Source organism: Cricetulus griseus (genome assembly GCF_003668045.3).
Source record: "Cricetulus griseus strain 17A/GY chromosome 1 unlocalized genomic scaffold, alternate assembly CriGri-PICRH-1.0 chr1_0, whole genome shotgun sequence".
Taxonomy (NCBI): Eukaryota; Metazoa; Chordata; class Mammalia; order Rodentia; family Cricetidae; genus Cricetulus; species Cricetulus griseus.
In genome coordinates, this window is record NW_023276806.1 from 254,999,526 (window position 1) to 255,070,655 (window position 71,130).

General features: G+C 47.1%; 2 protein-coding genes, 1 long non-coding RNA gene and 1 pseudogene across 14 annotated transcripts; 1 reads left to right on the plus strand and 3 right to left on the minus strand.

The window, feature by feature from the left end:
- Window positions 1–4,084: 4,084 nt before the first annotated feature.
- Treml4 (triggering receptor expressed on myeloid cells like 4) lies at window positions 4,085–21,272 on the minus strand. 11 transcript variants are annotated; one of them, XM_035451496.1, is made up of 9 exons: window positions 15,620–15,773; window positions 14,454–14,544; window positions 12,201–12,273; window positions 11,654–11,998; window positions 10,868–10,918; window positions 9,247–9,297; window positions 8,943–9,000; window positions 6,331–6,463; window positions 4,085–5,271 (listed from the first exon to the last, which is right to left on the minus strand). In XM_035451496.1, the coding sequence occupies exons 3-9, from the start codon at window positions 12,259–12,261 to the stop codon at window positions 5,131–5,133; spliced, it is 840 nt and encodes a 279-aa protein (XP_035307387.1). In that variant the 5' UTR covers window positions 12,262–12,273; window positions 14,454–14,544; window positions 15,620–15,773; the 3' UTR covers window positions 4,085–5,130. The 11 variants fall into 11 exon arrangements, with proteins under 11 accessions (XP_035307387.1, XP_027250317.1, XP_027250316.1 ...); XM_027394516.2 differs by having other exon boundaries at window positions 12,201–12,361; XM_027394515.2 differs by having other exon boundaries at window positions 12,201–12,361; window positions 14,454–14,738.
- Window positions 21,273–21,732: 460 nt separating this feature from the next.
- Window positions 21,733–28,243, plus strand: LOC113830851. Its single transcript, XR_004772157.1, has 5 exons — window positions 21,733–21,813; window positions 22,658–22,733; window positions 24,136–24,274; window positions 27,858–27,953; window positions 28,070–28,243. It is a non-coding gene; the product is annotated as an uncharacterized LOC113830851 (long non-coding RNA).
- LOC107980037 lies at window positions 26,684–27,775 on the minus strand (annotated as a pseudogene).
- A 3,309-nt stretch (window positions 28,244–31,552) lies between the features above and the next one.
- On the minus strand, window positions 31,553–49,441 carry Trem1 (triggering receptor expressed on myeloid cells 1). Of its 2 annotated transcripts, none has more exons than XM_027394513.2 (4): window positions 49,316–49,441; window positions 43,562–43,918; window positions 36,490–36,673; window positions 31,553–31,940 (listed from the first exon to the last, which is right to left on the minus strand). In XM_027394513.2, the coding sequence occupies exons 1-4, from the start codon at window positions 49,362–49,364 to the stop codon at window positions 31,808–31,810; spliced, it is 723 nt and encodes a 240-aa protein (XP_027250314.1). In that variant the 5' UTR covers window positions 49,365–49,441; the 3' UTR covers window positions 31,553–31,807. The 2 variants fall into 2 exon arrangements, with proteins under 2 accessions (XP_027250314.1, XP_035307680.1); XM_035451789.1 differs by lacking the exon at window positions 49,316–49,441 and adding an exon at window positions 46,271–46,492.
- Between the last annotated feature and the right edge of the window lie 21,689 nt (window positions 49,442–71,130).

Here is a 71,130-nt window from a genome sequence, read left to right on the forward strand (position 1 = left end):
AGTAAAGTTCAGAGAACTTTGTATTTCCTACTGTAACTGAATTCACCACTCCCCGCAAACTTCACCATAGCCCCTGATAGCCCCTCAGCCCCTGGCAAACCCTGATGTGGTAGGCTTTTCTCTTATAGTGTTTCCTGTGAGAAGGGAAAGTTATGTAGGGTGGTTTCTGTGTTGGTTTCTTTTGGTGAAATCATATATATGTATACATATATATGATTTTAATGGCTCGTATTCTCCTGTTATCAATGAAACTTTTACTTAACTAAGCTTACAGACTTTCACAGCTGTGTGAGATACAATTCACATAATATAAAATCAACCCTGGGGCTGGAGATGCTTCTCAGTTGTGGAGTGCTTGCCTGGCATGCAGGAAGCCTTGGGTTCAATCCCCAGCACCGCATGAATAGGGTGTGGTGATGCACAGATGCCATCTTGGCACTCAGGAGGAGAGGCATAAATTCAAGACCATCCACAGCTACATAGGATGTTGGAGGCCAGCTTAGGGGACATGAGACTCTGTCTAAGAAAGTAAAATGTACAATCCTGGTATCTTCAGGGACTTCTGACTAGAGGGCTTCCTAGAAGTTCTAGAAGTCTTCTCTAACACAAAGAAGGACCAAAGGGAAAGTAGATACTGTCTAAAGCACTGGGAGTGGCGAGCCAGGCATAATGGCTTAGAAAGTATTATGCCTACCATCCAAGCACTAGGACCTGACTGTGTATCGCCAGTCCCCGTATAAAAGCTGACTGTGGTGTCATGCACTTGTCACTGTAGCAGGGGGTGAGAGTGGAGGCAGGTGGATTCCTGGAGCCAATTGGTTAGCCAATCTAACCATATCAGCGAATTCTAGGTTCAGCAACAGACCCTGTCTTAAAACCAACATGGAGAGCCATTAAGAAGCTTACCCAATGACTTCTGCTGGCCTCACACACACAAGCCCACACACATTGAGCCCATGCCTATGCGAAGACACACACATGTGCATATGCACACGATCACACATCCTGGGGGAAGAACTCCAGAGGATGAAACAGAGAAAACCACAAAGACCTAAGATGACCTTGCCAATGAGGAAATAAAGGGTTTCTGGAGAGATGGCTCAGTGTGTAAGAGCACTGGCTGTTCTTGCTGAGAACCTGGGTTCAAGTACCAGCATCTGCATGGTGGCTCACAATTGTCTGTATCACTTGGTGCCCTCTCCTAGCTTCTACAGACACCCAGCATACAGGTGGTGCACAGGCAGACATGCAGGCAAAACACTCTACACATACAATAAAAGAATATTTAAAAAAGAGGAAATGAAGTGCTTACAATCTGCCAGGAAACGGCACTATCTTCCCCTGACAGAGAAAGGTAAGCCAGATGACATTAGCATCCTCAGAAGACACTAACTACACATGTCTAGGATGACATCCACAGACACTAAAAGATTTTGCAACTGGGAAATCTGGCAGCCTTCAAGGACCCTGAACCCAGTATTAGAGTCATTTTCTTCTTGCATTGCTATAGGGGAGGAATTCAACCCTCTAAGTAGGCCAACAGTATGTAGCACCATTGTGAGACCAAATCCTCCTTTAAAAACAAAAAACAGGGTCTCATTATGTTGCTCTGACTGGCCTGGGACTTGCTATTTAGACCAGGTTGGTGTGGAACTCACAGAGATTCTCCTGCCTCCATCTCCCGAGTGTTGGAATTAAAGGCATGTGTCACCACTCTGGCATCAAACCCATTCTTGGTCTCACCCTTGCTGTCACATACACCACACCATCCCCACCCTGCACCGATAGAGCACCCCTATCCATGACCATCCCTACCCTGCACCTCTAGAGGCCCTGTATCCATGACCATCCCCACCCTGTACCACTGGAGAGCCTGTATCCATGACCATCCCCACCCCGTACCACTGGAGAGCCTGTATCCATGACCATCCCCACCCTGTACCACTGGAGTGCCTGTATCCATAACCATCCCCACCCTGTACCACTGGAGAGCCTGCATCCATGAGGAATCCCCAGAATTTGAGAAGTACCTGTCTCCTCTTCTGTATCAACTGTACCTTGCCTGTGTGGGCCCCAGAGCAGCTCTGCCCTGACACAGAACCACAATCAGACATGAGTGCTCTGTGTCCACCTCAGAGCTTCCAAGCCTGCCCTACTGATGTCACTGGTGTGTATCCAGCTGACGAGGCTGTACACCACCAAGCCCACCAAACCAAAACCCTAAGGTGCTTCTCCAAGGGGCTGTCTCTTGGAACCTATGACAGTTTGGACAAGTGTCTTCTAAAGGCTCATGTGTTAAAGGCTTGGCCACCTGTCTGTGTATACTGAGAAGTGACAGAACTTTCAGGAGGTAGGGCCTACTGTCACCTTGACACAAGTCAGAATCATTTGGGAAGAGGGAATCTCAATTGTGACTATGCCCTCACCAGGTCGGCCGGTGGGCAAACCTGTAGTGCATTTTCTTGATAGATGATTGCTATAGGAGGACCCATCTCTCTTTGAGCAGTGCCACCCCTGGGCAGGTGGTCCTGGATGCTATAAGAAAGCAGCCTGAGCAGGCCTTGGGGAGCAAGCCAGTAAGCAGTGCCTCTCCATGGCCTCTGCTTCAGTTCCCTTCCCTGACTTCCCTCAGTGATGGACTGTACCTGAAGTGAGACAAACCCTTCCCTCCCCCAGTTGCTTCTGGTCATGGTGTTTCATCACAACAATAGAAACCCTTACTAAGACTGCTACTGAGAGGGAGTTAGGTTATTGCTGCCTAGTGTCCTCCGTGTGTGTGTGTGTGTGTGTGTGTGTGTGTGTGTGTGTGTGTGTGTGTTTGTATGTGTGTGGTGTCTGTCTGTCTGCTTTCCATACCTTCTCCTCAACCCCTTTTTTCTTTTTCTTTTTCTTTTTCCTTTTTCGTTTCCTCGTGGTGTCTTGAAACACAGAAAATCTAAATTTGTTTTGGATTTTTTTAGTCATGTCTCTCATGCAGCCTAAGTTGACCTCAAACCCACTGTGTAACTTGATCTTGGTAATCTTGGATTATTCATCCTCCTGCCTCTGCTTCCCTTGGGCTGGGCATTCCAGGTTTGTGCCATCATGCCTATCTTTGGGATTTTAATTCTCTGGTCTTTTTTCCACTCTATGGCTCCTGTCTTCAGTTTCTTACATCTCTACCTCAACACACATATATTTGTTTTGCTTTTAAATATCTTCTTACTTAATCTTTAATTCCTCTTGTGGTTTTGTTTAGCCTAATTGTAAAAAGGAGATGAAAATTTTTTCCCAATAATTCAAGATATTTTCTTGGCTTTTGCTAGTCTCTGATTTGGGTAACTTTAAGATATGCTAAATATGTGTATGCATTTGGGCTTCTCTGGCAAGATTCTCACCTCTATTTGCCCTTGGGTGATCTTAAGGGGTGAGTCCTAAAGAGGAGGAGGAGGAAAAACAAGATGAACAAGACTGTCAAATGCTATAAAGAGAATAACTTGAAAAAATAACTTAGAGAGAAATACATAGAACAACTATTCTACTATAGGAGATGAAAAGTCTTAAAGTCAGAAGTTAAAATGAAAACAATAAGTTTATCCAGCCAGGCATAATGGTGGATAATTCAATCCCAGCTCTGGGGAAGTAGAGGCAGGCATATGGATCTCTGTGGGTTTGAGGCTAGCCTAGCTTGGTCTACATAGACAGTTCTAAGACAGTCAGGGTGATGTATAGACCCTGTCTCAAAAACACACACACACACACACACAAAAAAAAAAAACAGTTTATCTTAAGAGACAAGAAATAACAGAGAATGTTTGTCATTTGATGGGTGTTTGTTTCAGGTTTATTTTATTTTAGAGTATGGGTGCTTTACCTGAACGTATGTCTGTGTATAACATATTGCAGTGCCAGAGGAGGCAAACAGGGCATTGAGTCTACTGGAACTGCTGTCCTCTTCCGGTTACTTCTCCTCTCTAATTTTTAACATACATATTCTAATTTAATTTTAATTGTTACTTATTTATGTATTTCATTGAAAATAGATTCTTCTCTCATACAATATATCCTGACCACAGTTTCCCTCCCTCCCTCCCCTCCTCCCAGCCCCTCCCACACATCTCCCATCAAAAAATAGCAAGCCTCCAAGAGATAACAACCAGACATGACAAAACAAGATGCAATAATGCAAAACAAGAGCCCTCAGACCAAAGCTGAACAAGGCACCCAAACAGGAGGGAAACGTGCTGTCTTCATGGTCTCCTTTTCATGGTTGCAAGGCTAGCATTCAGCTTGCTGTCCATAGTGGATGTCCATGATGAATGTCTGGTGTCCAGGCATACTGGATGTCACCTGCTCTGAACATCACTCTGGCATGTGACATTTTTTGTTCCCTAAAGGACATCCCCACACACACACACACCCACATATGCACACAGTCAATAATCGTGTTTGTACAACCAGACTTTCTCTGTGAAGATGAAATGAATGACCTCGCTTGATAAATCAACACAACACTGACCCCTGGTGGTCAGCTCCTGTGTATAGCTGGGTGAATGGACTGTTTAGGGTGGTTTTTGTCCTGTTAAAGCCAGTTTTTTTCTTTAACTTTTTGACTTCCTCTGTTTGTAGTCTGCAGATCACAGCCTTTCTTGGTTCCCCATTTTATCATTTAAGTCATTTTTTTCTTTCATTTTTAAGGAATCTGGAGCAAGAGGAGAGGAAGCTCAGAGGAAATGGTGTTACTGTGTTCCACTCTGATGCAGTCCAAGAGACTGAACTTAAGCACAAGTGGACATACACAGTGCTTGTGAGTAGCTCACTCCAGAAACAGAGCCTGTGAGACATATGTTCTAATGGAGGCAGGAGAGAGAACGAGAAAGTCCTGAAAGAAAAGGCAGAGGTGTAGGGTTCTGGGAGATACTTGAGCTGGTGCTGGGGTGCTGTGAGAGGGTCTGACCCCAATGCAGATTAACTTCCCATGGGTGGTCAGCTTGGGGGAGCTATGGGCTGTGGGGGTGTGGGTCTTAGGGTGCTGGGTGCCAGAGTGACAGTCACCACTGGTGATTTGAGGGGGAGGCCTGGCACTTGTCTGCCATGGGCTGCTTGGGGGCTTCAGTAGGGTTGTAGTACTCAGTGGTTGGGCAGCTCTGGTCACTGCATAGGGCTGGGAGAATAAGCATTCTTCTCACATCCTGAGAGATAGCCAAATGTGCCCAAGGACTCGGAGATGTCAGGAAGGCTGGCATATTCCGTAACCTCCAGCTTCACTGTCTCAGCTGTGTACTCCTGTCTCTGAGGAAGAAAGGTGAAGGGGAAATTCACAACCGAAGCCTTTCTACATTGCCTTCTCCTGCCTCAGGACTGCTATCTGGAACCTTCTTCCTTCCTCTTCCTCCCCAGCCCTTCCTTCAGGCATCTTCTGCTTGTCTCTGACCCAGAAGAGAGATTTCCAACAAGGGCCCTGGGGCACTCTCCTCCTGGGAGGCCGCTTTCTAAGGAATGGTCAGGGAGTCCAAGCAATGGCACTTCCATCCATCTCCCCAGGATGGGACAGTTGTGACCCCAGCTCTACTGCCCCTGTAATGTACATTACACTGGTATGTATGTGGGGGTGTGTGCATGCGTGTATGAGTGTGGCATGTGTGTACCTGTGCATGTGTGTACCTGTGCATGTCTGTGTGTACGTGTGCATGTGTGTGGTGTTTGAGCTCACTGAGCTCTGAATGTGAGGCTTTCCTGTGCCCCATTCAGAATGAACTAGGTTTGTTTCAGAGTGTCTTCCAAGGCCTCTAGTCTGGGGACAGGTGGGGCCTAGCCCTTCTAACCTTGTGGCAGGGAGGGAAGGGAACAGCAAAAACAGGCCAGGAGTGAAAACATTGTGCTCCTGGGAGCAGCTGAAGGGTGACATCTCCGGAAGCCACTATTGTGATATGAAGGGCAGGGGCAGAGAGGCCATGGGAAGCTGATGGGTGGAGGGAAAGCTCTACTGGGAACCAGTGGCTGCTTCAACTTCCCTGACTGTTTTTTTGTGGGGTGTTGTGAGTTTGATGGTATCTGTCTTCTGTTTGTTTGTTTTCGGAAGCCCAACCTGAGGGTTCAGACACTGCTCTGCTTGGGACTCTATTGGAAACTCCAACTGATGCCTGCATGGGGCTTCCTTAGTTTCAATGGATGTTTTAAGTGATCAGTTTCATGATGGTTTGCTCTCTCTACTACTATTTGGTGTTTAATCCTTTACTTTGGCTTGCTATGTAATTAATAAACACATTCATTCAAAACTGAAAACATGATTATTCTAGATCACTCACTGGATCTTATAGAGCACCCTCACCCCAAGCCAGGTCAACTTACTTGGCAGCACCTCCCGCAAAGGACCACACAGAAAACTGACAGCATCAGGCCCTTGAACAGGAGGAGTCCATACTGCACGAAGACCAGAATTCTCGGGGAGATGCAGCCAGGAGAGGAAGGAGAACTTTGGTTTCTGGAGGCAGGGAGCAGAAAGAGGAGCCTGGGTCGGGACATCGCTTGCTTCTAAGTGGCCCCCAGCTGGGAGTTTATGTGCACAAATGCCCACCCTGAACTCTGGAGGGACAATGGACACGAGTGGGGATGAGAGCCGTGGGGTCTCTGAGCCTGAGAGGAAACCCACTTGTAATAAACCCAGCTGGAAGGGTAAAAACTCTGGCTTGGTATCTGAACAGCTGAGGGAAGGACCCTCCTCCCTGGAGGGTCAACCAGAGAGCCATCAAGCCAGCCCAGAAGCAGGGGCTGCTGCAGTCACAAAGACAGGTCTGCTGGGAGGAGGTGTCCAGAGCTCTACAGGCCAGTGAGGAGGTCACAGAGAGCCACTTATGAAGGGGACCTGAGTTGTTATTCCTTAATGGCTCTCTCTGGTCCAGAACTGTGCAGTCTCTGGAGCTCATCTTTTGGGTTGTGAAATTTTGGCTGATCCTTAAGAGGCTCTGAAACAGGGTGGGGGGGGGTGTTGCTCTGCCCTCTCATAGATGGGAGGAGTCTGTGCCACCACGGACTATACTCAGGGTTCAGGAGCCCACAACAGTCCCAACTGGAAACACTTCCCTGTACCTGGCCACATTGCTCATTATCAAGATGTGAGGTGGTGATCCTTGGTGATTTTAACTTATTGGCAGGAGTGAACACATACATTTGCCTTTCAGATTTTCTCTTCCACTAATTGCCTTTCTTGTCTGACATTTTCCACTGGGATTGCCATCTTTTTCTTTGAGAACCATAAACCACACTGCTGTGTTTGTCTTCAGCTTTTTAAAATTAATTTTCTCAGTCTGCTATCTGCGTGTGAACATTTCCCACAATGCTGTTTGTTGAGTAGAATTCCCCCTCCTTGAACACACCCTCCCCATGATGTGTGTTTTTAAAGTTTTCTGAAAAAAAATCAAACAAACATATAAAACCATCTCCTCCTCACTCAGTCATCTGCTTTTCATTTATTTATTTATTTATTTATTTATTTATTTATTTATTTATTTGTCAGGGTCTTCCTATTGAGTAGCCCTAACTGTCCTGAAACTCACTATGTAGACGGCTGACTTCAAACTCATAGAGATCCACTTGCCTCTGACTCCTGGGTGCTGGGATTAAAGGAGTGTGCCACCATGTCCAGCCTCATTGCTTTTTAAAAAATTAACTTGAGTTTCTTTTTACTAGTTATGCAGTTTGAATCTATCTGGAAATCAGATTGTGTATAGTAATGGAAGTTGGAGTTCATTCTTAAATTATGTAACTAGTCTTCCAAATAATGGGACCTTGCCCCAAGTGTTTTGGAGGTGTCACTTTATGTTACAGTCTGTCCCTGAATTTACACAGATCTGCTGCATGCCTCCAGCCTTGTCCCCTGTTCCACTCATCCCTCCTTTTTTTTTTTTTTTTAAGATAGTGTTTAAGATAGTAGCTCAGACTGGCTTCAAACTCTTTCTATAGACCAGGATGACCTTTAACTCCGGATCCCCTGGCCTCCACCTGCCAATATGGGGATTACAGACATGTGTGGCCACAGCAGACTCCTCATACTTCCTGAGCCTTTAATGCACTATTCTCAGAGGTAACACTTTTTAAATTTATCTTTATTTTACATTTGGTACGAATGTTTTGCCTGCACATATGTATGTACCATGTGCATGCCCACAGAGGCCAGAAGAGGGTGTCAGATCCCAAGAATTGGAGATACAGGCATTGTAAGCCTGTTGTGGAGATTGGGAATTGAACCCAGGCATGATCTTTGTTGATCTTGTATCTGACAACCTTGCCTAGCTCAACAGTTGATTGATTCTGGGAGTTTTCTTATTTTGAGTTTTGTTGTTGATTGTTGGATTTGGGGAAGTAGTTGGGTTTTTTCTAATTCTGTTTGTTGCTGTTTTTTAGAGCTAGCTGTTTGTGTAGCCCTGGCCTTGCAAGGGTCTCTTTCTTAGCCTAGAGCTCACTGGTTGGTGAGACTAGCTGGCCATCGAGCCCCTGAGATCTGCCTGTCTCTGCTTCCCAACACTGATTACAGACACATGCTGCCATACCCAGCTTTTATGTGGGTGCCAGGGACCCAAACTCTGGTAGTTATCCTTGCATAGCAGAACACTTTCTTTAATCATTGAGCCATCTTTCTAGCTCTGAATGAGTCTGTGATCTGAGACCCTTCCTTTTCCTACAATCCGGTGAAATTTATATGTCTATTCTTTCTTCAAACATTTCTTTCCACTCTTCCTCACAGGGTTTCTGGTTCATTCTGACCCTCCCTGTCTCTTCTACAGCTCTTCCAGTGCTCGGGACCTGCCACCCAGCCCCCATCCTTCTTTCCCCACCTCCCTGTCTGCACTAGGGATATCCTCTGCAGAACTCGGTGTCCAGACATCCTAGAATGGCCCCGGGGCTCCCTGGTTCCTTGACTATATGATCTCCCAGGACCCTCCCTCTAAAGACACCTGACTCACCTGTGCTCAGAGCCATTGATGAAAGAGCCAGTGGTTTCCTCTGGAGAAGTGGTCAGAACTAAGAAAGACACAAAGATGGTGGTTGCTCAGATGACCAGTACAGAGGCCAATACTGGGTCCCAAGAACCATGAGAGGAAGTAGAGAAGGGTTTCAGATGGAACCCCACCTCACAGCTCCTAAAATCTTTAGCTTATACTTAAATTTTTTACACATATAATGGCATCATCCCTAAAGGCCAGCCTCCCCTAACCTCACCACCCCCCAGTTGCCTGGCTACCCCCTCTTTCCTCTTGGCAAGCCTACCTGTGCTTGTTGGGAGCCAGGTGGCCATCTTTGGAGGAAGAGTGGATGAGGCTAGAGGGAAAACGAGAAGACAGCTATGCATGAAAGGGAGAATGGGGTCTAGGCCCTAACCTGGGAAAGATGTGGGAGGCTCAGGGTAACTGGGCCTAACATCTTTAACTTCAAACAGTTACATATTTATTGGCTGTTGAGATAGCCTGAAGACCTGAGTTTGAACCTTTGAACCCACAGTGGAAGGAGAGAGGCCACCCCAAAAGTTATCCCCTGACCTCCACACGTGCACCACGGCCCATGCATTCATACACATGACAACAAGAATAATAATAACTTTTAAAGGGGCTTTTACACATCATTCTATGTCACTTGCTGTTTCAATGCTTGTATATATTGTGTGACACTCAAACCAAAGTCAACCTGTGTACTCAATATTTATGATTTATTCATGGTAAAGACATTAAAATCCTTTTCACAAACTCTTAAGAATGTTTGGGGCTGGAGAGATGGCTCATAGGTTAAGAGCACTGGCTGCTCTTCCAGAGGACTGGGGTTTGATTCCGAGCACCTACAGGGTGACTCACAACCATCTGTAACTCCAGTTCCAGGAGATACAACACCTTCTTCTGACTACATAAGAACCAGGCATGTACAAGTTGCACATATATACATGCAGGCAAAACATGCATACACATAAACTAAGTAAACATTCTAAAGTTTTAATAAAAAATAGTATGTTACTGTCGTCTATGATCTCTCCACTGTGCAACACAAGATTGGAATTTTCCCCTTCATATTTCTCTTTAGCCCAGCACGTATCACTCGTTTCTCGCTTCTCTCAGCTTGTGGTACCCACCCATCAATTTCCAATGTCTATTAAATCAGCATTTGATTGTTGTTGTTTGGTGGTTTTTGAGATAGGGTTCCACAAAGTAGCTCTGACTTGCCTAGAACTCCCTGTATAGACCAGGCTGGCCTCAAATTCACAGAGATCCACCTGCCTCTGCCTCCTGAGTGCTGGGATTAAAGAAGTGGGCCACCACTTTTTTTTTTTTTAAGTCAGAGTTTCATGTAGCCCAGGCTGACCTTCAGCTTACTGCATAGCTCAAGATGGTGACCTTGTGATCCTCCTGCCTCCACCTCTCAAGAGCTGGGATCACAGGTTTGGTAGGACACAGTACTTGCAGCTGTTTTCACAACAGCTGTACTAGTCTACACTCCCACGGGCCAGAGGGTTACCTTTCTCCACGTCTTCCCCGTACCTGTTACCTTTGCTCTTTTCAGGAGGAGTGATTCTTACTGGAGTGAGATGGTCTATCTCACTGTGGTTTTCATTCACATGTCCCTAGTAGTCAGTGATGCTGAGAACTTCCCTGGCCGTTTGTATGTTGTGCTTCGGTTTGGTGTTTAAACCTGCTTAGGTTGAACCAGGGATCTTTATGCCTGAATCAAATGTGGTGTGGGTGGCACTGGACCAGATAGCACACATCATCTCTCTCTATCCGAAGCCCTGGAGGGCAGCTTCCTCATTGTCAAGTCCCCAGGGGATCTACCCGAGGGGAAGGCCCCACTGAATCTCAGGCTCCCGTGTTCCCTGACCAATCATCTTTGCTCCTCGAAAACCTACCCATCTTTGTTTGGAGCCAGATGCTGGTCGATGGAGGAAGAGTGGACAGGACTGTAACAGAAAGAGAGAGGATGACTGAGTGCGGTCCTGAAGGGCGAATCCAGTCTAACCCCAAAACAGTGACGGGATATAGGGGAGCCCAGAGCAGGTCCTGGGGGGAGGGGTCCCTCGGGTCAGCAGTGATCTGTACTGGTGCCTGTGTGAGACGGCTCGGCCACTGACAACACAGCTACTCCTGCAGAGGAGCTTAGTTTGGGTCCCAGCACTCACACTGGGTGGTTCACAGCCACTTGTGACTCTAGCCCCAAGGGATTCTGGCCTCCATGGCCACAAGCATACATGTGCCAGTAAAGACATTCCAATTTTTTTTTTTTTTTTTTTTTTTTGAGACAGAATCTCACTATGTAGCTCTGGCTGGCCAGGAACTTGCTCTGTAGACCAGGCTGATGGTAACTCACAAAGATCCACCTGCCTCTGCCTCTCTCTCTGCCCCTCTGCCTCTCTGCCTCTCTGCCTCTCTGCCTCTGCCTCTGCCTCCCAAATGAGGTTAAAGTTGCACCATACCAGGCTAAAATAAGTAAGAGTCGGGAGAGACTCCAGGTTCCTGCTCCATGAGACTTAGACACTTTTTCTCGGTTCCTGAGTCAGTAATGACAGAGATAGGAAGCTGTCCGAGGGGACAGAGCACCACGCTCTCCCCAGTCAGAGCAGATGTCAGGATTGGGGGTGACAGAGACAAGGGATAAACAATAGATATTTTCACTTGGTCCCTAGGAGCGGCCTCACCTGGAGACACCACCAGGCTGATGTTTCTGAGAATGTTGATCACGTTGCGGGAAGGGTTAAATGACCCGCACCAGTAGACTGCCGAGTCCTTCTCCGTGAGCGGAGTGATGGTGACGCTGAAGAAGCCAGCTTCGGGATCGTCCCAGATGGCGTGTTGTGATTCCTTGATGGCTTTCCGAGGCTCAGAGGTTGTGACCACTCGGTTACATCTATTAGGAGATGTCTGCCGACACCAGGATTTCGGCACATAAGGCCCTGCCTCGGGTTTGTACTGGCACCTCACGGAGAAGTTCTGTCCCACCACTTGGTGAAGTTCCTCAGATACAACTGTCGACCCCCAGGTACCTGGACAACAAACCCTCAGGTCAGAGCCCCAGCTGTATACAGTTGTTTACAGGGCTGGGAAAGCTGAAGGGTGATGACATCTAGCACCCAGGCTCAGAGCACGGCCCTGAAGCCACCCCTGATCACAGGGTCAGCCTGATCCCTGCCTGACCCTTGTCCTTTCTTTCCACTTCTCAACCCCTTGTGTCCCCAACCATCTCACCTGAGGCCAGGAGGGGCAGCAGCACAGGGGCCAGTAGCAGCTGTGAACACCTCCAGGCCATAACCCCTAAATTCTGTCAGTGGAGGAGAGGAGAAGAAGGGAGGCTTTGGATGGGGTAGGCAGGAGTCTCCCTGTTTCTCAGCATCTGTGAGCTGCAAGACCTGAGGAAGAACAGGGGCTTTGATTGGGGAAGTGGTTGGCCTGGGTAGGCGGGCTCTGGAGACCTGTGAGAGGAACAGCAGCCAGGCCTGGATGGGGGAGCCCCACTGTAGGGTCCATCTCTAGTCTTCACACCTCAGCTCTGCCTCTGCTCCTTGCCTTCCTTTTGCTCACCCTGTCCCCATCTCAGACTCTCAATACCATCTACCATTCATACTCCATTACTGCTATAAAAAAACTAAAGACAAAACCATATGAAGTAAGAGGGCTGTTCCTCTTTTCTTTTTCCCTGAGAAAGGTCAAAGGCCCCTAGAGGCGTGTCAAGAGTCTTGGTGTACTCATTCACCCCAAGATAAGTCAGGGGCCTCACTCCCAGGCAACAAAGTATTTTTATCCTGGAAGATTTGTGGGGCCCCCAGAGTCCAATGCCACGCTATAAGGATAGTCCCTGGAAAAGTGGGGGTGGGGGCTACTAGGCAGTAAAAGAGTGTTCTGAGGAAGGGTTATCAGAAGGGAAGTCAGGGGCGATCGAACACTTAGGGGTGAGAAAGGAAGCAGGGAAATTCATGACCATGTCAACTGGTGTTTGCTGAAGGGACACATGAGCGAGTAAAAACATGGAAAATCATCACGTTCAAAAGTCTCACATGCAAAAATGTGTGGAGGAAATGGTGACCTATGCTGGAACACTTAGCAATAAAATAAATTGATATTAGACTTTATATTGAAAACATAAAATAGCCACAAGTCCACACTGGTGAAGGAAGATGGCAGAGTAATTAAACACGTGGGAGAGAGCAGTGCCTCCTGTGTGCAAGGATCCCACGATGGGGGACTGAAGGCCGGTGTCCCCATAGTCATGTGATGAAACTTAACTCCAGAAGAGGCAGGGCCTTTGAGGAGTTGACAGGGTCACATGGGCTCCATGCTCATGAATGACATTGGTGCACTTGTAAAATAGAGCAAGGGAGACTCTGCCCTCAGCCCTGCTATGGTTTGCACATGGCATACTTTCTCGTAAAGGTGGGAGGGTCAGAAGCTCAGTCTCCAGGTAGTTAGGAGCCTTTAAGGGGCCCGGCATGGGGGTCCTTAGGACAAGTGAAGCATGCCCTGGACAGTACTCATGGGGTCCCAGTCCTCCCCCCTCTTTCTCTCCCTCCCTCCCTGCCCTCTCCCTCCCTCCCTCTCTCTGGCTCTTGTTGGGTGACATGATTATAACAGACTCCTAACCTTTGATGCCATCTAATTTGAGGTCTTCATAGAGCTCATGCCTTTGAGTCTTCAGATGTGTTTGTTAAATAAGCCTCTTTTCTTTAAAAAGTAACCACCTCAGGTAATTTATTATAGTCACAGAAAATCAACACATGTGCCATCTTCTAAGCCTCCAGAAATTTATTACAAAATAGCCAGTCTGAGATATTTACATGCATGCTCTTCACTAAAGGAGAAGGGACATAATACCTGCTGCCTATGTATTAGCTGCCCATCAACGTGGTAAGCCACCCATTAAGCCACAACAGTCTCAAGCAATTTCCTCACACACATGTGCATGTCGGTATTTCAAATACCCTGGATGTTTCTCAGTCTCATGTGGCCATGACAGGCAGAGGTAGGAGAATCTGTGTGAGTTCCAGGACATTCTGGTACCGTCAAACACATGTGCAAAACTTGGACCTGGAGTAAAATGAGTGGGAACAAAAGCACCCCTTGTGTCTGGAGTCTGGAACCAGAGCTGTGCTGACAGTTTGCTAATTGGGAAATGCGCTGGTTTCATTTCTGTTTCCATGCTAGAGTACCCTGACAAAGGGCAAATTGGGGGAGGAAGGGTTTATTTTGCTGACATTTCTAAGTTACAGTCTATCACTGGGGAAGTCAAGGCAGGTCCTCAAGCCTTGAGTTACATCACATCCATAGGCAAGAGCATCATTGCTTGCCTGTGTTTTGCTCTTTCTCTGTTTTTTTTTTTTTTTTTGCTGTTGTTGTTGTTTTGTTTCGTTTTGTTTTATCCCATTAGGAAACCTCTTCCTAGGGAATGGTGCCACCCACAGCGGACTAAGTTTTCCTACATCAAGAAAGAGCTAAGGCAATACTCACAGGCCAACTTGATCCAAGTACTTCCCCAAGTGAGGCTGTCCTCTCTGAGTTCAGGCCATTTTGAGTTGATAGTTAAGGACAACTGTCAAGACTGAGAGACGGATGGAGGAGTCGGGAGTCAGCAGCAACCAATCAGGAAAGGCGTATGCATGCCACATCTAGGAAACTTAGCTCTCATTGGTAAGCCCTCAGTACCAGCTGGGACCTCACGGGCCATCAGAACACCCATTTTCTTGCTAGTCTTTTTTACTGTGTTCCACTCCCTAGGAATCTCCTATGCAGCAGCTGAGGGATGGAGATGGCATAGCAAAGAATTAAAAAAGCCAGCCGCCCTCTTGTCTTCCTGAGAGACCAAGATTGAGAAGTTTGGGGGAGGAACTTCAATTTGTTTATTGATTTGCAATGCTGGAAATCAAACCCAGAGCTTTGCACATGCTGGGCAATGAAGGACTATCACTAAGCTACATCCCCAGCCTAAAGCTTTAGTCATAAAATCAGTCTTCCTTCCCTACCCTAATTACTGAGCCGAAGTCAATATTGGAATCACTTTTTTATTTCTTTCAAAGTTGACACACAGGAGACTGAAGCAGTTAACAGAGTACTTGCTCCTCTTACAGAGGACTGGAGTTTGATTTCCAACACCCATGTGAGGTGGCTAACAATTCCAGTTTCAGGGGGATCTGACACCCTCTTTTGGCCTCCTCAGACATCTACATACACACACACACACACACACACACACACACACACACACACACACACAGTCTTTTTTTTCCAGTCACCGCACAAAATATTTAGGAAAATGAAATTTTTTCTTCATGATATAACATTGAAATTCATCATTATACATTGGTCAGTATCCATAGAATGTGTGACACCAAAAGTAGACCCTAGAGAAGTCACCCTCTCCTGTGAGTGATGTCTGTGTGAGCTCCTCCAGTGTAGCAAATACACTGTTCTGAGGGACAGGGTGCTGTGATGGGAAGAACTTGGGGAGAGGCTGGGAGCTTCTTTTCACTTCTGTGATAAAATGTGCAGACGAAAGCAATTTAAGTAGGAAGCATAGATTCAGGCTCAGAGTTTGAGAATACAACCCAGGGAAGTGGGGTGTCAAGGCAGCTTGAAGCCACAGACAGGAAGCTGAGGGCAACTAGTGTTCAGCTCACTTTCTCCATTGTCCACAGGTCATCAGCCTGGTACCGACTCCTTCGATCTTCATTCCTCCCTCTCTGCAACTAGGTTCCAGAGTTCAGTTCAGTGTATATCTGTGGGTGTCTGCCTCTGCTTCCATCAGCCACTGGATGAGGGCTCTAGGATGGCGTAAAAGAGATGGCTCAGAGGTTAAGAGCACCGACTGCTCTTCCAGAGGTCCTGAGTTCAATTCCCAACCATCCTTTATGAGATCTGGTGCCCTCTTCTGATGTGCAGATATTTTATTTTTTAAAGACTTTATTTATTATGTATACAGTCTTCTGCCTGCATGCCAGCAGAGGGCACCAGATCTCATTCAAGGTGGTTGTGAGCCAACATGTGGTTTCTGGGAATTGAACTCAGGACCTCTGGAAGAACAGTCAGTGTTCTTAACCTCTGAGCCATCTCTCCAGCCCTTTAATCTAATTTTAAAATGTGTATTCCTACGTGTATTAGTCACTGTTCTATTGCTATGAGAGACACCACGATTAAGGCAACTCTTAGAAAGGAAAATATCTAATTAGGGGTGTTAAGATTTTCTCGTCTAGTCTCAGTCCCGATGGACCGGTTGGTTTCTCTCCAACTAATCAGATCCCCAAAGCTGCTATGAATAATCACTCTGAAACTTAATATCTATTTATAATTGTTTGGCCATTGGCTTGAGCTTCTTACTGGATAGTTCTCTCTTACTTATTAACCCATAACCATTAATCTGTGTATCTTCACATGGCCTTATCTTACCAGAGAATGCCTGGCGGTCGTCCTACCTTCCTGACAGCTACATGGTATCTGTCCTTTTTCTTATCCCTGCCCCTTTGTTCGGAATTCCCCCCTAGCTAAATCCTGCCTATTCTTGGGATGAAACAGGTTTATTCATCAACCAATAAAAGCAACACCTAGTCGCAGCATCCAGAAGGACCTCCCATATCATGGGGGCTTGCTTAGAGTTTCAGGGGCTTAGTCTGTTATCATTGCAGTGGAGAATGGCAGCAGGGAGCATGGAGGCAGGAAGTGTTATGAATACGACATGAGGTAGGACCTTTGGTAGATCCCATGCAGGTGAGGAACAAATGGTGGGTGAGAGACAGAGACCTGCAGACAAAACTTATGTAGAAAGTTTATTGGGGGAAGGGAGAGAGAGAAAAAATAGAGAGGAGAGAGAGAGAGAGAGAGAGAGAGAGAGAGAGAGAGAGAGAGAGAGAGAGAGAAAGCTGCTTCCTCAGAGAAACAGCAGAAAGAGAGAGTGGAAGTGGGCAGAGGTTTCTCTTTGTAGCTTTGGAGCCTATGCTGGCACTCGCTCTGGAGACCAGGCTGACCTCGAACTCACAGAGATCTGACTGCCTCTGCCTCCCAAGTGCTGGGATTAAAGGCTTGCACTACCAATGCCCAGTCCAGAGCTTGTCTTTTAAAGGGACCTTTGCACCTATATACAGAGCCATGCACAGAGGTGACACACTCTGCCAGGTCCCAAAGGGGCAGGGCTAGGTTTGCCTGAATTATTACAGGCAGGCATGGTGCTGGAGAAATAGTTAATCCTGAGAGAGAGAGAGAGAGAGAGAGAGAGAGATAGGAGAGAGAGAGATAGGAGAGAGAGAGAGAGAGAGAGGAGAGAGAGAGAGAGAGAGTACTCTGGGCCTGATGTGGGCTTTTAGAACCTCAAAGCCCACTCCCAGTGACATATATCCTCCAACAAGGCCACTCCCTCCTCAAATGGTGTCATTTCCTGATGACTAAGCATTCAAATATACAAGCCAATGGGTATTCAGAGTACCATATTCCACTATAGGTTTGTAGCCATATCATAAGTGGAAATGCTTTCAGTCCAATAGTCTATCACAGTCTCAGTACTGCTTAAAAGTCTAAAATTCAATGTCTTTTCTGAGCCTCATGGCAATCTCTTAACTGTAAAATCAAAATAAAAAAAAGCTGATCACACAGTTCCAACATACAACAGCACAGGGTGTTCATTACCATTCAGAAAGGGAGGAAAGGGAGCATAGAAAGGAACTATTGAACCAAATTATCAGCTAGGAAAACTCCAAACTCCGCATCTCTACGTATGATGTCAAAACAGTTTTTAGATCTCCAACTCTTTCCAGCTTTGTTGACTGCAACACACTTCTCTTTCTGTTCCACTCCCTGTTAGCAGTTCTTCTTGGCAGGTATCCCACAACTCTGGCATCTCTAACATCTTGGGGTCTCCAATACAACCCAGTCTTCCATCTTCACAGCTTTCCTTCCCCAGCCCTCCATGCAGGGACAGCCCTGACACACACTGGGCTCAGCAGTTTTCCTTAGCCATGGAGGGAGACTCCATAACCCCTTTCTTGTATCCTCGACTCTAAAGCCAGAGCCATGCGGCTGAAATTGCTAAACTCTTCTGCTTGATGTGGCTGGAACATGGTCCCCATCATTTAATTGCATCCGCATCACCTTCATTGCTTAAGCTTTTCTTTAATTACTCTCACGAGTTGGAAGCTTACCTGGGTAGGTTCTATCCTGAGGTCATTACTCTTTAAACCTTTGTTTTGTTGTTTTTGATATAGGGGTTTCTCTGTGTATCGCTGGCTGTCCTGGAACTGGCTCTGTAGGCCAGGATGGGATCAAACTCAGAGGTCCACCTAACTCTGGCTCCTGAGTGCTAAGATCAAAGCATGTACAACCACACCTGGATTTCTTTAAACTTTCATCTCCTTGAGCACTAAACTTAGCTCAATTACATTTCCTGGTGCTCCTTTTTTCTTTGTATTTCTCTTTGTCCAGCTTGTTCCTTTTCATTATAGATCTGCACAAACATGACCACTAATAAACACAACAGAGTCAATACTAGGTGTCTTGAAATCTCTTCTGTCATTAGTCCAAAGCTCTTCAATTTAGCCTCAGGCAGATTTTTAGAACAAGGGCCAAAAGCAGCCACATTCTTTGCCAAAACCTCACAAGAGAGGTCTCCAGGCCACATACTAACATTCTTCCCATCTGAAACTTTTCAAGCTGGACCCCCATGGTTCCAGTTGCCCTAGCACTGTTTTCCACACTCCTACTAGAATGCCCCATTAATTCCCGTTTAAAGCATCCAACTGCTTGTCTAGTCTAAAGTCTTCCACATTCTTCCAGCAAACAAACATCATGGTCAGGCCTGTTCAATAGTACCCACTCCCTGGTGACACATCAATTAACACGGACAAGTTAATCCTTCACAGACATTCTTAGGACCTAACCTTAATCTAGACAATCCCTCCTAGATATGCCTGGAGACTTGTCTTCTAGGGGATTTTATATTCTGTCAATTTGACAATTGACACTCACTATCATAGGAAGGATATGGGAACTCTATATGTTTTCTCCTTGATTTTGCTGTAAACTTGAAACTGAATAAAAATGGATTTTTAAAAAATTATCAGAAGAGGGACAGGTTATGTTGTATAGGTTTTACCAGTCCATAGCAGGGTAGGCCTGGCTACCAGGAGGGGAATGGAGACAAGGTTTTGAGGAGGATTCTCTGTGAGCCATACTTGGCTACTCTACAAGGCCCAAATGTCTTACACTTTCATGGTCTCCACTGATGACTCATAAGGCTCTTTCTACCCAGCCCTCCTTAGAGCTGTCCTCAGGGGTGACAGGAACCAAGGAAGACTCAGATTGTCCCCAATACAGAGCATATGGTATGCTGCTAATGCATGAAGAAAGGTATGCTCACAGCTCTTAGCAGGAAGGCTACTGTTTCTCAGACTCCCTGTACTTTGGACTCCTTGGACAACTGTGACACTTGTTCAGGGAAAGAATAGATGGACTTTAGAAATTACCAGTTCAATGCAGGGAATGGTGGTGCACATCTTTAATGCCAGCCTCACTAGACAGAAGCAGATGAGTTCCAATTTGGCCAGGACTACATAATAGACCCTATCTCAAAACAAACAAAATCAAAAAAAGGAACTGACTGGCCCAGAGATCCCAGGCTTGAGTCAAGCCTCCCCACTCTGAAGGAGAGCCTGATGGCCCACCCTTGGGTCTTCCTAACCAAGGGAAGCCCACTAAGAACATAGATTAGTGCATGGATTTTAAAAGACTTTGTATTTTAAAAGAAACTGGCTATTTTAAAGAGACTGAATTTTTAAGTGTTTGAATTTTTTAAAATTGTGGGACTTTGAAAATTTGAAATGTTTATATTGTGTTGTTGATATTAATGTGTGATCTTTCAAAGAACAAGAAAGGAAAAGTTATGTCTTAACAGTGATGTTTGTGTGTCAAGTTGACAAGGGGCCAATTGTGTTAGCTAGTTTTATGTCAGCTTGACACGAGCTAGAGTTACTTGGGGAACCTCAGTATAGAAAATGCTTCCATCAGATCCAGCTGTAGGGAATTTTCTTAACCAGTGATTCATGGGGGAGGGCCCAGCCCACTGTGGGTGGTGCCATCTTGGGACTGGTGGTCCTGGGTTCTATAAGAAGGTGGGCTGAGTAGTCCATGAGGAGCAAGTCAGTAAGCAGCATCCTTCCATGGCCTCTCCATCAGCTCCTGCCTCCCGGTTCCTGCTCTGTTTGAGTTTCTGTCCTGGCTTCCTTCAATGATGAACTACAATGTGGAAGTAAAAGCCAAATAAAACTTTTCCTCGACAACTTGCTTTTTGATAATGGTGTTTCAATGTAGCAATAGTGACCTTATCTAGATAATGACCAACAGCAACTTGGGGAGGAAAGGATTTATTTTGTCTTATACTTACAGGTAACTGTCCATCACTGAAAGAAGTCATGCAGGAAGTCAAGGTAGGAACCTGGAGGCAGGAGCTGATGCAGAGGCCTTGGAGGGGTGGTGATTACTGGCTTGCTCACCAAGGCATGCTAAGCCTGCTTTCTTATAGAACCCAGGACTAGGGATGGCGCCTTCTACAATGGACTGGACTCTTTCACATCAATCATTAATCAGGAAAATGCCTCCACAGGCTTGCATATCAGCCAATCAGATGGAGGCATTTTCTCAGTTGAGGGTCTCTCTTCCAGATGAGCTTGTATCAAATTGTGAGACAGTTAACCGGGACAGCTGTGCTCATGCACCTTTTCTCCTGCTTTCTGCAGATGTCTGTCTCTCCTCTAGAATTCCCACCCTAGCTCGAATTTGCTACAGTGCTACATAACACCTCTCACTGCCAGACAGCTTCACATAATCTAGGCTCCTCTTTGTATTTGTCCCCACATCTGCCATCCCCTACCTGAAAGGGTAAAAAAAAATCCTCATAATCCATGGAGGAAAATGACCTCTCCTATGGGCCAAGACTCTCTCCCAAGTTCATTACCAGAAGACTATACTGACTAGGAGAGGAATGCTCACGGGATCCTAAAAGGTGAAAGATGAATGCTCCACTCCATCCTCCAGATGAAGGTGGACAGGGAATAGCCAAGGCCAATAGCTTATAACAATAAGTCTTTCCACCAAGCAGCCCGAGCCCTGCTGCCCTGTTAAGGTCCCAAGGAACATTCAGAGACTTCTATTAGGTACAAATGCTGCTTGGCCAATGACTGGGATTTCTCATCTGCTAGCTCAGTCTGAAGTATTAACCATAAAGACTTATCTTATTGGACTCTAGCTGCTGGCGTCTTCTCTTGCCAGGATCACATGACAGCTCCAGAGCAGAGAGCAGGAGGAAGAGAAAAAGGGATGACTTCCTTCTTGCCCTTGTTTATAAATGAGTCTGTCTGCTATGTCACTTCCTGCTGGCATCACAAAACTTTTTACTACATTTCCCAGAATCCTCCTTGACTCCTAGTCCTGCCTAACCTGCTTCTTCATTGGCCAACAGTACTTTATTCAACAACCAATAAGATAAACATATACACAGAAGGACCTCCCCCATCAACAGCTGTTCAACATAGTGCAGCATCACCCCTAAAAGAACCTTCCTGCCAGGAGGTCGAGGCAAGAGATGAAAAGTTAAAGGTCTAACCTGGGCTACAAAGCGACTTCATTTGTGGGATAATCTTTTTTGTACACTGAGAACACGTGCCTCTGCTAAGGCACCTTCTGATTGGCTTACTGGAGAGCTGAGTGGCCAATACCTAGGCAGGAGAGGCTAGACAGGTTTTCTGGGAAGAGAGAGGAACTTGGGGGAAGAATCAGAGAGGTGGGATTGACCAGCCAGACACAGAGGAAGTGGTATGTACAGCACTGAGAAGAGGTAATGAGCTACATGGCAGACCATAGATTAATATAAGCGGGATAGTTTAAGTTATAAGAGCTAGTTGGAAACAAGCTCTCATACTAATAAGAAGTTGTTATTTGGGAGCTGGAGGTCCAATAAAGTACAACTAGAACTTCAAGCTAGCTGGGCAACTGAGCAAGACCTATCTCTAAATTAAAGGTTTAAAACAATGGATATGGACACAACTCAGTGAGAGATTGCTTACCTTCTTGTCCTTCATTTGAGGAAAGAGTTTATTTGGCTGTCACTTCCATACCATTTTCTCTCACTGAAGGGAGTCAGGGCAGGAACTGAAGCAGAGGCCTGTTTACAAGCTTGCTTACTCTGCCTTGTGCTCAGTCAGCTTTCTTATATGACCCAGGCCACCGGCCTAGGGGTGGCACCTCCCACAGTGGACTGCACCGTCTCACGTCAATTAACCACCAGAACAATTCTCTACAGACAAAGCCACAGGCCACTCCAATCTGAGCAATCAATCCCTCAGCTGAGACTCCCTCTGCCCAGGTGATTTCTGGTTGTGTCAAGATGACAACATAAACCAACCAGGACATCTAACATGCCCTACAGTCCATCCTCAGTACTGGAAAAGGAAGAAAAGGAGAAAGGAAGAAAGGAAAGGAAAGGAGGAGGAAGAGGGGAAAGAGGAAGGGAGGGGGAGGGAAGGAAGGGATGGTGAGAGGGAAGGAGGGAAGAAGAAAGACTTGTAACCTAGATAAAACTGAAAGCAAAACAAAGAACTGCACCTGGCTGATCACTCCAGTCACCCCTGCAGGTGCCCTAAGTGGAGTGTTATTTCCTATTTCTTCTGCCATCCCTCCAGGAAGAGAAAACTCATTCAAGACGCCCTTTCTCAGCCATCTAAGCTTAAGGTTTCTCCCATTCCTGGAGAGAAGAAGGTAAAGATAGACGGTGTCACCATCTTGCTTCCTGCTCCTCCTGGTTTGGCTATGAGCATTGTGCTTCAGTTCATCCTGCTTAAACCTGATGCAGTTCCTGTGCTAGTTGGTGGACTGAGGCATTCTCAATGACTTTTCTTGTAGCCCTTTAATTAAGACTTCAGTAAAAAGGACTAGGTGAAAATGAGGCGATGGACTCAGAGAAAGTGGGTCCAAACTCTCTCCCAGTGCCTGGAGCAGGTAGACTCGCCCCAGAGTAAAATACAAATGGGACTTTTAGCTCTCTGTGATCAATACATACAGAGGAACCCAAAACATGGCAGCTATGAAATGCCATAACGGGAAGCCAGACGGACAGGGGCTTAATGAGACACAAAGAAGGTAAGGGAAGTGCCCAGGGTCACTGAGGAGGTTCAGGGCAGAAAGCAAATAAAGATCTGGGGTCTTCTGCTAGTCCCTGAAGCAGCACTTTGCTCTGTCAAGGGCTGCTGAATTAGTCCTTGCAGGGCTTTCAAGGGCGAGTCTAAACTTTCAGGGCGGGTCTAGGCTTTCAAAGGCGGGTCTAGGCTTTCAGGGCGGGTCTAGGCTTTCAAAGGCGGGTCTAGGCTTTCAGGGGCGGATCTAAGCTTTCAAGGGCAGGTCTAGGCTTTCAAGGGCAGGTCTAGGCTTTCAGGGCGGGTCTAGGCTTTCAGGGGCGGATCTAAGCTTTCAAGGGCAGGTCTAGGCTTTCAAGGGCAGGTCTAGGCTTTCAGGGCGGGTCTAGGCTTTCAAAGGCGGGTCTAGGCTTTCAGGGCGAGTCTAGACTTTCAGGGCGGGTCTAGGCTTTCAGGGGCAGGTCTAGGCTTTCAGGGGCGGGTCTAGGCTTTCAGGGGCAGGTCTAGGCTTTCAGGGGCAGGTCTAGGCTTTCAGGGGCGGGTCTAGACTTTCAGGGCTGGTCCAGGCTGTCAATGACCTGAGCGGGGGGGGGGGGGGGGGGGGGCGGCACAGGAGCTGCTCAACTGCAAAGCTAAGCCAAGGGCTCCATTTCGGGTGTCATGTGATTCCCTTATCACAGGTCTTACCACCCTGTCACGGTGTGGTCTTTTCGATTTTCTTTTGTGTGCATTAGTTGGCGTGAGTGAGCAGAGCAGCCTAGGTCAACCTCAGTGTTCCTCAAGCCCTCTGCTTATTCTGAGACTGGTTCTCACTAAGTAGCCCTGACTGGCCCAGAACTTGCTATACAAATGGGCTGCCCTCAAACAAGAGCAGATTCTGCCTCTGCTCTCCAGTATTGACATTAAAGCCACCACCACACTCAGCCTATGGGTTTTGTTTTCTCTGTTTGGCTTTTTACTCCCCTTTTTGAGACAAAGTCTTTCTATGGGACTGTAGGCTCACTAATTTGGCTTTGTTTTTCCTTCAGTACCATGTATTGAATTTAGGACCTCACATGTGCTAGGCACACAACACTGAGCTACATTCCAGCCCGAAATTCTACCCGCAAATCCTGTGCAGTTCAATTCAAGCCTGGACCTGTTCCCATGAGATGACCACACGTTCAGGTAAGCCAAACATATAGACCCTGTAGTGACATGTCCCTCCTGTGCTCACCCCGTGGTGACATGTCCCTCCTGTGCTCACCCCGTGGTGACATGTCCCTCCTGTGCTCACCCCGTGGTGACATGTCCCTCCTGTGCTCACCCTGTGGTGACATGTCCCTCCTGTGTTCACCCCGTGGTGACATGTCCCTCCTGTGCTCACCCCGTGGTGACATGTCCCTCCTGTGCTCACCCTGTGGTGACATGTCCCTCCTGTGCACACCCCATGGTGAGATGTCCCTCTTGTGCTCACCCTGTGGTGACATGTCCCTCCTGTGCTCACCCTGTGGTGACATGTCCCTCTCGTGCTCACCCTGTGGGGACATGTCCCTCCCGTGTTCACACTGTGGTGACATGTCCCTCCCATGCTCACACTGTGGTGACATGTCCCTCCTGTGTTCACCCTGTGGTGACATGTCCCTCCTGTGATATGTCCCTCCTGTGCACACCCTGTGATGACATGTTCCTCCTGTGCTCACCCTGTGGTGACATGTCCCTCCTGTGCTCACCCCGTGGTGACATGTCCCTCCTGTGCTCACCCTGTGGTGACATGTCCCTCCTGTGCACACCCCGTGGTGAGATGTCCCTCTTGTGCTCACTCTGTGGTGACATGCCCCTCCCATGTTCACCCTGTGGTGACATGTCCCTCCCGTGTTCACACTGTGGTGACATGTCCCTCCCATGCTCACACTGTGGTGACATGTCCCTCCCATGCTCACCCTGTGGTGACATGTCCCTCCAATGCTCACCCTGTGGTGACATGTCCCTCCTGTGTGCACCCTGTGGTGACATGTCCCTCCTGTGCTCACCCTGTGGTGACATGTCCCTCCTGTGCTCACCCTGTGGTGACATGTAGCTCAGACTCACAGCTCCAACAGGGAGGTTTATTGATGACATTGGAGCCAAGGCATCAGGTCCCACTTTCCAAAAGCCACGTCCTTCTATAGGTCCCCAGGTTTTGAAACAGAGCAAGAGGGGCCAGCAGTGGCCTTGCCAATGAGGAACATCTGAAGGGCACTGAGCAGCTGTTCTGCTCTTCGGTATCTGTTCCTTCTCCACTGCTCTCTAAACCCCGCTGAGAAAGGCTGGAGAGAGCCTCAGTATTAATAGCATGGGCTGCTGGAGCAGAGGGACCAACGTGGCAGCCCACAACAATTCTGGGGCAGCTGATATTCTCTGGTGGCCCCTGGGACACTGCATGTACATGGTACATGGACATACATGCAGACAAAACAGTCATACACTTGTATGCATGCATGCATGCATATATACATATAGACATACATTAAAAAATTCAATGAACTGGCCACTTCTTATAGCAGGTGAGGTTTTCATTTGCAGGAATGGACTACATTCAATAGAGTTTCTGGCCAAGGAGATCCCATGGAAATCCCCAAACAACCAGGCTGTTGCTAAGACAAAGGGTTGCTTTCTCCAAACTGACACAGTGGCCCCAAGGTGGAGGACAACACCCACAAAACTTACTGAAATTGGGAAGTCAAGCTGGTATCTAGATGGAGCCCTCACCCCCATATTCTAGGCTTTTTGATGCATGAAGGTACTCTGCAGGCTACTGAAAGAGAAATATGGCTGTCAACCCAGCCACACAACTCTCCACCTACAGTCTGTCCTGCCTGCAAAATATGCTAGGGCAATGGTGGGTCAGAACTTGTGGAAGTAACCAACCAATGTCTGATTTGACCTAAAGCCCACTCCACAAAAAGGAACTCATACCTGACACTGCTTGGGTAACCAAGAACCAGAGACTGGATAGCCCAGAGACCTAGAGTAAAACCAAATACTACTGGTCTAAAAAAAAAAAAAATCAATAAAATGATTCCTAATGATATTCTGCTATACTCATAGATCAATGCCTTATGCAGTCACCATCAGAGAGGCTTCCTTCAACAGCTGATGGAAACAGATGCAGGGAGGGACACACAGCCAGACATTATGCAGAGAGAGAGGCTAAATTGGAGGCATCATATAACCCCTCCCCTCTGAGCTCAGGGAATCCCGAGGAAGAAGATTGTAAGTCAGAGGGGTTGGAGGACACCAGGAGAACAAGTTCCTCCAAATCCACTAAGCACGGTGTATATAGACTCACAGAGACTGAGGCAGCAAGGCAGGGCCTGCACGGGTCTGCACCAGGTCCTCTGCGTGTATACCATAGCTAGCAGCTTAGTGTTGTTATGACACACCAGACCGTGAGAACAGTGAGTCTCTGACTCCTGCGTCCTCCTGTTGGTTGTTGTGTGCAACTTCAGTATGCTAGAATTTTCCCTCACCAAATAATATTTTATTTTGTTATATTAATAAATAAATATGCAAATAAAAAGGCTTTAAAAGGAAATAAAATTAAATAACATCTTTGGCTAATAAAAAAGAAAAACAAAAACAAAAGCCTGAGAAACAGGTAGCATCATATTGGCCAAGCGAGGCTATTTCAGCTCCACCTTTGAGAGGAGTGGGCCTATGGCCTCCCAGCAGCTCACCGATCTGCAGGGGCCCAGAGAGACCAACCTCCTAGGCCCTCCTTGGCACAGAGAGGCAGAGGGACAGGTCATCACCTGCAGGCCTGGCTCCTGCCAAGACAGCCAGTTACTATTAGTTTCTCTAGCAGATTCCACGCCATAGAAATAGATGGGTTTTGAGTTCACCACATCCAACTTCCTTGTCTTACAGACATGAAAACTAGGCCTGGAGAAGAACTGTGGCTTAAGGTCATGCTGTGAGAGAAGGAAAGATCTAGAACGTTTCCCATTACTCTGAGCTGCCTCCTGAAAGTGCCTTCTCCCAGCAGATGGGCTCCCAGCCTACTAGTGAGCAGGAGGACCACCTGACAGGGTCCCCTGTAGCTCACCTTAGCACTGTGTCAGCCTAATCTGATGATAAAGGACAACAGCATTGTTAGGAGAGAGGTAAACCACACACTGGCCTCTGCAGCCCAGTCACTGTGACCTTGACAATAACTTTGGTGGGTAATCCTCCAGCAAGTTCCTCCCAGCCTGGGCCAAACTGAAGTCTTCATTTCTTGTGTTTTTGAGCACCAGGGTCTCTGGAAAAGCCAGGCTTCTGAGCTGCTGCCGGGCCTCGGGCTGAATGGGTACAGTGTGATGTTGTCAGGTTCTTGCCCTCCAGAAGGCAAGCCTGTTCCTCCTCCCCTCCAGCTTGGAGTCCTGGGACAGGAGATATGTGCTTCATGGATGCCTCTCACTCCAACACAGAGGCAGCACATTAGGAGCCCCAGCAAGAATGGAAGCAGGGTTTGGGAGCACTGTGACTAGTCCCATACCGTGGGTTACTTGGTGTATCTGTGTCAGCAGTGTACATTGGCATAAGGCACAAACGAGGCCTACTGTTGACTGATTCTAGGTGGTGTGTATGCAGTAAATATTTTGTCTGCATTTTGTAGAGTGGAAAAGTTTCATACTGAAAAGTTACAAAATATCTTTACCAGGATTGCATCATCATTTCTATTTCTAGAAATGTGTGTCCACATGCAGGCAGTCATCCTCCCTCCCTCCCTCCCTTTCTTTCTTTCCAGCTTTGCAACCCAGGCTGACCTGAACTCGACATACGGCCTAGGCTGCTTCAGACTCACCACAGCCCTCCCAGCTCAGCCTCCTGACTGCTATTACAGGTATAAACACCATACTCAGCTATCTATTGTTTTCTGTTCTATATGTGGTAGCTCAGACATGTTCGTTGCTGCTTAGCACACGGCCCTTTCTGTTCATTCCTCATGTCCTCGGGTAGAACCCACCTTCACACTCTGTCCATCTGTCCAGAAGAGTATCTACCTGAACAAGAGCGAATGGCACTAACCTTTTTTCCTTCTTGGCCCTTCATGCCATGGACCGCCCACGCCAGTTTATACTATTATGGCCATCATCCCCTATAACTTTTATTAAATATATATTATGTGTGAAATACTGAGCCATGAGTTTTCCATCAACCTGCTAGTGAATTCTGAGGATAACTTTCTTATATGCATGCCATTTATGCCTCGCTGTGATTGCCTGCCCCTTTAAGGTAGATTTGCTTCCCAGGTTTGCCTCTAGGTGGGTATCAGCACAGCCCGGGGTGGCCTGCTTAGCACCACATAACTTTCTCAACTTCAATATGGCCCAGAAGAAGCTCCAGCCTGTTCACAGCCTATTCCCTGATGGGTCAGGTTGGATCACAATGGTCCACGCTCCATTCTTTCCTCAGGACTGATGCATCCCCTTGTCTCCTCCCAGTTCATCTTGAGAAACAAAAGTCACCACCTTTTAGCAGCTCCCTCCCCTGAGCAGGCTACATTCCTCTTGCTGGCACCCCTCCTGTACCTCCTCACCTACCTCTCCTTACCCAAGATGCAGAGTAACAAACATCCCCAGCCCTAGCAGCAGCTTTGACACCCCCAGGTCCCCATCTCCTCCATCTGATGCTCCTTCCTGGGTGTGCCATCTGCCAGTGGCCAGAGGCAAGTGGCTAAATCTCTTACAGTTGGACCGTGCTGCCCACTGAGACACTGACTCACTTCTGTTTCCTGAGGTTCCACTGTTTTGTCCCATTGAGAAACTTTGAGGGAAATGTGTCAAGAGGAAGCTGCCCAGGGAAAGTGAAGAAAGGAGAGTCCTTCTGACAGCATTCTTCCTGCTGTGATGTCACAGTCCTGTTGGGAAACACTCTGTAGCTGCCGTTCTCCACCACACATCAGGTCTCCACTCACTGCCTTTGGGCTCCAAGACATTGTCACATCCACTGACCCCCTCACCCAGTTCTCCCCAAGCCAATGATGTTAAAACATACAGACTTGCCACCTTCCAAGGCCAGGGGACAATTACTCACACACCACCTTGTTTCTCCGAGACAGGATCTCTCACTGACATGAATCACGCAGGCTGGCTGCCTGGCTCCATCTCCCCAGGGCCAGATTATGTGTGTTCACCACCACATCTGGTGTTTTGTATGTGGCTTCTAAGGAGCAAAATCAGGTCCCTGGGCTTTACCAACCAAGGCTTCTCCTCAGACCTGAGTGATCTTTAATCTCATTCTATCCATAGTTCTCAGTATGGCCATATGGCTGAATTACTCACGAAGCAGGGTATCTGGGCTCTACTCTTGGAGGCTCTGTGTCCACAAGCCTGCAGAAAGGCCAAGGAATCTGCATTTTAACAAGCAGCCTAAGTGATTCTGGCCCGAGACTCCAGCTAGACCAGCTACCCAAGGACAGACACAGCATGCCATGAGCACAGACACCGAGTCTGAACTATTCCTTAGTTTTATGTATATTTCTCTTTGGGGCAGGATTTCATTACGGAGTCCAGACTGTCCTTGAACCCTCCATCTTGTTGCCTCACCCTCCCAGCTGCCGGAATTAAAGACGGGCACCATTGCTCTGATTTCATTCTGCTGCTGAGAAGAAATCAGCCGAGGGGGAAAGGTTCACTTAGCTTACAGTTCCAGGTCACCATCCATTACTGCAGGGAAGTCAAGGCAGGAACTCAAAGTGTCCAGGTACATCACACCCCAGTCAAGAGCAGAGAGAGGATAAAAAATTGGATTCTCGTGGTCTGCCTACTTCTGACCAGCTAGGGTTCCTTATTCTAACTATATACAGGATGAGTGTTCCCACCTCAACCATCAATCAAGACAAGGTGGCACAGACAGGCCCTCAGGGGACAACTCCCCAGCTGAGGCTCTCTTCACAGGTGATTTCTAGTCTATGGCAAGTTGACAAGTTAAGAGCTGTAACAGACAACACACAGCTTGTGTGTTTGTGTGTGTGTGTGTGTGTTTGTGTGTGTGTGTGTGTGTGTGTGTGTGTGTGTGTGTGTGTACGTGAGCATGTGCGCGCACATGCATGTGTATAGAGCTTTCCTCCTTGGTTTTTGTTTTCTTTGTTTTAAGACACGATCTCTCACTGACAGGGAGAGAGTCTCTAGGTAGTCAGCAAGCCCCAGGGAACTAGCTGTCATGGCTTCCCCAGTTCCTATATTATAGGTATGACCCATCCTAACCAGGTTTTCATATGGTTTCTGTGGAGAGCATTCAGGTCCCCAAGCTTCCGTTACAAGCTCTACACCACGTTGGCCTTGACTGGACCATAGCCTCCTGCTTGGTTCTTTAGGCAGAAAACAAACATACTGAGACAACCACCTTCTGGATCAGTGCTCCAAAGACTCATGCCAGAGCACCATGGTAAAGTGAGTTCCACAGAGGCCTCTGCCAGCAGACGAGACTGTGGGGTTGGAAATGCGCTGTGCTTCATTAGCGCAGGATCATACAGACAGCTGTGTCACAGGGAAATGTCCTTCTGTGATGGAAGCATGTCTAAGGCTTGGGATCTCTTCATAGAGTAGGGGAAAATCTCCCTGCCAGGAAGGTGCTTTCCTGGCCTGAGGTGAGGAACAGCCACTTCTCAGCCTGCTGACTGAGATGCTATGTGGTGAGATGTGATTGCCCTTGGGAACCTTAGCATGAAGTTGGCCCCAGGCATTGCTGAAGTAGAATGAACTAATGTACCATCCTTTCCCCACCCACAGGGTTCCTTGTTCTTAGAGCCCAAAGAGATGGGAAACAAGAAAATGACTGTGTGTCCCAGAAACAGCATCAGGGCACCTGGGAGGAGACAGAGGTGACAGGAGGCGAGAGGGAGGTACAGGCACTCTGGGGACAGCCTCCCCAGCCTGGGATGGGCTCCTGCCCCACCCTGTCTCAGCCCAGGAAGAGGCATTCAGCTGGCAGCAGAGCCCTCCCTGGCTCTCCATCTCTTGTCTTTGGAGCCCTTCAGCAAGGGAACTAGACTTCATTCCTGCCAGGAGGTGGTAGCCTACTACTCCTGTGGCCTCCTCTGGTCACACACATCTTGGTCTTCCTGGGTTGCACTGAGGAGGCAATGATGAAAGGCACACAGCATGGTGATGCATGTCCTGATGCAATCCTATGGATGCCATCTCCTCCTCCAAGAGTCTCCCAGACAACAGCATCCACCTTAACTTGATTTCTCTCTTCCAAGGTGGGATCTTGTCTTCTTGGTTCGTAGTTGGGGGTGTTCAGAGGACCATAGATGAAGACAAATCTGAGTGCCTTGTTCCCAGAGAGGAAGGCCCCAGAGGCTGGAAGAGCAGGCTGCTTCATGAGCAAGAGCCTGGCCCAGGTGGCTAGAATTGTAACCCCCAAGGGAAGGACAAGGGGGAGGAATAGCAGTGGTGACCCCTAAACCTCCCAATTCCCACAGAAAGTGACATGAGGAGCAATGGTTCTGTCTTTATTTCAGGCCAGCTTATCTATTCAGGCGCAATGGCCAGAGGGTGCTGGGCAGTTTCCTCTCTTCTGAGGATGTATAGCAGACACCCAAGATGATGGACAGACTGAGGAGAATGGGCAGGGCCAGCAGGGGACATCCTGAGTCCTAGATGCCACCCATGATGACAGGCTCAGTTCATGTCACAGTCCCTCCTATGCCCCCACCCCCAGTTCCTCCTGTGAGACAGGCATGGCTGAAAGTCAGAAGTCACTGTTGTGTGACATGGTCTGTCCTCCAAATGACCTCTGTGTGACAGCAAACATGACCGTGAAGACCAGGGTCTTACTGAAGAGTCCACAGACCACGGGAACAACAATGCTGGATATGAACACCCTGCAGAGACAGGAGATTGAAGGCTGACTCAATGACCACCCACAGTGCAGTCTAGGGAATCCTTCCCCATCCACTCTTTCCAGCTTAGGCCCTCCCTGCAGCTTTCCCACGACCTGTGAGGAAGTCAATGCAGTTTATCTGGCCGCTTCCTAAAATAACCAGTAAGAAGTATGTCTGTTGGAGAGTCACAAGTTCAGGTCCAGAGAAGAACAAAGGAGAAGGGTTCACTCAGGCATCTTGGCTTTCTCTGTGAAGACAGGGAGGTCCATATCTAGGGGACCTGGACCCTGTCGTCAGCACTCTGACCTGCTTCTGGGGACACTTGTCCTACCTTTAGCCTCATTTTCCCCATCAAGAAGCCAAGAGGAACCTAATCTTACTGAAAATCCCATTGCAGAGTTGTCATGATTTTAGCAAAAGTGATTCTGTAAGTTCCAGGTAGACAGCTGAAAACATAAGAAACAGACCCCCACAGGAGAGAGAGCATTGCTTGACTTGGGCATATAGGGAAGTAGATAAGGACAGGGTGCTCTATATGATAGGACACAGGGACTGAAGGAGTAGGTGACAATGAGTCTCATAGAGGCCTCATAGCATACTCATGATATATAAGTGTGGGGGCCTGTGCAAATGCCACAGCCATCAGTCTGTGTGAGGCAAGAAGGAAATTTGATTCAAGAAAACTCAGTAGATGATGTTGGTTCAAACTTCTAAAGTCTGACCCCAGGGAGTTTATTTTAGGTATATCTAAGCACAACACAGTTTAGAGGGAAGTTTCCTGATTCCTATTAATTAATTCCTATTAATTCCTATTAATTCCTATTCCTATTCAATCCTGTTTGTACAGCAAAGCTTAAATAACATGTTAACATTGAGATTTTTCAAAGCACAAATGGCCTCTTGCAAAAAGATGACTTCTATTGACTGAGAAACTGTGCTCAAGAGAAGGATCTAGGGAGGAAGAGTCTGGGGGTGGTCAGGAGTGGCGTGCCTCTGCAGATATCACAGAGGTCACCAGGCTGTAAACCACCTCCATTCCCAGCAGAAAACAGGTTATGCATCTCTTTCCTTGAAGAGAAAACCTTGCATGTTTAACAATTCTGGTTTCCCTTGTGCTTATATGTGAGCACATGCCTTTTCTATATAAGAACTCAATGACTAACAAAGCCAGACATCCTGGCTCATGCCATAACCCCAGCAGTGGGTAGGCTAAGGCAGAAAGATCACAAATCTGCAGCCAGTATGGACCACAGAATGGAACCTGTCTAGATGTGTAAATAGAATGCAATGGCTTGGTCAAATCAACGATCTATTTAGTAAAGGATGGTCCTTACTAAAGCAAGGACGGTTTAGTGAATAGCCCTATGGTACAGTAATACTACATAGTGGGGTGAAGTACCATTGGTCCAAGTCTAGGCTACAATGTATGTGTGTATATAAATGGGGACAGGGGCTATGGAACATCACTAGGAAATAGAATTGAGTGCAATTAAGGAATAAATCAAAACAGCATCCTTGAAAGCAGTACGTGTACTCATGCAAATGGTGAAGGACTGGGGTGACCTTCCCATGTGTACTGACATCCACCCCACCATCCTGTCCTGTCCCCTGCCAGGGACACAGTATCCCCAAGACCACATGGTAAGTTCAGCAGCTGATAGTGCCAGGTTGGGAGGCTAGCTCCTGTCTCACATCATGTGGTTGCCATGGGACCTACTGGGTGCCAGCCTCAGCCCTGTGGAGCCCTGCCTCTGGCCTTTGATAAAGCCATTGCTTCCCAGGTCTACTCTGCCTGTGTTCCACTGTGTTTCCTTGGAAGCCTGGGCTGTTTTCATGCACTGGGCTCTTCACCTGTCTCTTTACTGTGCTCTGCACAGACTCTGGGGCCCCTAGGGCTGTGTGAATCCAGGTACCCAAGCATTGCTTAGGACTTCCCCTACCCAATGACTGGATGTAGGAGTATATACATTCCAAGCCTTCTGCCTCTGATAGAAGCAGTTTCAGCTGCCACCCAGACTCCCTTTCAGGACCAGTCTATGCCACACCTGGGAGACTGGCCCTGTTTATGACCCTCCATTGACTTCCTTCCTTTCCCAGCCTCTGCCTGACTTCCCTGATAGCTCTGCCACTGATTACTTCCTAAAACACTTTTACAAGGTTAATTTCCCATGACCCACATCTGAAGAAGTAATCTTGCCACAGGAAGATGGGGCTCCCCTGCATGCCTATCTGTCAACTGGGCAGAGTCTCTGCTCTTCCGTCACCCGAGCAAACAACTCATTGAATCCAAACATTTTTTTTTTTTTTTTTGCAGACAGCTGGGATGGCTGGTACTATCCTGCCTGAACTCTGACCAACAAAATAATCGCAAATATCATAAAATAATAATGACTGATGACTAATCCCATGCTATAGTATTACAGGATAAAGTTAGCAGGTGAAAGGTATAGCAGTAGCCATAATGTGAGCTACAGCGTACCTCCTGTGCCTTGGAAAATAAAGGCCATGGAGAAAAACTAACTTCTAGAAAGATCCCTCAGTGGGTAAGGGCACAAACAGCTCTTCCAGAGGGCCTGAGCTGTTACATTCCCAGAACCCACATTGGGCAGCTCACAACTTCCTGCAAATGTAGCTCAGAGGGATCCAACACTTCTTCCAAACTGTGCAAGCACCTGAACTCACTTGTACAAATCACACATGTGCGCACACACACGCAGGTGCATGCATATATGTAATTAAAAATGAACGTTTTTTAAGAGAAGGAAAGATGAATGCTGACTCTCACTAGATTTCAAATTTTTATTACCTCATGAAGGCTAAATGAGCAGATACTTCCATACCAGGCACTTGAGATGGTACCAGTGAAATAACACACAAAACAACACACAGAAAGAGGAAAGTGCTATGTCTGCCTTAGGCCTGGAACTGAGAGTCCACACCCACAGAGCAATGAATGTCATGATCACTTCGTATCTATTTGACTAGGAATATTTTTTTCTTGGTGTTGAGGATGGAACCAGAAACTTGTGCACCCACAGCTCATGCTCTGAGCCGTATGCTGGGGCCTATAAGGAATGTTTTGAAATACTAAATCAAAATAAATAAATAAATAAATAAAATACTAAATCCATGCTGGTCAGCCTGCCGTAACACCGCTTCATTTCTGCACTGTGGACCATCTGAAAATCTTTTTTGGGGGGGGAGCTTTTATTTATTTTTATTTATGTGTATGTGTTTGCCTGAATGTATGTTTGTGTACTATGTAGGTGTAGTACCTGCCTGCGGAGACCAGAAGAGGGTGTCAGATCCCCTGGCACTGGAGATATAGATGGTTGTGAGCCATCATGTGGGTGCTGGGAATGGAATCCAGGTTCTCTGGAAGAACAGCTACTGCTCTTAACCACTGAGCCATCCCTCCAGCCCATACAATTCTGATATTTAGAAGACATATCTGTATATGTGGTAGTATGCCGAGTGACATAAACACTTGCATTCTCTCATGGAAATTTTTTTGGGATAGAAGATTTTAAAAATCATCTGGGTGGTGTTGGCTCACGCCTTTAATCCCAGCACTTGGGAGGCAGACCCAGGTGGATCTCTGTGAGTTGGAAGCCAGCCTGGTCTACAGAGTGAGTTCCAGGACTGCCAAGGCTACATGGAGAAACCCTGTCTCAAACAAACAAACAAAAATATATTTTAAAAAGAAAACAGTATCAACAGCTAAGACTAGGCAAATGATTGTGAGCTTTATGGCTTTTCTGATTAACAGAAGAGTATGCATTTATTGGAATGATAATTCAATATAGTAAAGTTGAAGGATTTTTTTTGAAACCTTTAGAACTGGGAGCCAAAATAAACCACCCACCTCCTTTTAACCCTATGATCTCAGGCATTGTTATGATGGTGGAGAGGTAACAAACAAACACAGGTCAGAAATCTCCTGAAAAAAAATCTTATTTTAAAATATTGACAGCAAGGGCTGGGGCTAGTCTGAACCCTAGCACTCTGAAAATGAGAATGCTGACTTTGTAATAATCTCCATAAACCGCCATTCCGTCACTGTGTGGTGGAGGACACACACCAATATTAAAATGAAACAAAACAAACAAGTCAGTCAGTCAAACCGAACAAAACAAAGAGCAATACTAGAGAGAGTCACAGACAGCCTTCTCTGGTTTTCTAGCATCCAGCAAGTATCCCTGGGAACTAAAGCCACAGGGGTTGCTGGCTCACCCAGTGTTAAAACGCAGCTGGTTTATCCAACGTGGGAATCCATCTGCTTCTGGGTTGGCAGGTTTAATAGCATTCATGACCATGCCATTTCCCTCCTCTTACTACTCTGATGTGCAAGGAGACACAGAAGGTGAGCTGGGGAGGATGGGAGCTTCCTCCTCAGTCAGTCACCACCTCCTCCCTCCCTGGAAATTTCCACAGACTGAGGTGATTCAAATCTGCCCCTGCTCCAGCCCACTGATCTTCATGCCCACATCCTCTTGGCATATGAACTAGGAAATAAAGGGTGTCCAAACCAGGAGCCCAGAAAACATACCTGGTAACACTTGTTGCATTTGTGAAGGTGACTCCAGGGTCAGGAGAAGAGACAACAGTTGTGGACTTAGGTAAGGGTTGGGTCACAGTCATGTCTCTGCGCATATATTTTGTGGTAAAAAGGCCAGGATCTTCAGTGGTTCTTGTAGTAGGAATGATGTCAGAGGTGAGCAGACTTGAGGAATCTGCAAGAAGACAAATGGGATGGATAGACAGATAAGTGGATGGATAAATGATAGATGGATGGGTGATACATAGACGGATGGGTGATACACAGACGGATGGGTGATACATGGATGGATGGGTGATACATAGACGGATGGGTGATACACAGACAGATGGGTGATACATGGATGGGTAATACATGGATGGATGGGTGATACATAGACGGTTGGGTGATACACAGACGGATGGGTGATAAATGGATGGTTGATACATGGATGGATGGGTGATACATAGACGGATGGGGATACATAGATGGATGGGTGATACATAGACGGATGGGTGATACACAGATGGATGGGTGATACACAGATGGATGGGTGATACATAGACGGATGGGTGATACATAGATGGATGGGTGATACATAGATGGATGGGTGATACGTGGATGGGTGATACAGGGATGGATCGGTGATACACAGATGGATGGGTGATACATAGACAGATGGGTGATACATAGATGGATGGGTGATACATAGATGGATGGGTGATACATAGATGGATGGGTGATACACAGACGGATGGGTGATACATAGATGGATGGGTGATACATAGATGGATAGGTGATACATGGATGGGTGATACACAGATGGATCGGTGATATACAGATGGATGGGTGATACACAGATGGATGGGTGATACACAGATGGATGGGTGATACATAGATGGATGGGTGATACACAGACGGATGGGTGATACATGGATGGGTGATACATAGACGGATGGGTGATACATAGATGGATGGGTGATACATAGATGGATGGGTGATACACAGACGGATGGGTGATACATAGACGGATGGGTGATACATAGATGGATGGGTGATACATAGATGGATGGGTGATACGTGGATGGGTGATACAGGGATGGATCGGTGATACATGGATGGGTGATACATAGACGGATGGGTGATACATAGACGGATGGGTGATACATAGATGGATAGGTGATACATGGATGGGTGATACACAGATGGATCGGTGATATACAGATGGATGGGTGATACACAGATGGATGGGTGATACACAGATGGATGGGTGATACATAGATGGATGGGTGATACACAGACGGATGGGTGAGTAGGTGAAGAGAAATGGAGCTGAGGAGGGGGTAGACATGCCCATTCGAGAAGCAAGGTTTCCTTTTATTAAAATCCAAAGAAGTCAGCCTGAATGAGAGACAGAAAGAAATGAACAGAAGGAGAAAAGGAGGACGGCTGGAAAGAGGCATGAAGAAAAGCCTTCTGGGCTGTCTGGGTTATGGAGATGTTCTTGTCTGCGGCTGTCCGCCTCTCCATCTGCCCCATTCTCCCCCTTACACTGTCCTCTCTACCTCTGTAAGTCACGTCACTCTGCAGGCTGTCCTTTACTGGTGCATTGCATCTGTGCTTCAGCTTGGGCTTGGCGCAGACTCTCCTGGTTGCAGGGAGGCCTGTGTCTCTTTTCTCTGCTGTCCTTGGTCATCCACGATTACTTGCTGGGGATGTAGAGCCCAGCAAGGCACCAGCTCCTCCTCAGTGAATTCAGAAATTCAGAGAGTGTCCCCTTGACTTGTTCCTCATAAGCAAGTGTCACTTCAGGTCTACTGAGCCAGGGTGACTGCAGGTGATTCATGCCCCTGGCAAGGTCTGAGATACAGGGTTTAGAAGCCCATGGGGGCCACCCATGGCATCTTGGGATGAGGAGGGTAGATTACTTGAGGCTTCCTTAGAAGGGAACATAGCATCCATGGATTGCAGTACCTTCAGCCAAACTGCAACCCTGCAAGGCTACGGTGTTCACATTCCAGTCAATTCAAGGACATGCACACATCACCTAGTTATATGGGCCACAAATCTATGGAGCCTATGGACACACCACTGATGTCAACTATACCCAGGCCTCAGACTGCCAGCCCTATGGGTAGATTACATATACAACTTCTTATGAACAGCCTTCAACTGCCCTCCAGGAACATAGGCAGCCCGTCAAAGGGTATGACACTGGTGCCTGTGATACCACCACGGCCACAGTCACCACCACTAAGACCACCTATGCAGTTTAGTTGGCATACAGCACTCAGCCTGCTTACCCAGCCTATGGGCAGCAGACAGCAGCCACCATGCCTATCCACATCTGCCAAGACTAGCCAACTGCAGTTTAATAGAGGGATTAAAACAAGCCCTGACTTGGACATGGACAGAGTGACTAACTGCCGTTATCCCCATGTACCAGGAAACACCCCGTGTCGCCCTGTTCTGCTGGGAGGCAGGCTCATCTAAGACTTTGTCAGAGGCCTTGATGAAAAGACAAATGGAACACTAATGGGGGATGTCCTTCTGTATATGTGCTTCTCTTATTGGTTGATGAATAAAACACTGTTTGGCTAATAGAGGCAGGAAGATAGGAGGGACTAGGAGATGAGGAGAATTCTGGGAAAGGTAGGCAGAGGAAGACCATGAAGGGACGCCATGTAGAGACCGGGAGGATAGGATACGCCAGGTGTTCTTTGGTAGGATAAGGCCATGTAGAAATACATAGATTAGTAGTTGTGGGTTAATAATTAAGATAGAGCTAGCCAATAAGAAGCGCTGGCTATTGGCCAACATTTTACAGTTAATATAAGTCTCTGTGTGTTCATTTGGGGCTGAAGCAGTAGGACCCACGGGACAAGAAAATCCAGTTACAGAACAACAGTCCTGTGTCCTTGCACAACAGCAAACATGGCAAGGTCTGATCTGAGGCTAGGGCCTAGGCCTCGAAGGAGTTAAGGTTTCTGTTCCTGGGAATGAGACTTTTCCCCACTGGAGAGATGGGAGTTGTCAGTCCCATGGCGGCTGAACACACAATCTCTCTCACATTTGAGATTTCCTGTGTTCCCTTCGTGCAATATTGCTTGCTTAGATCCCTGATGGCTTTGCCCCATTGCATGATAGCTTTCTGCTGGCTCTGTGCCATCCTGTCCCTCCCACACACAAAGTAAATGTAAGATGCTATACTGTTTGTTTGAGACAGGATCTCACTATGTAGCTCTGGCTGTCCTGGAACTCACTACATAAACCAAACTGGCCTTGAACTCACAGAAATCCACCTGCTTCTGTCTCTCCAGTGCTGGGATTAAAGGTGCATGCTACCATGCCTGACTGAAGCCGTACTTCTTAATAAGCTTGCTTGGCATAAGACATAGCTTGTGCAAACCTCCTGACCCCAATTTCCAGTCTTTTTTATTACTTCTGAACCCCTGGTTCTCCCTCCTGGGTCATCCTCCCACTAGCCATTCTTCTTCACAGCTGTCTAGTTATGATCTCAGCAGCTCCTCTCAGCAGAACTAAGGGCAAGCAGTTATGGGCAGCCGAGAAGTTATGACCATAACAAAGCAGTTATGGGCAGCAGTCTCCCTCCAGTTACCCCACTCAGAATGTGTCCTACAGCCAAGTCAACATAACCTATAAAGTGGCATTCCAAGGAGCCCACCATACACCCTAGTAGTGCAGTGTTTATGGGCCGGAGTCTGGAAGATTTCCTGGACCAGAAGAGAGTTGGAGCACAAGTGGCCAGGAAAGAATGAGGATTGAATCCTGGAGGCATGAGCAGAGGTAGAACAAGCACTGGAGGCTGAGGCAGCTTCAATAAGCCTGGTGGACCCGTGGGTGAAGGGGCAAATCTTGCTGTATTACAGATGTCCCAATAAATCTTGAATATTTGGCCAGCAGTGCAATTTATGTTCAAGGATTCAATAACAGTGTGTCTCTGCATCTAGCAGGCTTCCTTAAGCATCGTGAAGTTGTTAGGATGAGCAGGAGAACTTGGCAACCCATGATCCACATTTACTTGGAAAAGGAAGCATGGAAATGGCACCATGGTGTCCCAGGAGGATCTGCCAACTCTGAGGTTGTTATGGAGAGGCTTGGTGGGAGATTTATAAGCAAGCCAACTTCAAGTCTCTGTTGCCTGAAAGAAGCCTCCAGTGAACAGCATGTAGAGTAGTATGCCACCTTAAGATGGCAGAAGGATGCCACCACCAATCAGCAGAGCCCCTGATGACCCAGGAGATCCTGGAGGATCCATAGGTCATGGAAGAAAATGAGGAAACTTCCCCACAAGAGGGCTTTGAGGTTCCACCTCTGAAGGAAGGACTGTCCAGCACCAAGCCAGAGAATGGCAATGTCCAACCTGAACTGTAGAAGCCAGAAAACTCCTGGAGAACAGAGTGCTCCCTGTGTAAGCCTAAGCACTTCCTCCCCAAGCCTTCTGGATGTTGAAGCTGGTAGAAATGGTGCAGGTGGGGAGAAATAAATGGCCGTCTTCAAGAAAAGCTGTGGGGTTTCTTAGGAGGTTGCCATGGTGTGGACCAAGATAATTTGTGTGGAGGAAAACGAGGTATCACAAAAGGGTGTCCTGGACCTTTGATGGGACAGACTTACTGTTTAACCCAGAAAATGATCTAAATAATTGAATTGAAAACCCTGACATGGACACATACACCTACAAACACCTAATTTTTGACAAAGAAAAATTTTTATACAATGGAAAAAAGAAAGCATCTTCAACAAATGGTGCTGGCACAACTGGACTATGGCATGTAGAAGACTGCAGATAGATCCATGTCTATCTCCATGCACAAACTTAAATTCAAATGGATCAAAGACCTCAGCATAAATCCAGCCACATTGAACCTCCTAGAAGAGAAAGTGGGAGGTACCCTCGAACAAATTGGTACAGGAGACCGCTTCCTGAACATAACACCAGTAGCACAGACACTGAGATCAACAATTGATAAATGGGACCTCCTGAAACTGAGAAGCTTCTGTAAGGCAAAAGACACAGTCAGCAAGACAAAACAGCAGCCCACAGAATGGGAAAAGATATTCACTAACCCCACATCTGACAGAGAGCTGATTTCCAAAATATACAAAGAACTCAAAAAGCTAGTCACCAAAATACCAAATAACCCAATTAAAAAGAGGGGTACAGAACTAAATAGAGAATTCTCAATAGAGGAATCTAAAATAGTTGAAAGACACATAAGAAAGTGTTCAACATCCTTAGCCATCGGGGAAATGCAAATCAAAACAACTCTGAGATACCATCTTACTCCTGTCAGAATGGCCAAAATCAAAAACACCAATGACAGTTTATGCTGGAGAGGATGTGGAGAAAAGGGAACACTTCTCCATGGCTGGTGGGAGTGCAAACTCATACAGCCACTTTGGAAATCAGTATGGCAGAAATCAGGAAAATGGGAATCAGTCTATCACAAGATTCAGCAATTCCACTCTTAAGCATATACCCAAAAGATACACATTCATACAAGGACATCTGTTCAACCATGTTCATAGAAGCATTATTTGTAATAGCCAGAACCTGGAAGCAACCTAGATGCCCCTCAACTGAAGAATGGATGGAGAGAATGTGGTACATTTACACAATGGAGTACTACTCAGCAGGAAAAAAACAATGGAATTGCAGGCAAATGGATGGAACTCGAAGAAACCATCCTGAGTGAGGTAACCCAGTCACAAAAAGACAAATGTGGCATGTACTCACTCATATATGAATTTTAGAAATAGAGCAAAGGATTACTAGCCTACAATCCATACTTCCAGAGAAGCTAGGAAACAAGGAGGACCCTAAGAGAGACATACATGATCCCCTGGAGAAGGGGAAAAGGACAAGATCTCCTGAGCTTAATTGAGAGCATGGGGGGAGGGGAGAGGGAGTTAGAAGGAAGAGAAGGGGCAAAGAGGTGGGGAGAGAACAGGAGAGAGCTTGAAGATTGAGTCAGGGGAAGAATAGAGGAAAGCAAGAAAAGAGATACCATAATAGAGGGAGCCGTTACAGGTTTAAAGAGAATTCTGGCACTAGGGAAATGTCCAGAGAGCTATAAGGTTGACCCCAACTAACAATCTAAGCAATAGTGGAGAGGCTACCATAAATGCCTTTCTCTGATAATGAGATTGATGACTACCTTTATGCCATCCTAGAGCCTTCATCCAGTAGCTGATGGAAGCAGAGGCAGACACCCACAGCCAAACACTGAGCTGAATTCTGGAATCCAGTTGCAAAGAGGGAGGAGTGCTGAGCAAAGGGGTCAAGGTCAGGCTGGAGAAACCCACAGAAACAGCTGACCTGAACAAGGTGGACCTCATGGACCCCCAGACTAATAGCTGGGAAACTAGCATAGGACTGTTCCAGACCCCCTGAACGTGGATGTCAGTTTGTAGGTCTGGTTAATCTATGGGGCCTCTGGTAGTGGATCAGTATATATCCCTAGTACATGAATGGACTTTGGGAACCCATTCTACATAGAGGGATACTCTCCCAGCCTAGACACAGGGGGGAGTGCCTAGGCCCTGCTCCAAATGATATGACAGACTTTGAAGATTCCCCCATGGAAGGCCTCGCCCTCCCTGGGGAGCAGAAAGGGTAGGGGGTTGGTGGGTGGCAGGGGAGGAGGGGAGGGAGAGGGAACTGGGATTGACATGTAAAACAAGCTTGCTTCAAATTTAAATTTTTTAAAAGGAAAAAAGAGCAAATGTCCTAAGTGTATAGTTCCATATTTATATGTCAGTCATGACATTGTTCCAAAGAAACAAGCTAAATGGTTAAACAAGAAAGGCTTCCTAAGGACATGACTTCTAAGTAGAGATCTCAGAAATGGAACTAAATCATATTCCAAGTCTACTGCTCATCTTCTCTCAAGGGGATCCATATACTAATTACTATTGGGCTGAGTGCCTGCCAACAGCCTTGGATGGTAGGCAAGGAAATTCTGGCAGGAAGCTGGGCTGCTAGGAATCCTGGGCCACAGCCCCATCCTTGCCTGGCCTGCCTCTCTCCCTCTCCCCAGACACTTCCTTCCTGGTCACTCACCCTTGGTCACCACCAGGCGGACGGGATGGAAGAGCAGAACAGGGTCATTGGGAGGATGGTAAATGACACAGCGATACAACCCAGAGTCTGTCACCCGAAGGTCAGTCATTTGGACATGTAACATGGCCTCATCAGGGTCATCTTTCAGTGTGTACTTCCCCATGCGGACTTCACTGGGATTTGTAGGCGACCTCTCTGTGACCACCAGTGTCAAAGGCTCCTTTCCATCCTGCAGCTTCTGCCAAGCCTTCCGGCTCCTGGCGTACTTCATGATGTTGAAGGGACAGCCCACTGTCAAGGTCTGTCCCTCAACCAGGTCATACCTTTCTTCAGCGGGATCAACGGCAGCTTGGACTTCTATAAATAGGAAAAGGGAAACAGGTTAAATAAGGGAATGGTCTTCATCCAAACTCTCTACTGGGAAGGAGTTTTGGTTTGTGTGTGTTTGTTTTACTATAAGAGCCCATGATATGTGGCGTGTGGAAATCAAACTTTGTGAGAGCATGTTAATGCATTACACATGTGTGCATGTGTGCATGCCTATGGTGTCAAGAGGCCAAGCTCAGGTATCATACATGCCTCGGAATATTGCCCATTAGTTGTTTCTATTTTTTTTTTCAGGATCTCTCACTTATCACATGGAGCTGAAATATTCAGCTGTGCTGTCTGGTTGGCAAGTCCTAGGGATCCTGCTAGCTCTGCCCCTCTAGTTCTGGGATTACTAGTGTGTGCCACATCTGGCTTTTTATATGGCTTCTGGGGATCAAACTCAGGTCCTCATGCTTGTGTGGCAAGCATCACGCTGTCTTGTTTATTTATCTAACCCTAAATGGTTCTTTAGAGAGATGAAATTGCCTGACTGGACACGTGAATGGCTGGGGCATGATGGGAGAGGAAGGTTGTGGAAGGTACTTTCCAGGGCACAGAGTGGATATAAAGACAGAGGCAGGTGGATCTCTGCAAGTTCGAGACCAACCTGGTCTACAAGAGCTAGTTCCAGGGCAGCCTCCAAAGCCACAGAGAAACCCTATCTCGAAAAACAAACAAACAAACAAACAAACAAAAGACAGTCTCCAAGCAAATGATGGTGTTCAGCACGAAGAGGTCATCTCAGGAGACACTAAGGAAGCATCCAGAAAAATAAATAAAAATAAAACGTCATGGGCACCGTGGATAGGGACTCTGCCTACCTGGCATCACTTTCCATACCACAGGGCTCTACTGATTGAGCTGTCAGTATTCCTGAGGATATACCCATGAGGCCCACCAAGTCCAAACAACCCCAAGGCACAGATTGGCTTAGAGATGGGCATGTGACTAGGATGAGCCAATCAAAACCTGATCTGCCACTGTACAGCCCTTATGCAGAGGTTGGTGGTCAGAGGAATGCGAAACTCCCGTTGCTGTGTTTTACCATGTAGGAATCAGCTGCCCGAGAACAAGCTGAACAGAAGGAGAGAGGAGAGACAGAGAGAAAGTGGAGAGGGAGGAAAGAGAGAGGGAAACTCACAACATTGAGTAATGGCTTTAGCTGTGCTTTCAAGCCAGCACCCCTGGATTCCCTGGTGACTAAGTCAATAAATCCCTCCTATTTTTGACAGAAATCACAGCCATGTTTCTTCATTGGGTGGAGATGTCCCCCTACTTAGTGTCGTGTGTCCCCCAACCGGGTTTCAGGTGTCCCCCACTGGGCATAAGGTGTCCCCACTCACTCCCAGTGTAAAGTGCCCCCCACTAGCTATAAGGTGCCCCCACTGGGTGTAAGATGCCCCCATTGTGTGTTAGGTGCCTCCCACTGGGTGCTAGGTGCCCCTCACTGGGTGCTAGGTGCCCCTCACTGGGTGCTAGGTGCCCCTCACTGGGTGCTAGGTGTCCCTCACTGGGTGTAAGGTGTTGGGAAACATTTCGTTGTTATAAACAGGAATGATTGTGCCTGCCACATGCATCTAATGGACAGAGGTTGGGGGAGCTTTCAAGCATCCTACAGCGCACAGGACGGTCCTCACAAGTCATTATCTCATCCCAAATGTCAGCAGTGCCAGGCTTGGGAATGCCAGGATGGCAGGGACAGTAATCTCAGCCCCATGTTGGAGTGGAAACACTAAAACCACCTGGACTGGGGACTGATCTCTCTCACCCGATGGAAAGGAGCCCTGCTGATGTGAAGACAGATGGGTCATGGACACCAGCTCTGAAAGTCACTGAGAGACTAAAGTTTGGCCACTTAGACCTGGATATCATTCTCCAACAAAGGCATGGACAGAACACCAGATCAGTGAGGACTTTCACTTCCCAAAACTTCCACTGCTGTTAGTACCACAACTACCCCACAACACCACACACACACACACACACACACACACACACACACACACTATACACACACACTATACACACACACATGCACCAAACACACATATACACTCACATGCACATATCACTATCACCATGTACCACACACACACTATACACACACATGCACCCTACACACACCCCACACATACCACACGCATACACACACACACACACACACACACACACACACACACACACTCATATACACAACCACCCACATACACCATACACCACACACACACACACACCACCCAGATAGGCCAAGACTTAAAGTAGAGCCCTTGCCTGCCCACACAGGATGTGTCAGACTCCAGAAGGCCTGCTCTGCCCTCATCCAGCCTTGGTAGGACTCACCTCAAAGACTCATAGGGGATTTTGTAAATGAGCCAGGCTCAAAGACCAATTAGCTCTCTAAGGGAATCTTGCAAGCAGCCTCCCCTGAGCTCTGGCCAGAAATGCCTTCCACACTCAGCATGGTGGTGCACACCTGTAAGCTCAGAACTCTGGAGGAGGAAGTAGGCAGGTCAGGAAAAAGTTCAAGACAATCCTCAGCTACACAGTCATGAGGGTGGCAGCACGAGCGCACATACGCGCGCGCGCGCGCACACACACACACACACACACACACACACACACACACACAGAGAGAGAGAGAGAGAGAGAGAGAGAGAGAGAGAGAGAGAGAGAGAGAGAGAGAGAGAGAGACAGGCCAGCAGAGGCTTGGGGCTGTATGGAACCAATTCTGATTACTCCATCACAGGATGGCTGATCCACCCTGTGTGACACATCCATGGGTTCCACCCTTGAGCTGTTTTCATGGAAGTACTGACTCATTGAAATGTTGCAAACCAAGACACAGGGTTGAGGGCTGGTCCAATCCTGCTCAGCACATGTGAGAAGCTGGGCTCTCCAGCTTTAGCATTTGATGAAGAGCTGGGATTACAACCTCCATGAGGATTGACACAGGCTTCTGTTCATACCTTTGGCCTTTGGAGTAGCAGATTTGTGTACCCAAGGTAACCCTGGGAAACAGCTGTTAAATTAATTACTTTTTTGAGGTCTAATGGACTGTCCACATCACAAGCACCATGGACGAATAGAAGAAAAACATCTCAACATGAAATAACACCATTCAGATGACTGGGCTTAGTGGCTCACACGTTTAATTCAGCATTAGGGAGGCAGAGGCAGGGAATCACTAGGTGAGCTCGAGGCCAGCCTGCTCTACATAGACAGTTCCAGGACAGCCAGGGCTACCATGAGAGACTGACTGAAAAATGTGTGTGTGTGTGTGTGTGTGTGTGTGTGTGTGTGTGTGTGTGTGTGTTCTTCAGATCATGCCAGGTTTGGAGTGGTTGGATCTGCTGGCCTGGTAGTGCCCATCTTTAACCAAATACATAAGAAGCTGAGGCAGGAGGAGTTCAAAACCAACTTGGTTATAAGTGAGACTGTATGCTATTGTCATTGTTTCCACTGAAGGATCTCTGACATAAAAATGCACACCGAGGCTGGGGCTGCAGCTCAGTGGTAGAGCAGCTTCCTGGCATGTGCGAGGTCCTGGGTTCCTTCTCCAGGACTGCAAAAATAAACAGCAGTTAAGAGCACTTGCTGCGCCGGGCAGTGGTGGCGCACGCCTTTAATCCCAGCACTCGGGAGAAAGACGCAGGCAGATCTCTGTGAGTTCAAAACCAGCCTGGTCTACAAGAGCTAGTTCCAGGACAGCCTCCAAAGCCACAGGGAAACCCTGTCTCGAAAAACCAACCCCCCCCCCAAAAAGAGCACTTGCTGCTCTTGCAGAGGACCAGGGTTTGCAACCATCTATAACTCCAGTTCCAGGGAAATACGATGCCCTCTTCTGGTCTGCTTGGGTAATAGACATGTATGTGATACACACACACACACACACACACACACACACACACACACACACACATATATGCATGCATGCAAACACACATAAAATAAATTTTAGAAAAAGCAAAGACCACCTGCCTCTCTAACTCACCCTTCTTGGATTTCTGTTATTCAGCCTTAGGGGTCTGATTCTCTGAGCTCAGGTGAAGCCTGCCTGGTCTGAAATGAGCAGTGTTTGTCCCCACATTTAGAGAGTCATTTGCTTTAGAGCAGTGGTTCTCAACTTTCCTAATGCTGTGACCATTTGATACAGTTCCTCATGTTGTGGTGACCTCCAACCACAAAATTTTTTTCATTGCTACTTCATAACTATAATTTTGCTACAGTTATGAATCGTAGCATAAATATCTGGTTTTTGGTTTTTGAGACAGGGTTTCTCTGAAGCTTTGGAGCCTGTCCTGGAACTCACTCTGTAGACCAGGTTGGCCTTGAATTCATAGAGATCCCCTGTCTCTGCCTCCTGAGTGCTGGATTAAAGATGTGCACTACCACAGCCTGGCAATATCTGGTTTTTTATAGTCGTAAGTGACCCCTATGGAAGAGCCATTTGAACCCCAAAAGGGGGTATGTGAGAACTGCTGCTTTAGCACTTCAGCAGGGACAAGCTTTGTGGGGTCAGGGAGGTGTCTCAGCTGATAAGGCACTTGCTGTGCACAGGCACAAGGGCCTGAGTTTGGCCTCCAGCACCATGTCTAGAGCAGGGCACCAGGCAGGCAGAGGCAAGCGGGTCCTTGGGGCACACTGGCCAGCTGGCCTAACAGATAAGCCAACTTGGCGTCAATGAGAGACTCCAGAGCAAGGCAGGGCCAGGTGTGGCCGTGCAGTGCACACTTTAGGTTGTGAGTCTAGCCTTTAATGGCAGAGCCATCTCTCCAGCCCCAGTGCACACTTTTGACATCAGTAATTAGGAGGCAGAAGCAGGGGCAGATAGAGGGCCAGCCTGGTCTACATAGCGAGTTCCAGGCCAGCCAGGTTACATAGAGAAATCCTGTCTCAGGAAAGGAAAAATGTGAAAAGCAATGGGGGAAGACACCCAATGTCCACCTGTAACTAACACACACACACACACACACACACAGAGAGAGAGAGAGAGAGAGAGAGAGAGAGAGAGCTTCCAACGTCCTCAGCAGCAATGGAGGAAGACACCCAATGCCAACCTGTAACTACACACACACACACACACACACACACACAGCACTTTCAACGTCCTCAGCCAGAACTTTCACCTGCCAGTCACCTGGTCTACACAACAAATTCCAGGTTACATAGTGAAACCCTGTCTCAAATAAATAAGTAAATAAATAAATAAATAAATAAATAAATAGAAAGCAATTGAGGATGATACCCAATGTCAACCTGTAACCTAAGCACTCACACACACACACACACACACACACACACACACACACACACACACACACACACTCGGCTGCTAAAGTCCTGGGCCAGCACCCTCTCCTGCCCCCCACCTCCCGCCTGCCTTACCTGAGACAAGGAACATCCAAAATAGCCCCAGGAGCCCAGCCTTCCTCATCCTCCAGGTTCAGCTCCAACTGCCTCTGTGGGCTGCTGGGATGGCTATAAGACACCCCTGTACCCAGACTCTCTGGGAAGTTACACAACAGGATGTGAGGCTATTCCTGGGAGGTACGGTACTATCACTGGCCACCCTGCCTGCTGATGTCAGTAGGGGAGTTCAGGGGACCAAACCTCAGTTAAACCTCTGCAAATCTGTTTCCTCTTCTCAGAAAATTATTCTCTCCTTTTTTGTACTGCTCTTTGGTTGGTTGGTTGGTTGGTTGGCTTGCTTCATTGTTTCAGGTTTTGTTTTGTTTTTTTGAGACAGAGTGTCACTATGTGGCTCTGGCTATCCTGGAACTCAGGATAGACCAGGCTGGGCTAGAACTCACAGAGATCTGCCTACCTCTGGCCTCCTAGTGCTGGGATTAAAGGCACCACCATACCCCATAATAATTATCTTTCCAATCACATAAAAAATATTATTGTTGGTTTTTATTCAGAGAAGGTTTTGCAGCATAGCCCAGTCATCCCTCTAATTTGTCATCCTCCATACTGAGGTGACAGGCACGTCCTCAACCTCAGAAATTGTAGTGAGAATAACTGTAGTCAACTCTTGTACTGCCTCAACATCCACCTCAAATACAAGATTAACATTCTCATTCCAGAAACAGGAATTCGTCACCTCTGACATGGCTTCCGGCACTTCATGACGTGCTAGTTCCTGAATACACTGAATCCAACTTCCTCTTGTGACCATCTTTGTGGGGACAACTAAACACAACCTCCTTGGCTGACCCCACACCCTGTGTGGATACCTTTGAGTTAATGAATTGTATGCCAGACGACTGTGATTCTCCTCTGGGGATGGAGCGGGCACCCACAGCAAAACATGACTGGGGCGCTGCCCTTCCGACTAGCAGCCTGTACAGTCAGGTCTGTGAGTGCTGACCATAGCCATCAACTCATGGGTGATCCTGGCACGGCGGCCACACACCAGCATCTATGGCACTTGCTAGAGTCAGCATCCCTTTGTTACTAAGTCCCTTGCTTTGTCGTCCCTGGTCTAAACCTTGGCTTGATGGAAGTGATGTTTGCATGCCTTCTCCACCACGGTGGGCTGTGTCTGCTGGAACTGAGAACCACACCAAACACTTCCTCCCTTAAGTTGCTGTTGTCCAGTATATTGTCACAGCAGTGAGAAAAGTAAGTAATGCAATGGGCAAACAAAAATGTCCTGACACTTGGTCCAGCCCCACCAAAGACACCAGAGGATACACATGCCGCTTAGGTGAACACAAGGCTTTCATGGGAGCTGCAGAATTAGCATGGTGGCTGTGACTGTGTCAGCCTGTCGAAGCTCTACACTGGGGCCTGGGGCTTGGGAACCATGATGATGAGTCCAAGCAGAGGCTGGTTGCCGTGTCCCATATGCCAGCCCTACTGAGGTATCCACCCTTTGCCTCTGCGAAGGAAGAGATCTCCTTTCACCCCTGGTTTACAATGTCATCAAATGCATTCAGAAGAACAATTCCAATGCTCACCAGGTCCTAAATGCCTGCGAAATGAAATTCCATGTGATGAGGGAGCACATAGCCACCATGTGAACCCTGAGCAGCTGCTGCTGCTGCTGCTGCACAACCTCCAGGGACAAACCAGGCCCAAGAAGGGGCTGCTGCAGAAAAACAAGCATGGCTGAGGTCCCCAAGGAGTAGGGCTACCTCCCAGAAGGCTCCATACCTCAGTGAGCTGCTCCTTGGAAGCTCAGCTATGAACTGTGACACCCAGTGGGACCTCAGGGACTGTGCTCATCCTTGGCTCCCCAAGCTTGTATTTATCTGCTACAGAATGATGGGAGAGGGGGCAGCTGGTCCCTTAACTGCCCTCCACTCTCCCCAGCCCTGATAACGGTTCCAATGTACCAGATACATGCTATTCCAGTTAGTCACAGGTTCACCAAACGTTTGCCTAGGATTCACGAGGTAATTAGGCCTGCACTCAGCTGGCATGAATTTGATACAGTGAAAGAAGGTGTGAGACTGAAAACTAAATCATTGTCTTAGACTGTGTGGGCCTAGGAATCCATTTCTTTCTGCACTGATTTTCACACCTGTAAAATACGTGGGAGGTGCCTGCCCTCCCGGGGTAACAGTGGCAGGAGATTTTGCAACTAACAGGATCCCTCTGTCAGTTGCCAGCCAAGGGGAAGTGTGTACTAAAGGAGGACATTCATGGGTTCCCATGTGGGACATGGCTGCTAGAATCCGCAGCAGAGTCACTCAGGCCACATTCATCTGCAGCCAGTTTCTTCCAACCTCAGACCTGGTTCTGCATCCAGGGCCCAGGCTAACAGACCCCCCAAACTACCAGGCTCTACCCATGGAGTTTGTCAATTCAATGGACCCCTTTCCTCACAGCCCCCATCATTGATTCCTCAAAATGCAAGAGCTTCTCCCTCCCTCAGAGGGCCTAGAAAAGCCCAATTGTAAGGAATATGGACTATGAACAACTCTATCACCATGGGCTTTGGAACTTTTGCTTTTGCTCTGAAAATACTAACAAGGGACCCTATAAAAGCTTTCTCTTAGGAAAAGCCACCAACCAACTCCCAAAATCATGACACAGATACTTATTAGATACGAATGCTCCATCTTAGGCTTGTCCCACGAGCTCTTTAACCTTTCCTTCATTCTATATGCCCTACTTCATGTCTGACTGGCTGGTGGCTCTCTTTCTCTCTCATTCTCTCTCTTATTTTTGATCCTATATTCCTCCTCCTACTTACTCTCTCTGCCTGCTGGCTCCGCCTATCCCTCTCCTGCCTAGCTATTGGCCATTCAGCCTTTCATTAGACCAATCGGGTGCCTTAGGCAGGCAAAGCAACACATCTTTACATCATTAAACAAATGCAGCATAAACAAATGTAACACATCTTTATATATTATTTTAAAGTAATATTCCACAACAGGACTTTCCCCCACACACTCTTGTTTTCATTGATCCTTACAGAGATGATAGCATCCTCTGAGATCTCCAAGATGCACCCAGGCAAAAGTCACACCCTCCAAGGGAGGGGTGTGGAGTACCTCCATTTCTGGTAAGCCATTTCCTGCCCCTTCCCATACTATGAGCAGCAGAAGGGATGAGAGAAGAGCATGGGAGACAGTATAGAAGCCAGCAAGGGCCATCCCAGAGCACAGAGGTGGGCAGGGATGAAGGAGGAGGACAGGAATATTGGGTCTGACTGCAGTTTCCTTGCAGTTGGAGAAAGAAGTAACCTGGCTATGAGCCAAGTCAGACTGCCATGTTGGGATTTGAGAGGAATTCAGAATGCTGACCTCCTCGCTTCTGCCAAATAGGTCCTGGGAGGCCAGCTCACCCCTTACAAGGTCTATTCCCTGAACTTTGGGTTCACATCACAAACCTGTGTGACCAGGGTAATAGCCTCTGCCTATAATCCCAGCACTGTGGTGACTGATGCAGAGGACATGGCCTAAGTTCCAGGCCTGCCTGGGCTACAAACTAAAAAAATCTATTTAGTGATATTTTGGGGACCAGTGGCTTTATCTGGAGCATCTCCAGTTTCCTTACTCAAGGACTGTGAACCTGGTTCACACTGAGACTTAGGAACCCAACCACCTTGGATTACACTCAGGCCCTGCTTGTGTTCCAGCTGTGTGACTTTGTGTACACAACTTGGCCACTTGTGCCTCAGTTTCCCCATCCATAGACTGAATCTCATCAGCTTAGCAGGTCTATTGTGAGGGCTAAGTTACTATGACAATCGAACACAGCTGAGAGAGCCCACTGTACGGTGAAGAGCCTTGGGGCAGAGGGGCATTGCTTAGGAGCCCCCTTGAGGTTTGAGGAAGCATGAGCACCTCAGAAAGGGTGCTGGATACCACCCTTCCCTGGCTTCAAGTTTTAAGTCCAGAGCAAGAAGCCCTACCTCCCATATATGGAAGAGTTCTTCCAAATCATCTAGAAGCTGAGGCAGCAGGAACACCAGGGTGACGACCCCTCCTGAGCTGGAAGTTAGGCACCCTGACCCAAGGACAGAACGGAGAAGCTCCAACCCCCATAGGATGCAGAGGCTCACATGGTTGCTGTGGCCTAAGGGGTCTCTTACCCTTATCATGTCGACTTTCTCTTTTCCCTTTCCCAGAGAACAGGGGCTGCTTTCAGCACAATGATGTCCACTTTCTGTGAGTCCAGCCTTCATGTCCACAGACACGTAAAGGGGCCTTCAGGGAGAAGCAGACAGGCCGAGCACACCTGGGGATGAATCTGTGAGGCTAGTGCCTCTACTGACTCATCAGACCCCCATCCCTACAGCATCATGAACAAGATGGCTAAAAAGCTCACGTCCATGGAAGAGGCCAAGCTGCTTCTTCCCTATCCCCAGCTCCCCTCTCATCCCCACCAAGGTCTTGAACATGCAGAACCAGCCGCTGTATTCTGCCACTGACAAGGCCTGCAAGGATCATAACCCCTTCCTGCCCTCTCCAGCGGCTGCTGGGCTCCCTGCTCAGTTTGCTGCTCCTTCTCACCCGAGAGGCAGCCACCCTCCTGGAGTTTTCCTTCCCAATAAACCTCTTGAGTGAGGTTTGTTGTGCAGTGTGACATTTTCGCCAGAGTAGAGCCCATCTGTAACAACTTTCACTAGAGCTCCGGAGGAGCAGAACTGCAACACTTTCTCTGGGGAAACTTTCCCCTAGCAGAGCAGAGCTGTAACACTTCTCCAGCGCAGAGTAGAGCAGAGCTGTAACAGCTTCACTGGAGAAACGCTCCCCTGCTGGAGCAGAGTTGTTACACTTGCAATGGGGAAACCTTTCCCTGCAGCAGGGCTGTGAGCTGTTATGCAGACAGTGACTTTGTGGTGTTCCTTGGCTCCCCACTTCCAGGATACCTTTCCATCCGACTCAGCTAGACTCTCCTGGTGCCTGTGCTCCCCCCCCCCCCGTCATGGTCTGAGCCACATTGGGACCCTATCCCTCATCTCCAGTCCAACTGAAACAGACTCACCTTCCAGCTCACCAACTGCTCAGCACCTCATCCATCTTATTGGCTTACGGTAATGCCAATGAAGATTAATCAGGATTAATCAGGCCTCAGAGAGAGACAGGAAATGTTATGGACTTCCTAAAGTTATATGGAAATGTGGGGAACTACAAACATAGAGCCAAATTAGCTGTTTGGGGAACCTGTACTGTTTGTTCAAAGACAGCAAAGTGTTTCAGGTGCAGCTGACCTGGACACTTAAACGATGTAAATGGCCCTCATAGCAAATGAGTGCTCCGAATCAAAGGGCTCAAATCCAAAAACAATAACATTTGTGCCAGCTTCAGATTATAACCAATCTATTCTTTCTTTACAAGCTGCTACTCAAGGAAGTGCTCCTATTGCTATTCCTTGCCCTAAAGATACCACCATTTCTCCTCTTCAATGTCCTCTTGAGTTACACACAGAAATTTGGGTGACATTGCCTGGACATATACTGCTTTTATTGGGTGGAAGCAATTTATCCATGAAAGGAATCATAGTTCATACAGGAGTCATTGATGATGATTATACAAGGAAAATTGCAGTCATGATCATAGTATACACTGATTGGCAACTTAAAGCAAGAGATAATTTGCAGTTAATATTATTATTGACAAATGTAATACCGTCACAGAAAAGTGTGCTTCATGAGGCAGGATTTTTTTTTTTTTTGTACAGATAAAACTGTAACTTCAAGAACCTTATTGGAGGAGAATGATAAGCCATTATTAGATTTAACATTATTAGATTTAAAAATAGGAGAAAATTTTACAAAATTGATTGATTCTGGACCCAATGTTACTATTATAATAGAATGGTCCCTGAATGGCCTGTTGTGGAGGCAAATTCAACCCTGATAGGATTGGGAACTACGAGCTCTAACAAGATTAGACAAAGTGCTACAAAATTAAGCACACAGGTACGAAAGGTACAATGGCAGTCCTGCAACTCTGTGTTACCCATGTTCTGATTACACTTTGTGGAAGAGACTTTCACCAACAAACTCTTTTTCTCCCGGAATTCCTCATTTTGTGTAATTTAAAAGAAATCTGGCAAATGATGGTTGTTGATTGATTGATGACATATTAGTGCCACCATGTGGCCAATGGAAGCTTTACAGCCTGCTTTATCTACACCCACAGCTGTTCCGAGAAAGATTGGTCTTCAATAGCTTTGTATTTAGGAGGCAGGCTGCCTATAGATCTTGTCTTTTCCCTCTGTTCCCCCAGACCAAATCCCCACCCCACTCCCGTCTCATTCCATCTCTACAGCAGCACGCCCATGGCGGCCTTCCCTGGCTCCTGCTCCCGTCCCCTATGGATCGCACAGATCTCCCCCTTCTAACTTCCCTCTCCCTGCTCCTTGCTGTATCCCAGACCCCAGCCCAGTAGGCACCCCCTGCTAATCCAGGGGCCCCTCCTCCCAGGGCAACAAGTAGGCTGAAGGCAGATCCACACCTCTCCTTGTGATCCTCCAGATCCAGTCCCCAAGTCTCATCCCCAGATCTGTAGCACAACACCTGCTGTGGGCTGTCCCTCTTTCCTCTCTGAGCCCATCCCCAGTGGATCACAAAGACCTTCTCCTCCAACCTGTCTTCCCCCAACTCATCCCATCATCCAAGCCTCCAACACCAGCAGGCATTCTCTGGGAACACACCACATAAACAGGACAAGGAAACAGGTAAGCCAACTGAAGACTCTCAGCACTCCTTTTGCTCCTCCAAATCCAATCCCCCAGTCTCATCCCAAGCTCTGCAGCAGAACTCCTGTGGCAGCCTTCCCTGCCCTCTGCTCCCATGTCCTGTGGATCCCACAGACTATCCCTTCCTAACCTCCCTCTGCCAACTCATTGCTGTATCCCTGCCCCCAACCCCAGCAGGTACCCCCAATAACCCAAAGGCCACTCCTGCCAGGGAAGCAGGTAGGCTGTCTGAAGATGTTCTCCTCTCCTTCTGTTTCCAACACCCCGTTCCCAGTGTCACCCCTAGCTCTATAGCTGATGCTCTGTGGTGACCTTTCTTCACTGTCTTCCCTCTATTTCCAAGGAGACTAAACAAGCAGATCCTGGCTGAACATTGTGCTATCCTCCCTCCTGTAAGCCTTCAGGCCCCTAGCCTAGCCCCATCCCTAAGTGTCCTGTGACCCCTTCAGACCCCTAGCTAACCCCATCCCTACATGTCAGCTCCCAATACCCAGAAACATATTTTACCTGGAACCCAGCGGCCACAACTGTCAGGTCCAAAGAATATTTCCTACCAGGCAACACACAGCCATCACACTCTCCAAAAATTCAGAGAGGAAACATAAACCAAGGAACAAAACACCCACACAACAAAGACAAGTCAAGAAATCAGCACCAGAGCTACATTCCTCTCAATCTCAGATGCCTAGACGCCAGCATAAAAACATAACCAATAACAGCCAGGACCATGTCTTCACTAGAGCCCTGCAACCCTACCACATCAGACCCTGAACATTCCAACATAGCTGAAGGACAAGAATAATACTCTAAAACTCTCCTGTGTGAAGAGGTTAGAGGTCCTTAAAGAAGAAATGAATAAATCCCTTAAAGAACTCCAGGAAACACAAACAAACATCAGAAGGAAATGAGTAAAACTGTTCAAGACCTGAAAATGAAAATAGAATAAAGAAAATCCAAACTGAGAGAATTATGGAAATAAAAAAATTTAGGAATTTGGACAGGAACTATAGAGACAAACTTCACCAACAGAATAAAGAGATTGAAAAGAGAATCTCAGGCATTGAAGTTATGATAGAATAAATCAATACATCAGTCAAAGAAAATGTTAAATCTGAAAAACTCCTATCACAGAACAACCATAAAATTTGTGATGCTATGAAAAGATCAAACCTAAGAATAATAGGAATAGGGGAAGGAAAAGAATCCCATCTCAAAGGCCTAGAAAATATTTTCAAGAAAATTTTCCTAACCTAAAGAAGGCACCAGAAGCCTACAGAACACCAAATAGATTGGACCAGAAAAGAAAGTCCCCTTGGCACGTAATACCAAAACACTAAGCATACAGAACAAATAAACATACTAAAAGCTGCAAGGGAAAATGATTAAGTCATTTGTAAAGACTATCTATCTATCACCCTGTACAAAACCCAAATCCAAGTGGATCAAAGACCTCAACATAAAACCTGAAACACTGAACCTGACAGAGGAGAAAATAGGAAATGGCCTTGAACCCATTGGCACAGGAGACAACTTCCTGTACAGAACACCAATAGAGCAGTCACTAAGATCAACAATTAACAAATGAACCCTCAGGAAACTGAGAAGTTTCTGTAAGACAAAGGACACCCACAATAGGACAAAGGGGCAGCCTACAGAATGGGAAAGCATCATTTTTACCAGTTACACACCCATATCCAAACTATATAAAGAATTCAAGACAGTAGATATCAACAAAGGCTAATTAAAAATGAAGTACAGATCTAAACAGAGAATTCTCAATAGAGAAAATTCCAAATGGCAGAGAAATATGTAAAGAAATGTTCGATACCCTAACCCTTCAATATCCTTGGCCATCAGGGAAGTGCAAAGCAAAACTACTTTGAGATTTAATCTTGCACCTGTCAGAACGTTTAAAATCAACAAAAAAAAAGTGACAGCTCACGCTGGCAAGAATGAGAAGTAAGGGGAACACTCCTCCATTGCTGGTGGGAGTGCAAATTCACACAGCCACTATAGATATCAGTGTGGTGGTTCCTCTGGAAGATGGGAACCAATCTACCTCAAGATCCAGCTATACCACTCTTGGGCATATACCCAAAAGATGTTCCATCCTACCACCAAGACACTTGCTTAACCATGTTCATTGCTATTCTATTCATAATAGCCAGAAACTAGAAACAAGGTAGATGTCCCTCAAGAAAAGAATGGATAAAGAAAGGCCAGTTGGTGGTGGCTCACACCTTTAATCCCAGCACTCAGGAGGCAAAGCAGGTGGATCTCTGTGAGTTTCAGAACAGCCTGGTCTGCAGAGTGACCAGGACTGTTTCACAGAGAAACCCTGTCTCAAAGAAACAAAAAACAATGGATAAAGAAAATGTGGTATATTTGCATAATGGAGTATTATTGAGCTGTTAAAAATATGACATCATGAAATTTGCAGGTAAAATGGAAGTAGAAAAACTCACCCTGTGTGAGGTATCCCAAACCCAGGAAGACAAATATGGTATGTATTTACATATATATATATATGGATATTAGTTGCTAATAACCAAGCTACAATGCATAGAACCACAGAGGGTAGATACAGAATAAGGAACTAAAGGGGACAGACGACGCTCCTCAAGAAAGGGAAATGGAATAGATACAGGAGGAAGGAAGATCTGTGATAAGAGGATCAAGTGGGGAGGGGGAAGGAGAGGGGGTTGTGGGAGGGAGAATGGAGAGAGACAGCTAAAATTAAGGGGCATTTGAGGAGTACTATAGAAAACTAATACGGTAGAAATTTCCTAAAATACATGCATATGTGAAGACAATCTAAATGAAATATTATGGGGAGACAGTCCCCACTGGCCATCTCCTGTCACCCAAAGAAGCTTCCAGTACCAGGACTGGGTTGCATCTAATTGTGTTGTCAACCAAAGAGGCCCCATGGGACATATGAACAGCACAGGCTGATGCCAAAACTATGGGTTGCTCTCCACAAACTGACAGCAAAGCCCTATTGCTGAAGACAACACCTGCACGACTCATTGAACATGGAGCTGTTGAGCTGGTGCCTACATAGAACCTTCACCTCTGCGTTTCAGTGTGTTTGTTACAGGAAGGTACTCCACATACTATCAAAAAGAAATGTAAACATGGGACCAGCCACAAACCCTTTACCTACAACGGTGTACTCCCTGCAAGATAGGCCAATGGTGGCACAAAGACTGTAGGAATAACCAACCAATAACTGATTTAAGGCCCATTCCAGGAGGTGGAAACCATACCAGACATAGCTTAGGTGACCGAGAACCTGACACTAGATAGGCTAGGAACCTAGGGTAAAACCAAATCCTGGGAGAGGGTAAGTGAGTTTTCTCCAATGGAGTAACAACTGGGTACATCAACTATACCCCAGGCAGGCCTCATGTCCATGAGTAGCTGACCAGCATGTAATGGACTCAGCAGTTTGTGTGTGTGTGTGTGTGCTTTTATTTAGTTACAGTTTGATGGTGGTTTTTTGTTTGTTTGTTTGTTTGTTTTGGTTTTGGTGTTTGGTTTTTTGGTTTTGTTTGTTTTTAGGTGGTGTTTTATTTTGTTTTCTTGGTTTGGGGGGATTTTGCTGTTGTATTTTATTTTTTTTCTAGAAAGAGCTTAAAGTTGAGTGTATATGGAGGGGGACAGATCTAGAAGGACTTGGAGGAGGGGGAAAACATGATCAAAATATATTCAAATTTAAAAATTGTTTTAATAAGAAATAAAAATAACTACTGCTGGATCCGACTTTGAAAAAATTACTGTTTGCTATTATTCTTATTTAAATTAAATACAGATGCTGACTCTCCTTAAGATAGTGTTGAGCTTTGGTGAAACACAAGATAAGGGACCAATTTTCCCTGGGCTGTTGAATTTGAAGTTCCCTCTTTCAGGAACTTGGCCCCTTGTGAAGAGCGACCTCGAGACCTCGGAAACTTGACTCATAATATTCAGAGTGACCTGCATCGCTCGGAGCTGCAGAGGACTTAAATTTCTTACAGCAGAGCTGGGTATCCTGCCTCAAAGTTCCCTATAGGTGTGGAAGAATGGTGATGAACTTCTAAACCCATAGCAAGACATGCACCAGGGCCACAGGCTAGGAAGACAGAGATCAAGACTGAAAGCAAAACTGTCTAGGCTCTCAGGTGGGGATGTGCAGGGTGAATAAACAGAACAGACCCAAGGGGGGGGGGCAGTGCCCAGTGTGGCATTTCAGAAAGAGGCCCCAGCAAACCACAGTCCCTTCCGTTTCTCTCTTCTTAGTAGAGTGGCTTGTATTTAGACTTGGCTGAAGTTTTCCCTACTCTCTTTCTTGATGCTCTCACCTGGACAGACTAGCAGTATCCAGGGGCCTCTTGTTGCTTTGTGACCTTAGATGACCGTTGCCAGAAAAAAAAGATGGGGCTGACCTTTGTGTTCACTGCCCACCCAGGCACCCATTTCCCTATCCAAGGAGTCCTCATGTTTCTTTGTTTTGTTGTTTTTCGAGACAGGGTTTCTCTGTTTAACAGCTCCAACTGTCCTGGTACTCACTTTGTAGCCCTGACTGGCCTTGAACTCACTATGAATACCAGTCTAACCTTGAACTCACAGAGATCCCCCTGCCTCTGCCTGCCAAGTGTTGGGATTAAAGGTGTACAGCACTACACCAGTCTAACCCATTGCTTTTATTTTGGCTTTCAGCTTGTAGAGTCAAGTGGTCCTCAATTCCATGATACAGAAATGGACCTAATTCTAACTGCAACAAGAAGAGAAACACAATATGTCTTTTGTTGCTCTCCCACATACGTAAATGTATATATGGCTGCCAGAGGTCAAGCTCAAGTGTCATTTCTTAGGAGCTGTCCACATTGTTCTTGAAAAAGGGTTTCTCATTGGCCTATAGTACACCAAGTGGGGTACGCTGGCTCCCCAGTGCCCAGATTAAAAGCACACACCATTGTGCCCAGGTCTGCATGCTTTCAAGGCAAGCACTTGACCGACTGAGCCTTCAGCCCCTTCTTTATAAGGCAACAATCACGGTGTATGAATGGTGGGAGAGTGAGAGGAATCAATGAGACCAAGATGGACGCCTGGCTGGTAATAACAGTGGGTTGGACAAGTGGGATTTGGGCACTCGGAAGCAGGGAGTAATAGATGAACTCAAATCTATGCTTTTTTAGGCTTTCTGTGTATTTTGGAGTGAGGACAGATTTGCTCAAGGGGGAGAATGGAAGAAAATATTCACTCATCGATATCTAGGAGATGGTAGCATTTGTGGAGTGGGGAAAGCCCCAAAGAGAGCTCCTTAGAGAGGAAATCCTGTTTTGCCATGTGAAGGCATGTTCTGGGATCCAGGTAGGGAGATGACTCGGGTAGCTGAAGGGTTAGTGACAGGGCAGAACTGGGTGTGCATTTGAAAGTGTCTCTATGAAGACAGTCAAGGGTATTTAAAGGTCACTGCTTAGGGCTGCAGATAAGTACTGAGGATAAGGGGTCTCTTCAGCATATCTCAGTACAACCACTCACCAAAATCAAGGGGATAGAAAAATCTGTCTTGTATACAGAAAGACAAGAGGAGAGTCTGAACGGAGACAGGGGTCCCTCACTTATAAGGAGAGGATCCAGTAAGTGTCTGGAGAAAGCCACCAGTTGTTATAAATTCAGCCACCACCTGTCATTCCCTGCTCCCCTGAGCGGAGCACATCCCCATCCTCCCGAGTTAGAACCAGGGAGCCAAGGAGAGCTTTCCCTTCCAGCTCTCTCTCTCTCTCTCTCTCTCTCTCTCTCTCTCTCTCTCTCTCTCTCTCTCTCTCTGTGTGTGTGTGTGTGTGTGTGTGTGTGTGTGTCCAGCACTCACACTGGGCAGCCTATAGCTGCCTGTAACTCCAGTTCCAGGTATCTGATGCCCTTTCTGGTCCTCCTCAGGCAGCTCAGGCACATGAGATACACACAAACACACCCAGTGAGAAAAATCTTTAAAAAACAAAACAAAAACAAAAACCAGCCATTCCAACCAAAAGCAACTGAGGGAGGAAAGGGCTTATTTGGCTTATGCCTCTAGGTCACAGTCCACCTTTGAAGGAAGTCGAGACAGGAACTCAGGTAGGGGCTGAAGCAGAGACAACGGAGGAATGCAGTCTGCTGGCTTGCCTGCTCACAGGCCTGGACTGTTAGCTTTCTTATACAGAGCAGGACCTCTTGCCAAGGGAATGGTGTCTCCCACAGTGGACTGGACCCTCCTTATATCAGCTAACAACCATGACAATCCCCAGAGACATGTCCACAGGCCAGTGTGAGCAGGGTAATCATCCATTATTTGAGGCACCCTTTCCAGGAGACTCTAGGCTGTGTCAAGTTGAGAATTAATTCTGTCAACTTGCTTGACCTCCCCTGTCTCCTCCCCTTCTGTGCTCACACTGCAGCTCTGTGAGGGTGGCTATACTAGTTACTTTTCAGTTGCTGTGATAAAACACTGCTGTTGGGGACTGGCTGGTCCTAGGTTTCCCTGGGGCCCTGAAGTATGGAGAAGGAATGTAGTTCCTTGTCTTACCCCATAAACATGCTGGGCAAAACAGTAAGAGCCTGGGGCTGGGTTCTTGGGGAAGCTGTGACTTCAGACCCTGGGAACCCAACTCTTACCCAACAACGGGCTGTGGTCAGGAGTACCAAGGTTGCTATGTTCTCTATGTGTGATACATGTGAGATATCTGTGTTAGTTTTGTGCAGCATTGCCTGGACACCCCCTCACAAAGCTCATCAGCTTGGCCAGAAGGAGGAGGTGAAGGAACCCTGTGGCCACAGTTGTGCGCTCTCCAGAACTGTGTACAGTGTGAGTGCAGACACCTGCCTTGCTCTGCTTACAGAGATGGGTGCTGTCAGATCTGCCCTCAGCATCCTCAGACTCCTTTCTCCCTCTTGGAAGGGGTGAGGAGACAGAAGTCACCTCAGCTAGTCAGTTAGCTGGTGAAAGACACCTTCCCAAGACACGCTGCCTTACCACAGACTGACTGACACACTGGTATCTAAAGGCTTAGCGCCTCTCTGGCAACTTGATCAAAGGCTCACTCTACCTCCCAGAGCTCATAAGGTGGCCTGGGCTTCCTCATGCTGTCTACATGTACTGTCTACAACTCTGTCCCTTTCCTCCCCAGAGCCTTTCACAAGTCCTGTGTCAATCTGGGTCAGCCCTGTCCCCTGGCATACTGGCTGCTACATGGCATTGTCACTTAAAGGGGCTTCCCCATTATTGTAGTTTGTAAATTCTTTTTATTTATTTGTTTATTTGAGACAGGATCTCATGGAGCCCTGGCTGAATTTGCTATGTAGCCAAGGTTGAACTTGACCTCACATCCTCCCGCCTCCACCCTCCAAGGACTAGGATTAGAGTCATGTACCATCATGCTTGATTCTCTCCTTGCTTATCTGTTAACTATGAACAGCCTGTAGTTATTGATGTTTTTTGTAGCTCATGTAATAACAGTTTCATTTATTTACTTTAAATATTTCACATGTGTGGAAGTCAGAGGAAAAACTTTGGGAGTTGGTTTTCTCCTTCCACCATGTGGGTCATGGAGCTCAAACTCAGGTTATCAGTCTTGGTGGCAAGTGTCCTTCCCTGCTGAGCCACCTTGCTGTCCTGTGACAGTTAATTTTGAAATGTGTTTGAAATGAGTAGTCTTTCAAATGATGCTTAGCAGTGGGTGTGACGTGTTGGGAAGCTGGGCATATGGGGTAACACGGGGCCTGGGGCTGCCCCTTGTCTTCCCTTCTTCTGAGCTCTCTTCCTTCATAACCAGCTTTGTGGTCTCCCATTCCTCAGAATGAGTGTCTACCCCCTTCCCATCCCCTCGAGTCCACATGGAGCTTTCTGGTTCCCAGGTGGGCCACTCAGCAAGGTTCTGACTCCTGAGGGCAAGGTGGTCTTAGGTCCAGGTCTCCAGAGGGCCTCTGGTACTGTCACCTGCTGTCAGTGGGAGCCAGACTTGGGTGGAGAACAGAAACTTGATGCTAAAGAGGAAGTGGGGGACTTGCAGGTGGTGCTGAGGAGAAATGAGCATACTCTTACTTCACTATGGTTTCCTCCTAGGACTTCTCAGCTTTCCTCACCCTGGTCTTATGAGGCAGGAGACTACAGCATCTCCGAGAGCCTTTATCTAGTTCAGTTCAGGAGCCTAGACACAAAGCCTGTGGCTGAAGATCCACAGGGCCACACAGGCCTTGATCAGCTTCCCTCTTGTCCACGGAGGTCTCTGCTCCCTCAACAGTTCATCCCCCACCGGCTGTGGTTGCTGCCCGGATCCTGCCCTGCCCTGGTCTCTTCTCCTCAGAGCATCCCTACCTCCTTCCCTGCTCCTCATCCCAGCTCAAGAAGAGGACCTATGGCCTGGGAGGCCACATACCTGTTATCTGCCATCCTATTGGTGTTCCTGGCCTCAGGTGAGGACAGGGGACAAGGGTAGAGGGAAGGAACCAGGGAGAAGATAGGGAAGGGGTGGGGAGGTGTAAGCAAATGGGACTCTGTGCTTGGGAGGGCAGAACACATGGAGTGTTGTGGCCAGTGGCTGGCTCTAAGCTATATCCAGAACATAGACAGAAAGAGGGTCACTCCCTGAGAAGGGAACCCATCTCCTAGCCCTGCTGTGGAGGCTGGGGGCTCTCTGACCTGGAGGGTTTGTCTGTTCTCAGGCTCCTGGGCACAGGTCACAGCGGTTCTTCAAACAGTGGAGGGCCAGACCATTTTTGTGAAATGCAAGTATGATCCCAGCCAACACTTCAAGGAGAAGATCTGGTGTCAGCAAACACCAGAAGAAACTTGTAAAATCTTAGTGTCGAGTTTAGGCAGAGATGCTCAGCGACCAGGATACTTTATCCAGGACCATCCTGTATCTAACTTCTTCACAGTCACCATGACTGCACTGAGGATGAGAGACTCCGGTCTCTATTACTGTGGGATCCGAGAAAGTCATCAAGCAAACATTATTCTCAGAAGCTTCCACCTGGTGATGTCAAAAGGTGAGCGTCCCCCTTCTATGTGGCTCTCAGCTTTCCCAAGTCATAGACTCCAGAGTTGGAGAGGACTCTAGGAACTGCTTCCTGTAACAGCTGGAACCTGGGGCACAGAGCAGAAAGCCCCCCCTATGGTTCGGGACAGAACATCCCTAGATCCCAGGCTTGCTGGCCTCTGGGCTGTTCCTACCTGTTACTCTTAACTCTGCTACTGCTGCTAACAGAAATCTAATTATTGGAGGTCCTTATTGCTCCCCCAAGCTGCCACAAGCATCCATTCCTGAACTGGGATTGGTATGTAAAATAATATTGTTTTAATTTAAATAAATTTTTTTAAAAAAAGGAAAGGAATTAAAGAAAATTGAAAAGGTGCTGGTAGAGATGGTGCACGCCTTTAATCCCAGTACTCAGGAGACAGGAAGCAGGCAGATCCCTGATTTTGATGCCAGCCTGGTCTACAGAGAGAGTTCCAGGACAGCTAAGCTTAGGCAGTGAAGAAAATTATAAACCCCAGAAAACAGCAGAACTTGGTAGCTTTGGCCACATGGTTCTGGCTTTAGAGTCAAGGATACCAAAAAGGGGTTATGAAATCTCCTTCTGTGACTAAGGAAAGCCACTAAGGCCAGATGTGTGCCAGGGGTGTCCTTGCATGGACGCCTAGAGAGGCCTTTATATAAAGCTATAATCATGAAGCCTGGATTTTGTTGGATACACCAAGATGTTTGAGATGCCAGAGCCGTGGGATACCTTCTGAGGAGAGCTGCTAATAGGGAGTGGAACTAGCCAGAGATAAGTGTGCTGCAGTCAACAAAGCTGAAAGGGGTTGGAGATCTGAAGCGTGCTTTGACATCAGAGATGCAGAATTGGGAGTTTGCCCAGATAGCTTTTGGTCTTTTTTTTCCGGTATTTCCTCACTATGCTCCCTTTCCTCTCTTTTGGGACAACCATATATGTATGTCATTGTATATTACAAGTATATGATATGCTTTTTACTTTTATTTTACAGAGGTTACAGTTAAGAGATTGTCATGAGTCTCTGGAGAGATTTTAGACTTGGGACTTTTAAACAGATAAAAGATCAGTTGAGACCGATAGTTTATGAGACTTTTGAAGTTGGACTGAATGCATTTCTGTATTATGATATGGCTATAAGCCTCCAGGGTCCAGGAAGTGGAATGTGGTGGTTTGAAAGAAAATGGCCTCCTTAGGCCCATAGGTAGTGACACTGTTGGGAAGTGTGGCCTTGTTGAAGGAAGTACATCCCTGAAGGTGGGCATTGAGGTTTTAAATACTTAAGGGAGGCTTGTGTGGCTCCCTCCTGCTCCCCCTCCTTGTCTCTCTCTCTTCCTGCTGCCTGCAGATCCAGATATAGAGCTCTCAGCTTCCTCTCCAGCACCGTGTCTGCCTGCTTGCCCCCATAGCAGTAATTGACTAAACCTCTGAGCTGTAAACCAACCCCAGTTAAAGGTTTTCCTCTATAAGTGTTGTTGTGGTCTCTTAGAGCAATGGAAATCCTAACTGAGACAGTTGTCAAAAGTGTGTGGCGTGTTCAAATGCAGTACAAGTAGGACTAGGGAGATGGCTCAGCTGGTAGAGTGCTTGCCATGCATATATGCGTCTATCCTGAGCTCTGTAGAGTGCTTGCCATGCATATATGCGTCTATCCTGAGTTCTGTTCTCAGTACTCACTTTAAAAAAGCCCATCGTGGCTGGGCGTTGGTGGTGCATGCCTTTAATCCCAGCACTCGGCAGCCAGAGGCAGGCGGATCTCTGTGAGTTCGAGACCAGCCTGGTCTCCAGATCGAGTGCCAGAATAGACTCCAAAGCTACACAGAGAAACCCTGTCTCGAGAAACCAAAAAAACAGCAACAACAACAACAACAACAAAAAAGTCCATCTTGGCGGCCTACACTAATAATGAAGTGGAGACGGGTCTCTAGGCCCAGCCTAGCAAAGCAGTGAATTCAGACTAAAAAGTGAGAAACTCTGCCTCAAAAAAGTAAGGTCCCCCGAAGAATGACACCTGAGGTTGACCTCTACCCTCCACATGTGTGTACACCCTTCCACACACGTATCCATATCCACATGACAATGAGTACACACAAACACAAGGATCCTTTACAAAGTTTGACTTCCACAGTCCACATGTCCTGGCTTGTACAGTTAAAAAACAAAACAAGACACAACTCATCTGAGTTTTAGGGAAACCATTTCTACAGAGCTCAGCTGTTATCTCAGCTTACCGAGTACAAGCTACCAGAGGAGAGAGAGAGAGAGAGAGAGAGAGAGAGAGAGAGAGAGAGAGACAGACAGACAGACAGAGACAGACAGAGAGAGAGAGAGAGAGAGAGAGAGAGAGAGAGAGAGAGAGAGAGAACTACCTACATCAGGCGAGAGGGTAGGGAGAGCTAGGTCAGGTGAGGGTACTTTGGGGCTCAGGATTACTAGCAGCCTGGCGTTCTCCCGTGATCTTCATCTGAGGTCCATTGCAGACCAATGGTAAGAGGGACTCCTATACAAGAATTCCCCTTGGGTAGCAGAGTTTGGTAAAAGATGAGCAGTAGACTTGGGATATAATTGGGTCACATTTCCCAAATCTCTACTTAGAAGTCATGTTCTTAGGAAGCCTCTTGTAATCTACTCCCTATCCCAAGATGCCATGGGTGGCCAAGGGCTTCTGAACCCTGTATCTCAGACCTTGCCATGGGCATGAACCACCTGCAGTCACCCTGGCTCAGTAGACCTGAAGTGACACTTGCTTATGAGGAACAAGTCAAGGGGACACTCTCTGAATTTCTGAATTCACTGAGGAGGAGCTGGTGCCTTGCTGGGCTCTACATCCCCAGCAAGTAATCGTGGATGACCAAGGACAGCAGAGAAAAGAGACACAGGCCTCCCTTCCTGCAACCAGGAGAGTCTGTGCCACGCCCAAGCTGAAGCGCAGATGCAATGCACCAGTAAAGGACAGCCTGCAGAGTGACGTGACTTACAGAGGTAGAGAGGACAGTGTAAGGGGGAGAATGGGGCAGATGGAGAGGCGGACAGCCGCAGACAAGAACATCTCCATAACCCAGACAGCCCGGAAGGCTTTTCTTCACACCTCTTTCCAGCCGTCCTCCTTTTCTCCTTCTGTTCATTTCTTTCTGTCTCTCATTCAGGCTGACTTCTTTGGATTTTAGTAAAAGGAAACCTTGCTTCTCGAATGGGCATGTCTACCCCCTCCTCAGCTCCATTTCTCTTCACCTACTCACCCATCCGTCTGTGTATCACCCATCCATCTATGTATCACCCATCCATCTGTGTATCACCCATCCATCTGTGTATCACCCATCCGTCTATGTATCACCCATCCATCTGTGTATCACCCATCCATCTGTGTATCACCCATCCATCTATCACCCATCCGTCTATGTATCACCCATCCCTCTATGTATCACCCATCCGTCTATGTATCACCCATCCGTCTATGTATCACCCATCCGTCTATGTATCACCCATCCATCCGTGTATCACCCATCCATCTGTGTATCACCCATCCCTCTGTGTATCACCCATCCGTCTATGTATCACCCATGCCTCTATGTATCACCCATCCGTCTATGTATCACCCATCCGTCTATGTATCACCCATCCCTCTATGTATCACCCATCCCTCTATCATCTTTCCATCCACTTACCCATCCATCTTCTGTGTCTTCTTGCAGATAATTCAAATACCCCTGCCTCTGGCCTGACTCCGACTTGGACAGGTACTGATGTTCCTACCTTTAATACCACAAAGGACCTGAGCGCCATTTCTGTCAGGTATATATATAAAACCATAACCTAAGTTAGCTATTGCCGTCCCCTCTTAAGAGCCTGAAGTCATACTCACCAATATGACAGGTGTTACCAATATGTTTTCAGGCTGCTTGGTCCCTTGTTTGAATACTTTTTGTCCACAACCCATGAGAGGATGTGGGGACAAGGATGGGGTAGGCTGGAGCAGGGGCAGATTCATGTCTCCTAAGTCTGTGTGGAAATTCCCAGAGAGGTGGTTACTGACTAAGGAGGAGGCTCTTGCCCTCCCCAGCTCATCCCATCCTCCCCTGCTCATCCTGCCCTCCCCAGCTCATCCCATCCTCCCCTGCTCATCCTGCCCTCCCCAGCTCATCCCATCCTCCCCAGCTCATCCCATCCTCCCCAGCTCATCCCATCCTCCCCTGCTCATCCTGCCCTCCCCAGCTCATCCCATCCTCCCCAGCTCATCCCGCCCTCCCCAGCTCATCCTGCCCTCCCCTGCTCACCCTCTACTTTCCTTCACACCTGGGTAGTGAAAGGAGGAAATGGTAACTTTGATGAAGGGTGTTAGCCCCACCAACCCACGAGTGGGATGGTGTGTGAAATACGCTCAGTGAGCCTGAATTCTCATGGCAGGCAGACTGTGCGACTTCAGGCAAGTTGGGAACCTCTATAGCATAGGGACATTGGACTGTCAGAGCTAGAGGAACACTGGACCATCAGAGACGGATAGTGATCAAGCCCATGGGTTTGTTTTGTTTTGTTTTGTTTTGTTTTGTTTTGTTTGACAAGATTTCATGGTGTAGCCTTGGCTGGCCTGGAACTCTATGTTGACCAGGCTGGCTGCAAACTCAGCAGAGATCCATCCACCTGCCTCTGCCTCCCAAAGCATGCGCTATCATGCCTAGCTAGCACCACAACTCTTGCAATTTTGTCAATGACTCTCTAAAATTTTGCCTTCACTTTTGTTTTGTTTGTTTTGCTTACTTAATTTGTTTTCTTTTTTTTTGTTTGATTTCAGCACTGGTATGAGTACCCAACTATACATTGACAGAGTGACAATTTCTAACATAAATTCTCAGCAGTTTTGTTGTTGATTTTAGCAATGCCAAGAATGGAAATCAGGGCCCCACCCTTGCTATGTAGGTGTTTTATACCTCCAAGCTATGACTTCAACCACTGGTCTCAGGATTTTAGAGTAAGATTTTCGGGTTTTTAACAGGCATTTGTGTGAGCCCGATTCTATCATTTGGGGACAATCAGCTTGTAAAGATGAGAGGTGTCCAGTTTGGCTGTACATGGCTTTTAGATGTGTGATAGGTACATGGAGGTAGCAGCATATAGAAAAGCCTTTCCCCATATCCAGGCTATGCAGACAAAAAGAAAAGGGGCTCCATTATCCCTTTGAGGATGGATGAGTGGATAGATGGTGGACATACATATGGAAAGATGGTGGATGAATGGGCAGATAATGGAATGAATAAATTGCTGAATAATTAATCGATACCCTCAATGACCTAAGCTTCCCACTTGGACCAGCCTACCTCATCGTCACAGTTACAATTTCATTCTGCATCACATCTACTTTAGTAATAATATTGCTCTCTTGGTGCTGAAGGTGGAACCCAAGGCCTCATGCATCCTTAGCCTGTGGTCTGAGTTGCACACTCAAACCCAGCAGGAATATTTTAAAATGCTAAACACATGTTGGCCAACCTGCAGTACCACTGCCTCATTTGTGGGTATGAATCATCCACCAATTACGATATTAGGAAGATGGTTTGTATATGTGATAATATGCAGAGTGATATAAATGCTCGTGGAAATACTATAAACGATTTTTAAAATAAAAGAATAACCAGGCAATGGTGGCACACACTTTTAATCTAAGTACTCAGGAGGCAGAGGCAGGGAGATCTCTGTGAGTTTGAGGCCAGCCTGTTCTAGAGAACAAGTTCCAGGACAGCCAGGACTACACAAAGAAACCCTGTCTCAAAAAACAAAAACAGAAATTGACTGGCGAGATGACTCAGCAGTTAAAAGAACTTGGTGCCCTTGCAGAAACCCAGGTTCATTTCTGAGTACACATGTCAGGCAACTCAAAATTACTTATAATTCCAGCTCCAAGAAATCCAGTGCCCACTTCTGGCCTCTGTGGTCACTGCAATCACATGCACACAGATACCATTATGTACACAAGAATAAAAATACAACTTTTAAAAAGCTAAAAGCAGTATCAATGGCTAGTAACA

Excerpts from the sequence above, each read along its gene's own strand:
- Trem1 (XM_027394513.2), bottom strand. The coding sequence starts at position 49,364 with ATGAGGAAGGCTGGGCTCCTGGGGCTATTTTGGATGTTCCTTGTCTCA. Across the intron at positions 43,919-49,315 it reads TTGGATGTTCCTTGTCTCAG|AAGTCCAAGCTGCCGTTGAT; the intron begins GTAAGGCAGGCG and ends TCCTATTTATAG. Across the intron at positions 36,674-43,561 it reads CCGCCTGGTGGTGACCAAGG|ATTCCTCAAGTCTGCTCACC; the intron begins GTGAGTGACCAG and ends GTCTTCTTGCAG.
- Treml4 (XM_035451491.1), bottom strand. The coding sequence starts at position 20,394 with ATGACTTCTTTCAGTGATGGACAGTTACCT. Across the intron at positions 12,274-20,364 it reads TCAGTGATGGACAGTTACCT|AATTTAGGGGTTATGGCCTG; the intron begins GTAAGTATAAGA and ends CTCCACTGACAG. Across the intron at positions 5,272-6,330 it reads TTTGCGGGAGGTGCTGCCAA|AGACAGGAGTACACAGCTGA; the intron begins GTAAGTTGACCT and ends TTTCTTCCTCAG.